At 42.9% G+C, this 71349-nt stretch overlaps 2 protein-coding genes and 1 non-coding gene across 3 annotated transcripts in view; 1 reads left to right on the top strand and 2 right to left on the bottom strand.

Annotated features, from left to right (window-relative positions):
* Positions 1-12051: 12051 nt before the first annotated feature.
* Trnaq-cug (transfer RNA glutamine (anticodon CUG)) lies at positions 12052-12123 on the bottom strand. The gene has a single exon. It is a non-coding gene; the product is annotated as a tRNA-Gln (tRNA).
* Positions 12124-12396: 273 nt separating this feature from the next.
* Positions 12397-36554, top strand: Rab11a (RAB11A, member RAS oncogene family). Its single transcript, XM_052188045.1, has 5 exons — positions 12397-12579; positions 22646-22841; positions 24236-24429; positions 25590-25670; positions 36168-36554. Exons 1-5 carry the CDS (start codon positions 12540-12542, stop codon positions 36305-36307), a joined length of 651 nt encoding a protein of 216 aa, XP_052044005.1. The 5' UTR covers positions 12397-12539; the 3' UTR covers positions 36308-36554.
* A 10533-nt stretch (positions 36555-47087) lies between these two features.
* Megf11 (multiple EGF like domains 11) overlaps positions 47088-71349 on the bottom strand; it is a 206974-nt gene continuing 182712 nt past the window's right edge. The window contains exons 11-22 of the mRNA XM_052188048.1: positions 67134-67280; positions 66633-66767; positions 63195-63323; positions 62047-62175; positions 61484-61612; positions 60925-61053; positions 59498-59734; positions 58034-58152; positions 56119-56185; positions 55581-55682; positions 53353-53409; positions 47088-47561 (exon numbers count right to left, since the gene is read on the bottom strand). Of these exons, the coding sequence (XP_052044008.1) occupies positions 47338-47561; positions 53353-53409; positions 55581-55682; positions 56119-56185; positions 58034-58152; positions 59498-59734; positions 60925-61053; positions 61484-61612; positions 62047-62175; positions 63195-63323; positions 66633-66767; positions 67134-67280 (1604 nt within the window). The 3' untranslated portion in view covers positions 47088-47337. The remainder of the gene's footprint in view (positions 47562-53352; positions 53410-55580; positions 55683-56118; positions 56186-58033; positions 58153-59497; positions 59735-60924; positions 61054-61483; positions 61613-62046; positions 62176-63194; positions 63324-66632; positions 66768-67133; positions 67281-71349) is intronic.

The following is a 71349-nucleotide window of genomic DNA, read 5'->3' on the forward strand; positions in this document are numbered from 1 at the left end:
CAGGATCCCTGAGGCAGGAGCTGAGGCAGAGGCCGCGGTGCTGCTTACTGTCTTGTTCAGTCTGCTTTCTTATAGAACCCAGGGCACCAGCCTAGAGTTGGCACCACCCACAATAGGCTGGGCCCTCAATCACTAATCATTAATTGAGAAAATGCCTTAGAGCTGGACCTAATGGAGGCATTTCCTTAACTGAGATTATTACTTCCTCTCTGATGACTCTAGCTTGTATCAAGTTGCACAAATCTGGCCAGCAGGGAGAAGTACTTGGAAGACGCAGCTGACAGAGTGCATGCTTGGCATATAAAAGCCCTGGGTTCTAGCTGAAAGAAGCTAAGATGGACATTTTTGTATATTTTGCCATAATTTAAAAAGTGTGAGTTGGTAAGATGTCTCAGCAAATAAAGGCTCTTGACACTAAGCCTAATGTGGAGGTTTGAATGAGAAGTGCCCCCCCCCCCCCCACCGATGTATTTAAACAGTTGGTCCCCTGTGGTGGAGCTGTTTGGGAGGTTACAGATCCATTTGGAGGTCGAGACTTGCTGGAGGAAGTACTGGGGGATGGGCTTTAAGGGTTTATAGCCCTACCCCATTCCCGACTAGCTCTTTCTGGTTCCTGTGTGTGGTTGGAGATGTACTTTATCTTAGCTTCTTGATTCAGCCCCTGTTACTATGGCTTCCCAACCATTATGGACTATATGAGACTATAAGCCAAAATGGATTCTTTTTTCCAGAAGTTGCATTTGGTTATGGTGTTTCATCACAACAACAAAAGCACTAATACATGAGACAAACTGATAACACTCACTGCTGACTCCAGTGGGAGCCTGTTCCGGCTGTGGCTGTAGCTCTGGGCTGCTTCATGTGGTGTATCACCCTCGAGGAATCACTCTGGCTTCTTGACGACTGGACCCTAATAGTATGACTATTCTGATGACATCACATTCTAGGGACTTTATTGGACACTTGTTGGAGAGAAAAATTTTGTCCCAATAATTGAGCATTTTAAAAATGTCGGCTGAGGGTATTAGATTTCTGATAATGTAAGGGACAGTCAAGTACATTGCAGACATTTTTTCTGCACCTTATAGTGTGCATTAATGTAGATTTTTATTTTATTTAAATATTTATTTTTATTATTTTTAGTTTGGGCATGTGTGTGTATGTGTGTGTGGGTGTGTGTGTGTTTGTGTGTATGTGTGTGTGTGTGTTCAGGTGCCTATGGAAGTTGGAGTTACAGGTCATTTTAAGCCACCAAATATGAGTGCTGGGAACTGAACTCTGGTCCTCCAGAAGAGCAGTACATCATAATTACTGAGCCCCCTCTTCATCCCTATATTAACGTAGAATTTACAAAATATGTATAATAATTTTGAACCTTGACTCTAATTCCATCTTACATAAGGTTTCTGTGGCTTTAATATAAACTAAGCTCTAGACATGGAACTGTGGGTAAGCTGAGAGAATATGGCACTTGGTTACTTTTGGATTGTTTCCAAGAGTTAAGCACTCTTTCAGAAAACCAGATCTTTAGCCGCAGACACTTGTGGTGTTTGACTCATGGATTTGGCCTTGCATGTTGCAATTCACACTGCATAATACAGTTCACACTGCATATTTCAATGTCTCTGAAATCAGGACGCCTCCTCCAATCAATGATACTGCAGACTCTGAAATGCAGTACCACCAGTCTGCTTGAAGCTGTCTCCTTAATTCTTCACCTGCTTGCTTCCTCTGCCTTCCTTTTTGCCTCCCTCCCTCCCACCCCCCGCCCCCACACTCTTTCTCCTGAGACACGTTCTCATTGTTTAGACCAGGCTGGCCTCAAATTCAGAGCTCTACCTGCTTCTGTCTTCTAAGTGCTGGGATTAAATAAAGGCTGTGCCACAATCCCAGCCGTCCTCCTCTGGATTCTTGTAACAGTCTCTCGAGCCCTCCTTTGCTCCTCTGAAGTCTGTTGTCCTTAGATCAGTGTCACTTTCCCTTTTGATACATAAATCAGATCGTGCCACTCCCAGGCTCGGAGTCTGATGTTTCACTCTTCAGTTCCTTTTCCTCCTCTGATCCATCTCCTACTTCTGCTTTTACTTATACTACTGCCTCCAGTCTGCGTTCTGGTCCATGCACAGAGCACACATTTGATAGACAAACTTCTGCATAGAGTCTCTTTCTTTTCGTTAGAAATTGTTACTATTAGTGTGTTGTTCTTGTTGTGTGTGTGCTCTTGCTCACATGGGTGCTGCACACTGTGCACAGCACACATGGGGAGGGAAGTTAGCACATAACTACCATGTGGTCAGGCTTGTGTAGTAAAGGACAGGACCTTTACCCACTGAGCTGTCTCATCGGCCCTTATGTCCTAGAGTCTTTGCACTGGCATTGCCAGTCCTTGGATACTTTCCCCCTTGATACTCTACATGATTAGTTCCTTCTCCTCTTTCTGTATTTGCTCAAATATACTATCATTTTTTTAAATTTTATTTTATGTATATGAGTGCACTGTAGCTGTACTGATGGTTGTGAGCCATCATGTCGTTGCTGGGAATTTTAATTCAGGACCTCTGCTCACTCCAGTCGGTCCCGCTCATTCTGACCAAAAGATATATTTATTATTATATCTAAGTACACCATAGCTGTCTTCAGACACACTAGAAGAGGGGGTCAGATCTCTTTACAGATGGTTGTGAGCCACAATGTAATTACTGGGATTTGAACTCAGTACCTTTGGAAGAGCAGTCTACTATTGAGCCATCTCTTCAGCCCTCAAATATACCTTCTAGTGAGCTATGCTTTGACCACTTGTTTGAGGATATACATAGGGTCAGGTGTGTGTGTGTGTGTGTGTGTGTGTGTGTGTGTGTATGTGAGAGAGAGAGAGAGAGAGAGAGAGAGAGAGAGAGAGAGAGAGTATTACTATATAACCCATGTTGGCCTCGAACTCACAAATCTTCTGCTTGTACCTCTAGAGTTGTGGGATTACAGGTGTGTCCCACCACACCCAGTTTGACTAAGCTACTTTAAAGAGTAGCCTGCTGCTTTCCTCCTGCTCCAAAGATGTTCCCCTTCCTTGGCTGTTCCACTCCCCCACCCTAAAATTTCCTCCTGATGTAATGCATATTTTACTGCTAGAAACTTAGTGAGTTGTGAGACATTCATACACCTGAGAAGTTATTAACACAATCAAGACAATAAATATCTAGTAGTTACCTCTGAAACATCTCAATAAATACCTTTTATTCCTCTGGTCTTTCCTTGCTCTGTCCCCGGACAACTACCATTCTTTATCACCGTGGGTCTATTTGCATTCTGTAGACTCTTCCTATTTGTTTTGATACAGGATCTTGCTTGCTATGTCCAAAATGAGATCCTCTTGCCTTAACCTGTTACTGGGATTATTGGCATAAACTACTATGACCAACTGTAGGCTTTTGTTGTTGTTGATTTGAGACAGAGTCTCACAATGTAGCTCTGACTGGCCTGGAATTTATATATACCAGGCTAGCTTTGAACTCAAAGAGATCTGCCTGCCTCTGCCTCCAGATTTCTGGGATTAAAAGATATGCCATAACACCTTGATTGCATGCATATAGTGTGTGTGTGTGTGTGTGTGTGATGTAGATTAGTCAGTAGGCCCTGGATTTACTTACCAGCACATCTGTTGGAACCTACATCTTCAGGATTCCAGCTTATGCAGAAGACCAGCTGAAACACTTGGCCTGATGGGACTGAACAACTACTGGATTCTTGGGCTTCCCATTCACAGCTGCCCAGTTCTTCATGTTCTAGCTTCTGGCAACTTTCTGCCTCTATAACAGAAGTTTATCTATTCTACATACCTCACACAAATGGTATGAGGTATGTAGAATAGATACATACCAACTATTTGAGTTTTTATATCTGGTATTTCACTCGATATTGAGAGCAAGTCTAACAGTTTGAATCCTTGCTGTGGGGTATATACCTAAAAGAGAAATGGCTGGATCACACTGAGTGAAGAGGCAGGCAAATCTCTAAATCTGAGGCCAGCCTGGTCTACGGAATGAATTCCAAGGCAGCCAAGGCTACACAAACCCTGTCTTAAAAAGCAGAAAAAAGAAAGAAAAAGAAAAAGAAGAAAGAAAAAAGAAAGAAAAAGAAGAAAGAAAGAAAGAAAGAAAGAAAGAAAGAAAGAAAGAAAGAAAGAAAGAAAGAAAGAAAGGAAAGGAAAGCTTTGCACTTTTTCCTTAAGCAAGGCACAAGCCTCGCCACAGCTCCACCCTTTCCCATACCCATATGACTTTTGCCTTTAAAACATAGTAGCCACCCTAATGGGTGGGAAGCAGTAACTTATTTGGCTCTGATTTGCATTTAAAGCCATTTATAGATCCTTAAAGGTCTTGAAGTCCTTTGCCTCCTTTTAAACCAAGGCTGTTTGTCTCTTTGGTTTTGCCAGCAGAAGAGGCCGCTGTGTGTCCTATACTCTCTTGTGTTCTTCCTTTTAGGTTTTCTTTGGTTTCATTCATTCATTCATTCATTCATTTATAGAATGAGTTTCACTATATTTTTGGCTGTCATGGAACTTGGTGTAGACAAGATTATCCTCAAACTCACAGACATTTGCCTGACCCTGCCTCCTGAGCTCTGGGATTAAAAGCATGCACCACCATGTTTAGCTCTTGTTTTTTTTTTAATTTTTAGAAAGTATTTGTAATTAGCATCTGTGCACAGTGTGAGTGCACATGTCATAACATGCAGCCATGGCAAAGGACAACTTTGTGGGGTGATTTATTCCCTCCACCTTTATGTGCCTTCTGGGATAGAACTTAGGCCATCAATGTGGCACGTGCCTCTGCCTGCTTAACCATCGCAGCGGCTCTGGTTTGTTGTGCTAAATCACATTAATTTCTACATATGTGTGTGCCTGTGCATGCACATGCATGTCAGTCATGCTGAGCGTGTGAAGGTCAGAGGTCAGCTTTGTGGAGTTGGTCCTCCTCGGTGTGGGTGCCAGGACCCACCTCAGCCTATCAGGGTTAGACAGCATGCATCTTTACCTACAGAACCATCTTGATGGTCCTGTGCCTTGGCTAGCTTTACTGGTCCACTTGACAGAGCCTAGAGTCATATGAGAGGAGAGCCTCAGTGGAGGAACTGCCTAAATCAGGTTGGCCTGTGGATGTGCCTGTAGGGGATTGTCTTCTTTGTTAACTGATATAGGAGTGAGCGACACCATCCCTTGGTAAGTAATCCTTAACTGTTTAAGAAAGCTAAACAGTGGTGGTGCATGCCTTTAATTCCAGCACTTGGGAGGCAGAGGCAGGTGGATTTCTGAGTTCAAGGCCACCCTGGTCTACAGAGTGAGTTCCAGGACAGCCAGGGCTACACAGAAAAACCCTGTCTCAAAAAACCAAAACAAACAAACAAACAAATATGTTGGGGCAGGAGAGAAATCTAGCTGAGCATAAGCTGGGTTGTGAGCCAGTTAGCTAGCAAGTAGCATTCTCCTGCTTTTCGTCTTGGCTGTGCACTCGGTTTCTTGGTCAGAAGTAACACAGTCTAAAGGAGCAAACAAGCTTGCTTCCATGTCTTGTCTTGCCTTTAGTCCCCTCAGACTATGATCTGGAATTGTAAGCTGAAATAAATGTTTTCCTCCCTACGTTGCTTTTGGAAAGAGTGTTTTCTCAGAGGCTGGAGAGGTGGCTCAGTGGTTGAGAGCACTTGTTGCTCCACCAGAGGACCAGAGTTAGGTTCCCAGCACCCACATAGTGGCTCATGACCATCTGCAGCTCCAGTTCCAGGGATCAGGCCCCTCCTCTGAACTCCTTGGGGGCTAAGCACACGTGCAGAGCTCAGACATACAGCCTGGCAAAACAGTCATACACATACACTAGATGATTCTGAAAAAAAAAAGAGGCTCCTGCTACAAAAGAAGCTCCATATTATTCCGATTTTTGTTTTTTACAGTATAAAAAAAAGTATGCTTGGGCTGCATAGTTTAAATAATAAACTGCTTATAATGAAGCTTTATAGATCTCTTACCAATAAATGTATTATTATTTTTTCTTTCTCTAGACTGGCTGGGACTCATGTGATTATAATAATCCTCAACTTGAGGATTCTTCTGATCTTGTGTTCAATGTCACTTTATAGTATTCTCAATAGAAAATATGAGATATAGAAGACAGATTTGATCCCTTTGTGGGCCAGTGAGGTGGCTCATCAGGCAAAGGTGCTTGCCTGCACTAGGCCAGAGCTGGATCCTTGGAACCCAAGAACCAAGTCCCACAGTTGGGACTATGCTAGTGAGCACCTGCCCGTGTGCACACAAAATAAAAATGTAATAAAACTATTCACCCTGTCATAAGCTCTGCCAACTCCTTTCTCTCTCATTTTTTTTTCTTGGTATGGTAGCACACACACATCATCTCATTCTGGAGGACAAGACCAAAGCAGGAGTTATAGGCTAGCCTGAGACACAGGAAACCTTGTTTCAAAAAAGCTAAAAGAAACAATGGAACAAAAAATATGTCCCAGGCAGCTGGAGAGATGCTTGCTGGTTAAGAGCACTTACTACTCCTGCAGAGGACCTGGGTTTTGATTCCTACCAGCCAGGTAGGATGGCTCATAATCACTTATAACTCAGCTCCAGAAAGTACAGTACCCTCTTCTCACCATAATGGTCACCTGCACTTACACACACACACACACACACACACACACACACACACACACACACGCACACACACACACACTTAATATTTCAAAAGTTATTATTGTTATTATTATTAATTTTATGCAAATGACTGTTTTGCCAGCATGCACACCTATGCACCACAAAGGTCACAAGACAGCATTAGATCCCCTAGAGCTGGAGTTACAGAGGGTTGTCTGGACTTAGGGAAGATTGTGAACAGCCATACCGGTGCTGGGAATTGAACTCTGGTGGCTAAGTGGTTAAAGCATCCAGGATCCTAACCAATGAGCCACCTCTCCAGACCCTAAACATGAAATAATTCTAAAGGAAAAAAAAACAAAACAAACAAAGGAGACTAGGTAGAATATCTAAAAAGATTCTTTATTAATAAGAAAAGATAATTCGATCTGAAAAATGAACAAATGACAAATGACCAGGCAATTTACAGAAGAACTCATAAATAGATAATGAATATAGGGGGAATGAATATCACTAGTTACCATAGAAGTGGTTATCTGGGGGCATGATATGGGCACAGATGAAAAATATTGCTAGGATTCAGTGTTGGTGACTGGCAAGTAACTGCTGGCACTGGTTTACAGCTCAGTGCTGGTATTATATCTGACTTAGTCCTCTTGGAGAACTAAGTCCCCCACATCTGCAGAGACCACATCCTGTTTATAGCTGGAGGGCAGAGCCAAGGGGTAGCCCCTGCCTCGCTTATTAACAAAACCCTTCGTTTTGCCTTTCATGTCATTAAAATTGTCTCACATGGCTGCTCTTAACAGGATAGTTGGGAAAACAAATAATTACTTTTTCAAGGCTCTGTAGGGAGATAGGAAGGAGGAGAAAAAAGAATTAGAAACAAGTTTTAGAGTCTAGGATTGTAGCTCAATTTGTCGAGGGCTTGTCTAGTATATACAAAGCCCAGGTTCAGTCACCAGTGCTACATAGAACAGGGTAGGGTGACCAACTGTAACCCCAGAAGTCTATGGTCATTGACTATATCCTGAGTTCAGGACTAGTCCGAGCTATGTGAGATCTTGTATAAATAAAAGAATAAACAAGTTTAATATGATAAACCTTCTGTATCCTTCTGTATCTTGTTTTTCCTGATTACAGGTAAGAGAATAAGGATGATTGGACAAGCTATGATATAACTTGGTTAAGGGAAAGCCATTCAGATAATTAGTTAAGTCTGTCTGGATTCATACAGAATGACTTCTTTTTGTTTGTTTATTTTTTTGTTTTTTGGATTTGGTTTTTTTTCGAGACAGGGTTTCTCTGTATAGCCCTGGCTGTCCTGGAACTCACTTTGTAGTAGACCAGGCTGGCTTAGAAATCAGAAATCTGCCTGCCTCTGCTTCCCAGAGTGCTGAGATTACAGGCATGTACCACCACCGCCCAGCCAGAATGACTTTTAAGATGAGGAGAAGAATATAAATAACCAGTCAGTTATCTTTAGGATCTGGAGAGGAACTGAAATAGTGGAGAGAGATGTTAAGGCTTTACTCTACACTTCTATATCATTTACTTTAAGAATAAAGTCCCACGGGCAGAGAGAACTTGTCACAAACAAAGTAAAAAAAAAAAAAAACAAAACACTAAGACAATCAAGCAAATGAATGAACAAAAGTTACACAACAACAGCAACAAAAACGCCAGTAAAGTCCCGGCACCGGAGAGATTGCTCAGTCAGTTCAGAGAACATGCTGCTCTTCCAGGGGACCTGAGTTGGCCTTTTCTCTCTCTTCTCTGCCCAAGGACCTATTCTGCACTCCTTCAGATTATTGAAAAGGCTGCTAACTAATCCATGGGAATATTTTTTTGTGGTCTGGTGAATCTGGGAACTGCCTTGCTAATACATATGTATTATATATTTTATGGTTTATTATATATATATGTGTGTGTGTGTACATATGTACCACATATATACCATATATATGGTTTACTTTATTTTTTAATATCATGTGCATGAAGATGTGACCTTGTATGAAATGCCCATGTTGGCCAGAAGAGACTGATGAAGCCCCCGGAGCTGGAATTACAATAGGATGTCAGCCATTTGACCTGGGTGCTAGGAATGGAACTCCCGTCACGTGAGCCATTTCCCTAGCCCCATAATGCTTTAACAGTTAATACGTATTTCTTCAGAGGCGCCTGTTTACAGACTTTAAAATGCCCACGGGCAGGGCAATCTCTAGGATGGGAGATAATGTGTAGTTGATCATGCAAGTTTCTGTTGAGAAACACTGTTGTCCTGCTCAGGAATTCACATTGAGAAATAATGATGTAAGGGAAAACGTGCTTAAAGCTTCTGGCAGTGTCCCGACCTTGCTCAACACACACTAACAGTCACATTTCCTCTTTACTTCCCAAAACAAGCTTCCAGCCTTGCCTTTTCCCTCTCGGTACCCAGTTACCTGAGTTTCCCATTCCTGGCCCTGTCTGGTCTCCTCAATCTAAGCAGCACTGAGACAGTCTGAAGATAATCTTTGGTCACATAAAACCTGTGGCTGTTTAAGCCGTATACACACCTCTCCTAGTTTAAATAACTATCACCTGTACACTGCCGCCATTTGAACTGCTTAAACAAACTAGCATAGGCTGAGTTTGAACTCCTGATCTTCTTGCCGCCATCCCAGGTGCTGGTATTACAGGCGTGTGCCGCCATACCTGGCACTCTATCCCTTTGTGCTGGCGGAGAAAGTACTTACAAGAAGTGGTTACACCTGCTTTAAATCCCATTCAGGAGGGAGAGGCAAATGTCTCTGTGAGTTCAAGGCCAGCCAGGCTACAAAACAGGACTGCATAACTCAAGAAAGGCCATCCCTACAGCTGGGGATGGCAGCAAATGAGATCCCAGCACTCACGAGTGAGAGGCAAAAAGACTACAAGTTCTAGGCTGGTCTGTGGAGATCCTGTCTCAGAGGTGGTGTGTGCCTGTTCATGACAGCTCAGCAGGTAAAGGCACCAGCCACCAGGCCTGAAGGACTGAGTTCAATTCTAGAGGCCACATGGGAGGGGAGAACTGACTCCTAAAAGTTATCTGACCTCCACAACATATAAAAATATAATTTTAAATTTTTTTAAAGGAGGAAGCATTCCTACTTTCTTATTTTCTTTTTTCTTTTTTCTTTTCCTTTAATAAATCTACATTCTCTCTACAATAATAATAATAAAGAATGCCATTCCCACATTGGCAACTTCACAGCAAATGTTAATTGCATTGGGATTGTTTGTTATTGGCTAGAGAGAGCGACTTCAGTGAGACTCTAGATGGCGGCCCTTCTGCCTCCCCAGATCCTCATAACTGTCCCTTTCTATCTTGTCTCAGGAGCCAAGTGTAGGAGCACAAGGCTGCAATTCCAACCCTTGAGAGGCAGTGGGAGGATCAGGAGTTCAAGGTCACCTTGAGACCGTATTGGGGGGGGGGTGTGGGGGTGGGGAGGGAGAAATCAGAGTGATATGGTACAAACAACCAGTCTCTCTTGGATGGCTCCGAAGATTGAGGGAGTCGCCTTGAGGCCTGTAATCCAGAGGCTTCTAGAAAGTAGAAAAGAAAGGAACCAAAAGAGGTTCTTCCCAAAGAAGAAACACAACCTTTTCTGTACCTTGATGTTATTGATGTTAGCACAGCTAGGAGTTGACTTAACTCTCCAAGCTCGTGGCAATTAACTTTAGCTTGCAGGACAATGGTGACTACAAGTGAAGGGCAACTTTTAGGAGTCAGTTCTCCCCCTATGTGGCCTCTAGAATTGAGCCCAGCCCTTCAGGCCTAGTGCCTGGTGCCTTACCTGCTGAGCTGTCATGAACAGGCACACACCACCTCTGAGACAGGATCTCCACAGATCGGCCTAGAACTTCCAATCTTTCTGCCTCTCCCTTGTGAGTGTGCTGCCATCCCCAGCTGTAGGGAAGCCATTTTTATGTTATGTTTTTCCTGTTTTGTAGCCTGGCTGGCTTGGAACTCACTGTAGAGACTAGGCTGGCCTTGAAGTCACAGAGATATTGGCCTCTTCCTCCCGAGTGGGATTAGAAGCAGGTATAAACACACCTGGCCTAGCGATGGCCTTTAAAACATTTATAAAGAATGTTAAAACAGCAATGAACTCTCCTTAAGGACTAAGCCTTGATGATTAAGTATTGCCACAATCTTCTCCCAGATCTTATAAACAAGGCTAAAGCTTTGCTTACAGTAAAAATATCCTAGGCTCCCCTGCAACCCTCCGTTGTGACCTTGGATTTTACCTTATCGGTTAAGTTTCCACTCACCAGATAGGAGCTGCCCTGTGTTCGTGTTCTCAGATTTGTCAGCAACTTTTTTTTTTAAAAGAGTTCTCTCTGAGAGGCTCAGAGCCACATTTTTGGCCACACCTTTCTTTCTGAGACCCTCACTTCCTCTTAAGTATAGAGTTTAGACTCTATATAAAAAGCTCCACTAATAAAGTCTGATTGTCTCATATTGGCTCATCCTGAAATGTTTTTCTACAGCAAAGTCAAGAATCAACTTTTCTCTGAATTCAGGTCCCTAATAGATAGGGAACTCCTCAGACTGCTGGTGGCAGTCGGGAAGAACAACTTGTCCCTGCTGACAGTCCTCCTTTCCAACTTTGGAAAGACCCTAAGGACAATCTGAGCCTACTCAGAAAATCAAAGATAATATCCCTGCTCAAGGTCAGTTGATTAGCAATTTGAACTCCATCTGTAGGCTGAATTCCTTTTCCATGACCAAACATCTGTGTCTCAGGAATTATTAGATGACTATGCCTCTGTGTGTATGGAGGTAGAAGTGGGGGGAGGGCAGAGGAGGGCCAGCCTGGGCTACATTCTGGGTTACAGAGGAGAGTGAAACCATCTCAAACAACAATAAGAACAAAACAATTATGAGGAGATACTGTGGCAAATTTCTTGAGTCTTACCATCGATATTTGCTAAGATGGAAATTGCCATTCTTCTTGTGTTAAAATTTATTTAATCGGGCTTAGTTTGAAGGCCAGAAAACAGGACTCAAGATCTTGAATCTTTATGAGGAGGGTGGGCGAAGTTCTCTTAATGACATCTGGAGATAGTGTGAGAGATTTCTGGAGAGACTGAGTGGGTGCGGACTGCCTATCCTTAACTGAAGCTGAGGGTATAAAATTCCAGCAAAAGGAATTAAGTAACAAACTTCCTCAAAGGCTGAGAAAAACCTAAGAGTTTAATTACTAGGTCTCCATGAAGCAGATACTACTGAGGAGATTGATTAGTGTAGTCTTCATAGGTAGAGGATTTATGTGGTTCAATCCAAGAGCAGATATAACAAGGTTATTCTATTATTCAGTATGAGCTAAGAATATAGTCAGTGTAAGTTAAAAACATGAAAAAAAAGCTAAAGGAGCAGGTTCCACCGAGATTTGAACTCGGATCGCTGGATTCAGAGTCCAGAGTGCTAACCATTACACCATGGAACCAGCACAAAGGTAGCCCTGTCTTCGGGCCTCTAATGTCTACAAAACTCCGCCCCCAACCGGAAGCCAAACACTGAGAGACCTGCACTTCGCTTTCCTGAATGGTTGGGTGAAGAACAAGCTAAAGGCTCCAAGAACCATCTTAAGATTGTTTTTCCTGTAAGACATTCCCAGCCGGCTGAGAATATGGGGTCCACTCCTGCGCATTCCACACTGCCTAGCTCATGGGCGGGGTGCCCTTTCTCCGGAAGTACTTTCTGTGAGGGGCTGGGGCCTTCCGGAAGTGACGCAGACAGGGCGGGGCTCTTCACTGGGTCCGGCAGCTGAAGCTCCTCGCTCGGGTTACCCCTGCAGCGACGCCCCCTGGTCCCGCCGCCGTTGCCATCGCCGCTCCCGCCCCTCAGCTCCTCGGCCGCGCCATGGGCACCCGCGACGACGAGTACGACTACCTCTTTAAAGGTGAGGCCGTGGACCACCGATAGCCCATTCGGGGCCCGAGACACTCCCGGGGGACCCGCGCAAGGCCAGCCCTGCCCTGGTCGGAGTCCGCCTCGGCGCTTCCTTCCTGCCGCCCCGACGGGGGTCCCGTCGCTCGCCTGGGATCCCGCGCCCTTGGGAGGCCTGTCGAGCCGCGGCGCCCCTGTCTGAGTGTCCTCCCCGATGGCTGCGTTCCTCCCGGCCGTGCAGTTCCTTCCCTGGGCGTCTCGAGCCCCTCCTCTTGGATGCATGCTGCCGGTCCCACATCCCCCTCAGACAGGCCCCTGCCTCGGCTGAGCACCCACACTGGGGCACCGACTGTCTCCGTGGGTTTTTTGCTTTTTGTTTTTTTCTTTTCGTTCCCCTTCCCTTCCCTCCTCGTGAGCCTTTCCTGGGCTTCGGCCAGATTCGCCCGTCCCAGGGCCCCCACCCCCATCCCGGCAGACGTCGAGGTCAGTGCCGGCGGACTGTCCCCTTCCTCCCCAGACGGGCAACTCTGTGTCTCCCCTCTTCACGTAGCGTGTAGCGCTCCGGTGCGACCTGGCTGGTGGGAGGGAGAGAAGGGGAGGGCAAGAGGGGTGTCCATCCATCCCTCCTGGCGTTCGTGCACTTGTCGCAGTGTCCAGGCAGGCAGACGACTTCCCACCTCGTGTCTTTTGCCCCTTTCCTTCTCTCGTCCCTGCCCGGCTACAGCCAGACCGGGATAACTCCTTCCCTTGGCTTTCGAGAAGGGGCTGCGGATGGGTGGTGGCTGTTATCCCTGCCAGACCTGAAGGCCCAGTTCCTGAACAGGAAAGGTTGTGCGCTGCACAAATACTAGCTAGCTTATCACTGTGGACTGGTTGCTTCCTGCTGCAATACTGGGAGGATCCAACAGGAAGGGAAGAACCCTGGTTGGTCACATACCTTTCCCAAACGGTGGGAGAGGGTTATAGTGCTAGTGTGCTCTTTGAGTGAAATCAAGAATTCATTACAGGGTGGGGGGAACTGTGGAGCCGGTGGACAGAACGTGGAAGGATGTAAATAGAGACTTGCTTATTGGTTGAGTCCGCGAAGAAGCCAAAGTGAAAGGATACAGTTCTCAGTGAATAGAGTACAGGGAACCGTTTTGTTCATGAATGCGCTCTCACTCTCGTAGTCTTGCTCCTCTCCTGAATTAGAAGGGCGGCCCTCAGTAATTTGTTGAACAAAGATCATTACCAGAGAGGAAGAAGCCCTTGCTATTAAAGCTTTACTGTGGAGGGTGGAGTTTCAAGAGCGTTAAGCACAGTGAGTGTTCCTGGCTTTGCCATTGGGTGCTAAGAATGATTGACTAAGTGAAGAAGCAGGAAACATTTCCCACTACTTTACAAGTCTTGGCATATTAGCTGCTGGTACACCCTTATCATTAGTTACTCCTCCGAATATTCTATTTATAGGGTAAGTACCTTCAGTGTCTACCCTTACTTACTACCATATTGGAAAGTAATGTATAGATAAGAAAGCACCAAACTTTAAAAATACCACTAGGAAAGCAGGCCATGGTGGTACAGGCTTTTAAAATCCTGGCATTTGGGAGGAAGAGGCAGGTACTTCAGTCCAGCCTGGTCTACAGAGTGAGTTCTAGGATAGCCAGGGCTACATAGTGAGTCCTGATCTCAAAAAAAAAAAAAAAAAAAAAAAAAGAACGAAAGAAAGAAAGAAAGAAAGATCAAAATTAAAACAAATAGGAGATCTGGCAAGTTTATTTAAGGCGTTTGAGATGATGTGAAAGTAGCAAAATCCTAAGGTTTAGTCAGTCAAGGGAGTTTATTTTTAAGTATTTTGTAATGGCAGTAGTTTTTAAAGTTATTCCTCTTATTTGGTTTGGGATGTGAAGGATGGTTATAGAAAACTGTTTATTTTTCCTAAGATTGTTAATGTATCTTAGATTGGCTGAAGGAATTAAAGTTTAATTTTTAGGTTAGACCATCCTTTGATCAATGAGAAAACAGGGGAGTTTTATGTCTCTTTGCCTTGTGATCTTGGAAAAGTTAACTTTTTAAAAAGTATTTTTTTACTTTTTTAGGTTATATAATTTATACTATTAACCCCACTCAACTTTTTTGAGCTTCAGTTTCCTCAGTAAAGGAAATACTGTGATGCCTTTTGGGGGGAGTAAGATTATAAAATTTAGCTCTTTTTTCTCTTTTTTTTCTTTTCTTTTTCTTTTTCTTCCTGAGACAGGGTTTCTCTGTATAGCCCTGGTTGTCCTGGAACTCACTCTGTAGACCAGGCTGGCCTTGAACTCAGAAATCCTCCTGCCTCTGCCTCCCAAGTGCTGGGATTACAGGTATGCACCACCACTCCCTGGCAAAATTTAGCTCTTGTGAGGACTCAGTTAAGTGGTTATAAATGAAGTTATAGTTCTTGTCAGACTTTTGAGCTATAAATCTTTTAAAATTTTTAAAAATTTTATTTATTGATTTGTGTGTGCTAATGTGTACTATAGCACATGTGAGGGTAAGAGAGCAAATTTTGGGAGTCTGTTCTTTTCTTCCACCCTGACAGTCTTAGGGATCCAATCTTTTCTTCCACCCTGACAGTCTTAGGGATCCAATCCATGTTATCAGGCTTGGTAGCAAGCATCTTTCCCCACTGAGCCACCTCACTAACAATCTTTTTAAAGAACATGTAAATTTTACTAAGGAAGCACAGAACCAAGAAACTTCTGAAGTATTTTGTATCTATGTGGGTTCTGGTTTTATTTTTTTTTGTATGCTTTGCTGAGACTGGGTGTTTAAAAATTCTGCTGAGAAGAGTTTCCACTTTTTAGAAACTGCTACAGGATATGAGTCACTTTATTTTTTATTTCAACACTGATTACTTAGCCAATTTTTACTTATACAATTATTTTAAAATGATTTCATTCTACAGAGATTTATTCACTAAGATGAATCGTAGCATTTCTACTTGGAGAAGGTTAATCTAGCATACTTAAAAGTTAAGGTGACTGTGGTTTGTACATGGAAAATGAGTATGTTTATTAGCGTGGAGTGGATTAGCCTAAATGGGGATGTAATGTGGGCAGGTGAGGATAGTGCTAAATGATGCATTCTTGAAGATTAATTTTTACTTAAGCATGGTTGTTTAAAACCTGTTAATCTTGTACATATACAGTGTGGTTAAGGCGCTGTGGGGCACAGTGAGGTAGCTGGATATCAGGACAGTCAAAGTGGCACTTCCTTGCCGCAACTGGGTGCATAGTATGCCTCTCCTGGCTTTTTCTTTTTGAGTCTCATTGAAGTCCAGGTGTCGTGAGTCATCAGCTGATCGTCAGTAGCACTGCATGAAGTCGAAGCTTGGTAGCTTTTCTTTCACAACTTTTGGTTTAGCAAATCAGATTCTGATGAATCTGAAAAAAACTTGTCTAGACTTTAGCCTTATTGATGCATTTTATTTTATTTTTTTTGTCTTTTTTTTTATTCGATATATTTTTTATTTACATTTCAAATGATTTCCCCTTTTCTAGCCCCCCACTCCCCGAAAGTCCCATAAGCCCCCTTTTCTCCCCCTGTCCTCCCACCAACCCCTTCCCACTTCCCCGTTCTGGTTTTGCCCTATACTTCTTCACTGAGTCTTTCTAGAACAAGGGGCCACTCCTCCTTTCTTCTTGTACCTCATTTGATGTATGGATTATGTTTGGGGTATTCCAGTTTTCTAGGTTAATATCCACTTATTAGTGAGTGCATACCATGAGTCACCTTTTGAGGTAACCTGGGTTACCTCACTTAGTATGATGTTTTCTAGCTCCATCCATTTGCCTAAGAATTTCATGAATTCATTGTTTCTAATGGCTGAATAGTACTCCATTGTGTAGATATACCACATTTTTTGCATCCACTCTTCTGTTGAGGTATACCTGGGTTCTTTCCAGTATCTGGCAATTATAAATAGGGCTGCTATGAACATAGTAGAGCATGTATCCTTATTACATGGTGGGGAATCCTCTGGGTATATGCCCAGGAGTGGTATAGCAGGATCTTCTGGAAGTGAGGTGCCCGGGATGCATTTTATTTTAAAGACTTGGTGAGGTTGGACTGTGAATGTGATAAAGAATAAAAAGAAATCTTCTAAGCTTTGAAAACCAATGTGAAAATATTGATTTCAGATGGTAAATTTTAAAGCTAATATTCTTTAGGTGAGGAGAAAAGTTAAATTTTAGTCCAGAAAATGATCTTACTAGAGAAGTATAAAACTAAATGTGGGCTAAGCATGGTAGCTCATGTCTGTGATTACAGTATTTGGGAGGCCAAGGCAAGTGGATGGCCATGATTTTGAGGTCAGTCTGGGTTACAGGATGAGATTGTGTTTTAGAAACAAACAACAACAAAAAAAAAAAATAGCAAAAATAACTTGAATGTGGTTAGAGAGAGAAACTAAATTTTATAATATATATATATATACACACACATACACACACATATATATACATACACACATACTCTGCTTTTACAGTATTTAACAGTTTGATATTTGTGTTGTGTATAGTATATAAGGCATATATGTAAACAAATTAATATTAAGTATTAGGTTGAGCTCCAGTAGATGAGGCTAAGTTTTGGAGGGCATTATATTTAGGAATTATATTGCCATCCAGTTTACATTATAGATATTGTTATGCCCATTCAGCCTAGGATATTATAATGGTTGTATAAAAATTTACTGGAGCTTCCTTTAAATTCTTTTTGCATTTATTTATTTTCTGTGTGACTACTTGTATGTTGGGTGTGTGTGGAGGTCACAAGTCTGTCCTCTCTACCATCAGGTTTGGCAGCAAAGTGCCCTTTCTTGCTTTCCCAGAAATTGATTTCTTTAATTGTTAGATATGAATACATAGTATCCCACATTTTTAAAAAACAAGGGGCTTGTGGTAAACAATAACTCAGTGATAAATCATGTGCTTAGCATTAGCCTTAGGTCTTTAGATCCTCAGCACCACTGGTGTTTGTGTGTGTGTGTGGGGGGGGCATTAAATGTTATCTTAATGAAAGTATTTTGCCTTGAAATTATTTAATTTTGAGTCTACAAACAAAGGTTCATAAGTTTTGGTTTTTTTTAAGAATCATTACCAATGACTAATGAATTCTCTTTTGTTTGTTAGATAATTTCATCCATCTATCCATCCATCCATCCATCCCATCCAGCCATCTGGCCATTGAGCCTAAATAGATCACTTCTTGCTTTGGTTAGAAAAAAGAAATAGCTCTCCTTATTATGTCACATTTCAATATCTTTTTTTCATCCTTACAAAACTAGAATCTTTGGTCATTTAAGATACCCTTTTCCTTTGGCAAGTTGCTAGTCTTTGGAGATCTTGTCAGTAACTAGTTGGTATAACTATTTTATACTGTTAGATCATTTGTAAATTTCAAATTGTTTACAAACTATTGCTATTTTTTAAGTAATAAAATGTTTTAGATTATAAAATTAGTAGGTTACGTGGGGTGGGGATGTGTAAGTTCTTCACTTAGTATGGTTAAAGATTTGACCTTGGTGAGATGGTAATTTTTTGTTGTTGTTGTTTGTTTATTTTTGAGACAGGGTTTCTCTGTGTAGCCCTGGCTGTCCTGGAACTCACTCTGTAGACCAGGCTGTCCTCGAACTCAGAAATCCGCCTGCCTCTGCCTCTCTAGTGCTGGGATTAAAGATGTGTGCCACCGCAGCTGCCCAGCTATGAGATGGTAAATTTAGTCATTAGTTTAAAGTAGAGGTCAAGATATGAGCCAGAAGCTGCCGAGATAACTCAGTGATAAATCATGTGCTTTAGGTTTTTAGATCCTCATCACCACTGGTGTTTGTGTGTGTGTGTGTGTGGGGGGGGGGCATTAAATGTTGTTTAACATTTAAGAGCACTTGTTACTCTTGCAGAGAGAACCTGGGTTCAATTCTAAGCACCCACAATCATTCTTAACCCCAGTTCCAGGTGACATGACAGTCATGAATGTAATGTACATGCATGCATGTAGGCAAAACATTCATACACATAAAGTAAAATAAGAAGCAAAACCCCCAAATGTAAGAATGGCTAGTATTTTAAAACAAAACAGAGCCTGATGCAGTGCTGGAGCTTCTGTGGGAGGTGTACACTGCTCTTGAAAGTGTTCGCCACCAAAAGGCAGTGTTGCCCAGGCGCCGCGCTCACCTTTGCTTTCTTACTTCAAATTGCAGGTGGTTTCTGAATTACTATTTGAAACTGGAGTGTCTGTGAATTAATTAGATGTGTTCTAATCTTTGGTATTTTCCTATTCCACTGTTTCATACCTCAAGTGAGTGTTGATGTTAGTGTGTGACCAGAAGTGATTCAAAGGAGACTTCCTCAGCAGATTATCCAATCTCCTTCCTCCCTAAATCACATATTTACTTGAGGTTTCTTTTGTGGGGGAGGGGCTCATGCCATGGTGTTTATTGACAGAAGTCTAAGACAATTGAAGGAACTGGTTTTCTTCTTTTTATTGTGTGGGTTCATGGGATTGAACTCAGGTCTTTCAGTAATTGCCTCTGCCCGTGAACCATCTTTCAGGCCTAAGTTTCTGTATTCTTGGCTGAGGATTGCCATTCAGGAAAAGTGTAGGAAGTATTGGCTGAAGTCCAGACTAGGTTCTTGGCTGGGACCCTCCCCCTGTTCCCACCCAGGAGCTGTGATCTGACCATTTAGCCTCTTATACTAAGAATCAACAGTGAAATGTATCTTATTAATAAGGAGTCTCTATTAATGTTGCTGGGATTCAACTTAACATCTACAGTAGTGGAGTTTGGAAACCAGCCTACTAATCATTCTGTAAATTGAAAGTACATTGTTTCTGTTTTCATGACCTTGACATCATTTTTCCTGGTATCCAGTTAAAAGCATTTAATGTCTTTTTGCTAGGGTACTCTCTGATTGACTACAGAGACAGAATTATCCTCTTTGTTACTTGGAGTCACTGCTGCTGGGATTTCTTGCTGAATCAGCTAATAAAGGAAGCCAGAAAGATATGCATTTATTTGATAATGCATGGTTGTTCTAGGGCTCTCTGTCTGTACTTCTGTGACAGAAAGGTGTACTCTCTTTCTCCGTTGGCTGGAGTGCAGTCAGCCTCCTTTCAACATGCACCATCAAATCCCAGTTTTTTTGAGTAAAACATGGTTTATTAATCTGTGGCCTTAACCTTTCATGTTGATTTTCTAGTCTGATGCCTAAATCAGTTAGCTAGTTAAAAAGTATGACTAGTCAATAGTAGAAATAAATACAGTGTTCTCTAAAATACCAACAAATAAAATTTTATTCAGGGAAAAATATTATCTGGCTCAGATTCACTAAACCTCCAACCCCATTTTAATCTTTACATTTATATTTTAACCCAGCTTGTCTGAAGTTGGTCAGGATGGCACATACCTACAATCTTAGCATTCTGGAAGCTTAGATAAGAGAGTTTTGTGAGTTCTAGGTCAACCTAGGTTCCAGATTGAGAACCTCCCTTAAAACAAACAACTCAACTTGTTTTTAAGTTTCCTGTCTTTGCCCAGCCCCTACCACCACTCTCCCCCCTCTCAGAGAGACAGTTTCTCTGTGTAGCTCTTTCGGTCTTGGAACTTATTCCTGTAGACAGTACTGGTCCCGAATTCAGAGATCCGCCTGCCTCTGCCTCCCAAGTACTAGGAGTAAAGATGCATGCTACTGTCTGGCTCTGTTTCTTTGTTTTGTTTCGTTTTGATACAGGAGCTCACTTTGTAGCTCTTATTGGCCTAGAACTCAGAAAGATCTGCCAACCTCTGCCTTCTAAATGTAGTACACCATGAAGTAAGTACACTTCTAAAAGAAGTGTACCATGTCTGACTCTGGAATTTGGATGTGTGTGGGTGATGTGGTCTACAGTAATGTCTGTTAACTTCTTGTATGTAATACAGGCAGAGGCCAGAAAAGGGTGTCAGATTCTGGAACTGAATAACAAATTGCTGTCTGAAGTTAAAGTATTGTAAGCTACTGGTGGGTACAAGGACTCAAACCTGGGTCCTCTGGAAGAACAGCCAGCGTTCATAACCATTGAGCCATCTCTCTAGCCCAAGAAATCCTACCTCCCTTTTAAAAAGTTTTCTTAATTACATTTATTGGAAATGGAGAAGTGACTTAGTGGTTAAGAATTGGCTGCTCTTATAGAGGACCCAGCTCAGTTTCCAGCATCTATATATGACTGTTCACTACTGTCTGTAACTCTAGCTCCCTTCTCTTCTGGACCATATACATAGCATTCATATTTATATTCTATCTATCTATCTATCTATCTATCTATCTATCTATCTATCTATCTATCTAATGAGAGTACACTCTAGCTGTCTTCAGAAGCTCCAGAAGAGGATGTCCGATTTCATTTCGGATGGTTGTGAGCCACCATGTGGTTGCTGGGATTTGAACTTAGGACCTTCGGAAGAGCTGACAGTGCTCTTAACCGCTGAGCCATCTCTCCAGCCCCCATACTCATAAACATGGAAAATTATATTCAGTCACTTGTGTGAGCGCTGTAGTAGTATATATTTAATCTCAGTTGAGGGTTTCTATCCTGCCTTAGATCATTTAATTTCCAGATAAAAGTCACAAAATTTTTACATTTATAATAAGCCTTTAATGCACTAGAGCTGGTCAGATATCTATCCTCTGTGCTATTAAAGTCTACTTCCCTGTCAATAACCTTGAGTTATAACTTGCCATGTTCCATCTGGGCCGCTCTTAACTCCATGGTCAGCTCTCATGGCCGTGTTTTCATGACTCACCTACCCCATGGGATGTTCTTGCTCCTAGTGGTCTCTCATCAGACCCCACGCCTTGGAACCAAAACTCTGCCTATCTCTCTTCTATCCAACTATAAGCTATAGGCATCTTTATTAACCAGTCAGGAATAACTTGGGTGGCAAGGTTACATAGCATCACTTGGGTCTACACCTCATCCCTGGGGCCAGCCAGGACCAGAGTTAGTATTACAATACATAGTAATAGACCAAACCTCAACTGAGTTATCTGCACAAGTGGAGATCAGGACAACTTTGAGAGTAGGCTCTCTTCACTGTGTGGGTCTAGGAGATGGAACTCTGTAGTCCTCAGGTTTGGTGGCAAGTACCTTTACTTGCTAAGTCATCTCACCAGCTCTTTTGAAGAGTTTCAAAGAATAGTAACAATTGAGATGATGTTACTTGTAAATAAACTGCTTTCTTGTATAAAAATCACAGGAAGTAAGTATAATCAAGATTTTATTTGAATTTTTTAAGTCTTAAGGGAAAGTGTTTGCTCTCCTTGCTTTGACTTTGACTCAGTATGTCAGAATTGTTAACTTCTTAGGGCTCCTGTTTGTCCACAGTGTGGTGGGCATTCTCATGCTTTCTGTCTGAACTGTAACTATTAAAAATGATTATATGAGCAGAGCAGCAGAGCCTGTAAGCCTCATGCTTCATGTTTTAAATGTCTCAGCTCCCTATCATACCCAGTCTCTAATGACAGTAGTAGAACGCACACACTTTGCTACTCTATGCACTATCTTTTGTTTGATGTCTAACATGAAAATCACAAGTCAATATTTACTTTTCAGAGTGCTTTCTAAGGTAGTGGGGTTGGTATAAGTTAAAGGTAATTGGTGTTTGCGTCGATGGCTACAGTGTTCAATGATTAAAATTGCAAAATTGCATTTTTAAGGGCTGGGGATATAGCTCAGTTTGTGAGGTGTTTACCTACCTTACATGAGTAGGGTGTGAGTTCCTAAATAGGAAAAAAGAGGGGGCTGTTTTTTTAGATGGGGTGCTATATCTGATCTGTGCTAAGTAGATGATGTGTGAAAGTCATTATGCAGACAGAAATAGATTACGAAGAGTAAGTGATTGGTTTTAATTGATTGGTCATGGATGTAAACTATTTAGTACTATGCTTCTGTCTCTTTAAAAACCTTTGGTTGTATTTATTTTGAAGCCAAACATCCTCTTGTTAAAAGCATGTTGGTATTCTGAATGTGCTTGCCTTCATCCAGCTTATTTTTTTGTTGTTGTTGTTTTTTTGTCTTTTTAGTTGTCCTTATTGGAGATTCTGGTGTTGGAAAGAGTAACCTCCTGTCTCGATTTACTCGGAATGAGTTTAATCTGGAAAGCAAGAGTACCATTGGAGTAGAGTTTGCAACAAGAAGCATCCAGGTTGATGGGAAAACAATAAAGGCACAGATATGGGACACAGCAGGGCAGGAGCGGTACAGGGCTATAACGTCTGCGTAAGTTCATGTTTTTCAGTTCTGGAATAGGTTGGTATCAAGTGAATTGCTGACTTACAGGTATTGGGAAGGAACAGTAGTCCTCCCTTAACCTTGCAAGATGTTCCAAGACCTTCCTTCAGTGCCTACAAACACAGATTGTACTGAACCCTATATGTTTCTCCCTCTTAAAATTCATTTTATTTTTATTCATGTTTTGCCTGCATATGTGTATTGTACCATGTTCATGCTTAGTGCATGGAGGTAAGAAGATGGTATTAGATCCATTGAAAGTATAGTTACAAATGGTTGTGAACCACCATGTGGGTGCTAGAAAACAAACACGGGTCCTCTGTTACAGCAGCAAGTACTCTCAACTGCTGGGCCATCTTTCCAGCATCCTGGGTCTTTTCTTTTAATAGACCCCTTTTCTTTGTCATGTCATAATTGCTTTTGGGGGCCATTATTAAATAAACTAAGGGTTACTTGAACACAGAAATAATGGCAGGGCTACAAAGTGACTTTCTAACAGGCAGGTAGTTTATGCAGTGTGGGTACATTGGACAAAAGAATGAGTCATGTGCTGGCCTAGATGAAGAGTTTTGTCACGATACTTAAAATGGTGGCAATTTAAAGCTTATTAGTTATTTGTTATTTTCCATTTAACATTTTTGACCTGTGGATGACTAGGTATAAAACTAGTAGTCATCATAAGGGATGACTGCTGTATACCATATTTGGTGTGTGTGCATGCATGCGTGCGTGCGTGTAGACCTGGTGTCACTCTGTAGCATGGTACTCATCATGCAGCCCAGGCAGGCCTCAGATCCCCAGCACCTAGGACAGTTATGTGGCACCACCCCTCATGTGATATTAGGAATTTTCAGAAATTTATTTGCAAGATTATATTATTATTTTTAAAAATCTCTTTGTGTGTGTATTTGTATGTGTTCCTACAGATGAGTATATGAGAGAGTGTAGAGGGTGTGTTTGTTAGTGTGTATGCGTACATATTACTGTGTGGATAGAGGTCAGGGGAACAACCTTGGATGTTGGTCTTGACCCTTGAGAGGTCCTACCTTGTTTGAGATAGGCAGTATTTGTTGTTCAGTGCTATTTATGCCAGGATACCTGGCCTGAGAACTTCTGGGATTCTCCTGTTCCAGTCCCCCACCCTACCCCAACTCCCTCATATCACAGTAGGAGGACCAGGATTACTGAGTGCTACCATGTCAACTTTTACATGGGTTCTGGAGATTTTTAACACCCAAGCAGATCTTTATGCTGTCTGGCAAGTGCTTTACCCACTGAACCATCATCTCTCCTGTCCTATACCATCACATTTTGGGTTCTTTCTGGTGTTCATTTCTACTTTGTGATTGTCTTCTGATAGTTGCATATGTTTCTGTTTGCAGATACTATCGTGGAGCAGTAGGTGCCTTATTGGTTTATGACATTGCTAAGCATCTCACATATGAAAATGTAGAGCGATGGCTGAAAGAACTGAGAGATCATGCTGATAGTAACATTGTTATCATGCTTGTGGGCAATAAGAGTGATTTACGCCATCTCAGGGCAGTTCCTACAGATGAAGCAAGAGCTTTTGCAGGTTAGTAATATAAACTCCACAATATTACAGTGCTTCTGCATTTCTTTGTTTGACTTCTTTTTTTTGTTTTTGTTTTTTTTTTTTTTTTTTGCTTTTTTTGAGACAGGGTTTCTCTGTGTAGCTTTGGCTGTCCTGGAACTCACTCTGTAGAACAGTCTGGCCTCAAACTCAGAAATCCGCCTGCCTCTGCCTCCCAAGCGCTGGGATTACAGGCGTGGGCCACCACCGCCCTGGCCATTTCTCTGTTTGAAAAAGTAATATGTTAAGGAGTGTCGAGGACTGACAAGGATGCACCTACTCAGAAGCTGAGCACTTTGTGCTTTATATAAGACCTGCTTATTTCTAGCTGCCTTTCTGGCAGGGGAACTACCAGAAGAAAGCAGCACTGCATCAGCTAAGAAGTCATGATGTTGTGTTAGTAAAAATATCGTATTTTCTTCAAACTTTTAATTTTTTCAAATAGAACAGAATTCTAAGTGAATGTTTTTAGCTATGTAGTTGCTAGGGAGGATGATTAGGGGTAGAAATAGTGGGACATTTGTTAAGTTTACTAAATTTTGAATAGTTTCACTCATTGTTATTGTGGTAGTTATATGCAGAAATACTTAGAAGGTAGTGAAAAATTCTTACTGTTATTTTTAAGTTACTGAAGTAAAAGTAAAATAGTGTTCGTATATTTTGCCAGAAGTTGATACCATTTAGGGTCTTTTGTTTGGTAGTTTGAAATACTTTCTCACGCTGCCCGACTGATATTGACTTCTTGGCCATGCCAAGCTATGTCTTAGTCTTTTATCTTCCCTTTTGTGATTGTGAGCTTATCACATCTTCTGTTTTAAAACTTGGAGAAAGCTGGGCAGTGGTGGTGCCTTTAACCCCAGTCCTCTGGAGGCAGAGGCAGGCGGATCTCTGTAAATTCCAGGACAGTCTGATATATAAAGGAGTTCTAGCCAAGACTACACAAAGAAATCCTGTCTTGAAAAAAAAAAAAAAAACAAACCAACAACCACCACCAAAAAACACCTTGTGGAAAGTTGGGGAGATATATCTGTATTAGAGGGCTTGCTTAGCATTGGTGAGGTCCTGGATTAGATCACCAATCACCAGCACTATTAAACAGCAATCAGAATTTACCAGACTGAAAATTTTGTTTCTTTTTACAGAGAAGAATGGTTTGTCATTCATTGAGACATCTGCTCTAGATTCTACAAATGTTGAAGCTGCTTTTCAGACAATTCTAACAGGTGAGACCTTTGTTTTCAGTTACACCAGTGGGAACTGGAATTTTAGGAAGTGAGTTAAACAAATTAATTAGGAAACTTATGCCATCTAAAAATGACTATCATTAGAGAGCAACTATAGAAAAAGTTCCTTGATGTGCACATTTACACTTCTTGCACTTTGGCCATGTGAATTTATTTGGGGAAAAATTTGCTGAAAGTAATTTGTTCATTTCCTTGTGTTCAGGCCATGTAGTCTGTACTTTATAGTCAAAGGGACAGAGTTATATGTTCTTATGTATGTTCTTTATAAGATACTTAAATATGATAAATTTTAATCTTTTAAATGTACTTTAATAAGATAAATACTGAGATCCTGACTATAGAAAGATATAAATGCTGTTTGAAGTTAGAAGAAATTTGGCTGGAGAGGTGGCTTAGCGTTTAAGGGTACTTTCAGTTCTTCCTGAGCACCTGAGTTGTGTTTCCAGCACCCATGTGGGGTGACTCACAACTGCCTATAACTCTAACTTCAGGAAATCCCGATGCCAGTACCTGTACACATGTGACAGACACATATGCACACACAAAAATCTGAAATTTGAAAAACATAGGGAAATTACATCAAATTTTAAGTGAAAAAAAAAAAAAGAAAGCATGGATACTTCTTCTGAGCTAACAGAAGGAGTGTGTTCCTTGTGAACACAGCCTGCCAGCCTGCAGATGGAGAGGTGTGAGTGAGTACATGGAAAGGGACAAAGTTCATGTGAGTTTGGAATGTGAGTAACCAGGTCAGCTTTTTGGAAAAGAAGACATTTTATTTCTTCAGACTCATATTTACTTTGGCTTTATTAGATTAACCAAATTATCAGTACATTTAATTTATTAGGAAGTACTTTCATAGATTATTTTTCAGTAGGCCTAAATTATATGATACTTTTAAGAACTTATGAATTAGAATCTAATCAACACATAGTAGAGTCTTACGTGGTAGTCTGATAAATTGATATATAGAATTGTTTAGTTTCCTATTGTAATAAGTTTTAATGCTGTATATAGCACTTGTATCAGAGATATCCAGAATTTTAACTTTTAAAGTATTCTTTTATTGTTTAAAAGAAAAAGTAGGGGCTGGAGAAATGGTTCAGTGGTTAAGAGCACTGGCTGTTCTTCTGAAGGTCCTGAGTTCAAATCCCAGCAGCCACATAGTGGCTCACAACCATTTATACTGAGATCTGATGACCTCTTCTGATGTGTCTGAAGACAGCTACAGTGTACTTACATATAATAAAATAAATACATCTTTAAAAAATTTTTTTGGATATATGTTGGGTTGGAGAAATGGCTCAGCAGTTGAGAGTTCATATTTTTCCAAAAGACCAGAGTTTGGTTCCCAGTACTTATGCCAGGCTGCTTATGACCACCTGTAACTTCAGCTCCGAGGGTTCTAGCATCTTCTGGCATCCAAATATACATGAGAACAAACACACATTGATATACACAAATACCCATAATTTAAAATAAAGTTTCTGATACATTTTGGTTAGTTAACTATTTTCTTCGTGAGAGAGCTTGTACTTTTAAATTTCTGGAGTATGATTTGACAGGGCATGATTTAATTTGTTATTGCTAGTTAGGTTTTTGTTGTTGTTTTGTTTGTCTTATCTTTATTCCACAGAAAAGAATGAACTGTCACCAATACGTCAGTATTTCCCCCAAAAATATGAGTTAATGCCTGTCAAGAGCTTAGCTCTTCCTGCTACATAGCAAACATTTGAAAAATCAGTATTTAAGTAGCAGTTAAGGAAAAACATGTTAAAATACATGGAAAAAACCAACTTTTAAAAATAATATGTTGGTGATTTGCATGTATTTTATTAAAATTTTTTTTTCTTTTGGTTGGTTTGATTTGTGTCTTAGTTGGGGTTCTATTGCTGCAATGTAACATTGTGGTCAAAAAGCAAGTTGGGGAGGAAAAGTTCTATTTAGCTTACACTTCCAGATCATAGTCCATCACTGGAGGAAGTCAGGGCAGGAAGGAACTCAGGGTTGAAGTCTAAAGACAGGAACTGATGCAGAAGCCACAGAGGGCTTCTGCTTGCTGGCTGGCTTCTTTTAGCTTACTCAGCTTGCTTTCTTATAGAACCAAGTACTGCCAGCCCAGATGGCACCACCCACAATAGGCTGGGCCTTCCCCCATTGACCACTAATTGAGAAAATGCTTTACAGATCTCACAGAGGCATTTTTTTTCCAACTGAGGTTCCTTTCTCTGATTATTCTAGCTTTTAGCTTTGTTTTGTTTTGTTTTTGAAACAGGGTTTTTCTGTCTATTCCTGGCTGTCCTGCAACTTGGTCTGTAGACCAGACTTGCCTGTAACTCAGAGATCTACCTGCCTCTGCCTCTGGAGTGCTGAGATTACAGGCATGCACACCATTGTCAGCATAAAATTGTTTTTGTTATCTGAAGAATAGTCACTACGGCTGGAGGAGAATAGACAGTTTGTGGCACCAGCGGCTTTTTAAAAGCATCTGTTCTGAGTGATCTTGCTGCAGATAGTTTTAAGCTTGCAATATTTTATTGAATATACAATATGCCTACAAGTCCTACTTTCTTTTTGTTTTCCACTATGTAGGCCAGGCCAAGCTTGTGCTACTACACTTGGCCTAATTTTTAATTTTTTTAAAATCACATTTTATTTATTCATTTATATAAGGTATGGGGTTATAGTGCTTATAGTGTGGTAGCCAAAGGACAGCACCTTTTATCATGTCGGCCATGGGACAAGTACTCAGGTCATCAGGCCTGGTGGCAGGTTCCTTTATCCACTGAGCCAGAATGTGAAATTATTGGAAATGTTTTGCAGTTGATCCCTTTGTTTCTATCTGAGACAAATAGAAGAGTTGTCTGGTGGTGCTTTTAGAAGAAGTGCCAATGTGGGCTGACGAGTGCTTCAGTCCTGCCTGATTGCAGTGCAGCTTTGTTTTCAACCAAGTTCGCCAGGAATTGGGTGGGGGAGGGGCGAACTTAAGGATCCAACTCTTTTGGGTTTTTTTTGTTGTTTGTTTTTTAAGATTTATTTATTTTATGCATGTGAGTATACCACCATTGCCCTCTTCAGGCACACCAGAAGAAGGCACCAGACCCCATTACAGATGGTTGTGAGCCACCATGAGAATTGAGAATTGAACTCAGGACCTTGGAATAGCAGTCAGTGCTCTTAACCACTTAGCCATCTTTCCAGCTACCAACTCTGTCTTGAGTTGAGGCAAGCACTGTCCCAGCTAAGTTTCATCCCTAAGAAATGTTTTTAATCACTGTTTTCCATACCTTCTTTTCATTTAATTTTATATTTTGACAATTTCAGTATTGATTAAATCTTACAGTAATAGTATACAGAATTTGTGAGTACCTTCACACCCTATTTCCTTAAGTATTAGTGTCTTTTTCCTTTCTTTCCATTTACCTCTCCCTTCCCAACAAAGACACACACACACACACACACAATGTGCAAGTAAGTACTGTGCATACTACCCTTTATCCCTAAGTCTTTTTGTTGTTGTTGGATATTAACTAGAAACAAGTACTTTTATAACCATAATACAGTGTTTTAAATCAATAGTATGATAATAGCACATCAGTCTTCAGCTACAAACCTTATTCAGATTTTGCCAGTTGTTCCAATTAATAACAACATCAACAACAACAAAGCCTGAGATCATATCATTTGTGCTATTCAGCTGTCCTGTCACTGCTTGACAGCAGTTCCTTTAATTTTCTTTTCTTCATCAACCTTAGCATTTTTGAGAGGTACAGGCCAGTCAGTCGTCATTTCTCAGACTGAGTTTATTCAGTGTTTCTTTCTGATTAAATGCAGCTGTACAGCTTGTGGCCTGAACACATAAAGGTGGTTCAGCTCATCATTTAAGAGCTCATGATACTTTTTTTGTCTTACTCACTGGTAGTTCTAACTTTGAACTTCAGTTTAGGTGCTTTTAGCCAGATTTCTTCATGTAATAAGTAAATTCAAGGTAAATTTCTATATTGAAGACTAAACTCTTGATTCTATGGTTGAAATAATTTTAATTAATGTAATACATTGGCTCTTTAAAACAAAGCTAAAGCCAATTTGGTAGTACACATTTGTAATCCCGGTACTTGGGAGGCTGTTTGTGCTTGCACCATATAACAAGACCCTGTCTCAAAATAAATAAACATGAAAGGGCTAAAGTTGCCAGGTATTAACTTCATGAGAGTATTGAGAATTGTTAAACGTTTCTATATTATATTTTAGCTTGTTTCTTTGTGCCTGTATGTGTATATGTATGTGGGCATGAGAGTGGAGGTCAGAGGACAAATACGGGCAGCGGTTCTTAATTTGTACCATGCAGGTCCCAGGGATGAAATGTGGGTCACTTTACTCACTTGCCAGCCAAGTTTGAGTCTGTTTTCATGAGGGGCTATAGTAGCTTGGTTCTCACTTGCTGCAGAAAATATAGGACTATCTCAATTGGGAATCTTTTTTGACCTTCAAGGAGTGTACATGATGAACAGGTTTGAAAAGCTTAATAAATAAGAAGCTTCTGTAGAGGCTGGCATAGAATTAGCCAGGCTACTAACTAGGTTTTAAAAACTTCGGAGAAACTAAAGATTTTTAAAGTTTCTGTTTTATTTTGTGTCTGCATACTTGAATGTATGTAAGTGTACCACATGCCTGAGGAGATCTGAAGAGGATGTCAGACCCCCTGGAACTGCAGTTATAGGTGATTTGAGCTGCCTTGTGGGTACTTGGAACAGAACAGCGTTCTCTGCCAGAGCAGCGTTCTCTGCCAGAGCAGCCAGTTGTCTTAACACCTGAGCCATCTCCTCAGCACCCATGGAACTAATGAATTATAACCCTTCTTATTCTTTAATTTGGACCAGTTGTGTGTAATCTCCTTAGATTTATTTTGCCAGCCCATCTACAATTCAGGTAGAGTAGAAAAACAGACTTCATGTCTTTGAAGCTTTGCCTTTTATTTAAAGCTATAATATATTAGTATTTTACTTCATGTCTAGATCTTCTATAAGAGATTCTGATGGAAGAATAGATAAAGCAGGATTTGCTTTTTTTCTAATTGTTTCTAACCTTTGGGCATCTTGAAAAGGGACGGCATGGAAATTAACTGACCACATTCATTTGGTTCTAAAGGAGAACAGGTCCTTGAGAGTGAAATAAGGAACCTGCTTCTGACTTAGCACATTACTGCCCCCTCCCCCATGATGAAGTAACCCTTTATAATCAGACTCCTGCTGAACGGTTCATACTTGCTATTTTCTTATCAAAGAAAACAACACACACAAGAGACTTAAGTACATTAGGTGTGGAGCTCTTTAGAACTGTTTAGACCTGAAAAAAACATTTTTTCTGATTCCTTTTGTTTATTGCCTTGTTGGTGTTTTTCAAAAGTGAATACATTTTTGGTGACAGGAGAAAGCACAGCAGCTGCACCATTTCTAGAAGGATGCAGCACTTGTAGACTGTCGCACAGCACTGCTCAAGTTTCTTGCTTTGTAATGAGATCTTTTTAATTATTTACCTCTCTTTTCTCTGAGAAGTCTCCCTTTCTCTCTCTTCCAGTGTTGATGCATTCGTAATTTATAGAGGAGTTTCTGATGTTTTGGATTTGTTTTCCTAACTTAATCTTTAGAACAACTTGTAAGAAGTTACAATTTAACAGGGATCACATATGTAATGTTTTTCTTTTCAGAAAGATGATCTATCCGGTTAGGTATTAATGGACAACATAAAGAGTGAATGGTATAGTTTAACCACAAGTTGATGATTATCATTATTCCTTAGTCACGAGCCTCAGTCAGGGAGCTCTTCTTTGCCTTGGACACATTCCCATTCCATTCTTTTCTATTTTCTTTTCCCTCCCTCCCTTTCTTCCTCTTTCACCCCTCATCCCTATCTTCTCTTCTTTGAGATAGTGTATCACTGTGTAGCTCTGGCTGTCTAGAACTTACTCTGTAGACCAGGATGCTCTCAAACTCATAGAGATCCACCTACCTCTGCCTCTCAAGTGCTGAGATTAAAGGTGTGTGCAACCACATCTAGCTGTTTTGTTTTGTTTTTTTTGAGACAGGGTTTCTCTGTGTAGTCCTGGCTGTCCTGGAACTCACTCTGTAGACCAGTCAGGCCTCGAATTCAGAAATCCGCCTGTCTCCACCTCCCAAGTGCTGGGATTAAAGGCGTACGCCACCACCTCCTGGCTTGCTTTTATTTTCTTTTAAGTCAAAATTTTAAATATTTATTTTCTGTAGTGGTGGGGCTCATTGAGTGCCACAGTGTGAGAGTGAAGGCCAGAAGTCGACTTGCAGGAGGTAGGCAAGGCTCCTTTTACCAGGTAGCTTCTGGGGATTATGCTCAAGTTGTCGGGATTGGAGAAAGGTACCTTTATTCACTGAGCATCTCACTGGCCATCCCTATCCTCCCCCCAGTGAAAGACATGGCAAAACCATATCCTTTGTATTCTTGTTTTTAAACTTATTCTTTCTCTACTGATGCTTCTCCACCTTTGACCCACTATCATCCTTCTCAAACAAATGAGTGTTTTTGTTATCTATTTGTGCCTCTGTGTGTGGGTAATGTAAAAGGTTAGAAGAGGGAGTCAGATGCCCCTAGAACTTGACTTAGGACCAGTTGCAAGCCACCTGCTGGTAATTGAACTCAGATCCTCTGGAAGATTAGCAGGCTCTCTTAAACAGAGCAATGTCTCCAGCCCCACTTTTTTTTTTTATTTAAATGACTTTATTTGTTTAAAAAACAAAAACAACTTGCTATTTCCACCTATAACATGGGACATTCTGAAGTCTTTTAAGATTGCACATTGGAGAAGCTTATGACTTTTCTCAGTTCTGCTGTGAGCTCAAATTAACTTCAATTAAAGAAGCTCAGTAATTATCCAACATTATTAAATGCTTGATTCAAAATTTTGTAGGAAAGAAACTGAGAATGGAGATGAGGGAGATGGCCTGGTAACGTCACACACACACCTGTGCCTTGCAATCCTCATAGAACTAAGACAGCTAGAATCTGGAATAATGCAGTGAAAGACTGCATGGATGTGTAAAGCCAATCAGTCACCTCGGACTCTAGCCCCAGAGGTCCTAACTTTCAAGTTCCTTGGGGGTGGTAAGATCAACTTCCAAATGCCTTACACAGAAACCTACTACAACCTTCCCTACTGTAATCCAGACAGCTACATAATACTGTGTCTTTGTGAGATCACCCACACATTTGTCAGAATTATGGAGTCAGATTTTTCCTTTTGAAATGACAAGGGCTGGTACAGTGGACAAGCAGTGTCATTTGGGAACAGGAAAGTAAGACAGGGAAGAAAGGAGCGACTGGACACAAAGGGAGGCCCCACTTCTGTGCAGCACAGCCAAGGCCATGAGACAGCAGCACCCAGATTAGTGGGGATGTCAGTGCAGCCCCACTTATTAACTTACTGTTGTTCTACTTTAGGGAAATTGTTTTTATTTTTAATTTATGTGAATACTTTTATTTGTGCAAGTGTGCGAGTGTGTGTGTGTGTGTGTGTGTGTGTGTGTACCACATAATATGCCTAGTGCTCATGGAAGCCAGAAGGCATTGACTCTATGGAACTGCAGTTACTGCAGCTATCATTTGGGTACTGAGAACTAAACCCAGGTTCTATAAGAACAATATGTATTCTTTTTTTTTTTTTGGATTTGGTTTTTTTTGGAGACAGGGTTCCTCTGTATAGCCCTGGCTGTCCTGGAACTCACTCTGTAGACCAGGCTAGCCTCGAACTCAGAAATCTGTCTGCTTCTGCCTCCCAGGCAGATTACAGGCATGCACCACCACCACTGCCCGGCTAGCAGTAATTATTCTTAATTGCTGTGTCATCTTCTCGGTACCAAGAAACTGATTCATCCCTTGTTGTGTGGCTTCCCGCTTACCTAAAACAGAATAGCTCCTACTAGCCTACTTTAGTAATAACCATCAATGTCTGTCCCTGACCTGGGACCTTTTTTTTTTTTAATACTTTGAAATAAATCCCAGATAATAAGTATTTCATTTGTGAATATTTCAGAATATATACCTAAAAAATTGGGACTTAAATTCATAACAACTCAGCCATTAAGAAATTCATAGTAATTCCTTATTACTATGTTATCTAAACAATATTAAAGCAGAAATGACTTTAAAAATCAGCAGTTTAAATTAGGATTCAGATGTTTGATAAGGTTGATACATTATAATTGGTTGATTTGTTTTGAACCTTTTTTTTTAGTGGTGGTGGACAGTGTGAGACAGGGTCTCTCTACATAGCTTTGGCTGTCTGTCTTAGAACTCAGTGTGTTGACTAGGTCGGCTTCAAACTCAGAGATCTGTTGCTTGCCTCTGCATTCCCCAACCTTGCAGCTAAGTGCTGGGATTAAAGGCATGTACTACCATGTCCAGCTTTTTTGGAACATTTTAACCATGTAACTTTTTGTTTTTTGTTTTTACACATTGTAATTTTAACATTTTATCTCATGTGGTTTCATAGTCACATTGTAGATCTAAAAATTAAGTATGTCTATAGTATTTCTTTCTTTCTTTTTTTTGGTTTTTTGGATTTGTTTTTTTCGAGACAGGGTTTCTCTGTGTAGTCCTGGCTGTTCTGGAACTCGCTCTGTAAACCAGGCTGGCCTCGAACTCAGAAATCTGCCTGCCTCTGGTCTAGTATTTCTAATAACAGCTCTTATTCAGATTTTCCCAAGTGTATTAATAATATACTTATTTAATAACTATTTTATGGAATTGCCTTTTGATTTTTTTTTTTTTGTTTTTTGTTTTTTGGTTTTTTTTTTTTTTTTTTTGGTTTTGGTTTTGGTTTTTTCGAGACAGGGTTTCTCTGTGTTACCTTGGCTGTCCTGGAACTCTGTAGACCAGGCTAGCCTCGAACTCAGAAATCTGCCTGCCTCTGCCTCCCAAGTGCTGGGACTAAAGGTGTGTACCACCGCCCAGCTGCCTTTTGATGTTTTTAATGACAAGGTCTCTGATTAGCCTGGTACTTACTATGTAGACTAGAAGTCTTTGAGCTCGCAGATATCTGCCTGCCTCTAACTCCTGATTAAAGGCTGTGGCTCCACACAGAGTTGTAGATTTTAATTTTTATTTAAATAGTTAGCTACTGTATTAGGTAGCAGAGATAGAAAATTTATACTTATCTGAATGTTTATTTGTCCTATTTTCTGCTTAAGCAGATTCACCAAGAGTTGTTTAGTCAGGGATACATGGAACCTGCATAGGAGTGCACTGTGTCTTTCCTAGTACATCTTATTGGAAGGCTGATTATATTTGGTTGACCATTTGTAAGTTTCTGTACTTTTTGATGATACTGCTTAAGAAGGAACACTGGGAAGGCAGGATGGAGGTCTATGTTTGGATTGTTTTTTGATTAGGTAGTGCAGTTCAAGGCCATTTTCAGTCAATTTATAGATACTGGAAGACATACAGTGATATTTACTTGGGCGAGTAATTCCTCAAGCATCAATTCTGTGGAACTAAAGCAACAAATAAAACAGTTTTAGTCTTTAAAAGATTAATGTTTAGTGGAGGACGACGAGATAAATCTTGATACATGTTATGAAAGTAAAATAGTACAGGCATATGTTAAGATTAAGTATAATTTCACCTTAACCCCAGAGGTGGACAGTGGTAAATGGAAGGCCCTTTCTCTTCTGATGCTCTTCGGATTTTAATATGTTTGAGAAGTTGTGTTCTTCCCTACAGAACCTAGAAAACAGCTAGGTATATCTGGTAGTGTAGATTTGTTTCTTTACACATTGTCAGTTTGTGTGGACTTTTGTTTTTGTTTTTTGTTTTTTGTTTTTTGTTTTTTGTTTGGATTTGGTTTTTTCGAGACAGGATTTCTCTATATAGCCCTGGCTATCCTGGAACTCACTCTGTAGACCAGGCTGGCCTGGAACTCAGAAATCCGCCTGCCTCTGCCTTCCAGAGTGCTGGGATTACAGGCGTGCGCCACCACCGCCTGGACTTTTGTGTGAACTTTTGTGGAGGACTCAGTGTATATTTTGAAGATTTAATTCAGATCTGTGCCCATAAATATGGTAGGGTTTAATGCAGTTTAATTAATGGGTGAAGTTTCCCCTCTGAAATGGTGAAACCTTGTTACTCTCCTTATTGTAACACAAATTGTTAAAAATAATGCTTTGACTCTTGTTAATGGCTACTGGAAAATAAAACCTTACATTTTGAGACAAGGTCTCCACTAGCCCAGGCTGTCTTTTAAACTTGCTGTGTAGCTAAGGTTGGTTTTAAACTCCTTATTCTCCTGCTTCCTCCTCCTAAGGGTTAGGATTACAGATGTGCACTACCATGCTTAGCCTAAAAATAAAATGTAAATGTGTATGTTTCTGTTCTGTGTATCCTCTGTCTCTTTTACTCAAAGTCTTCATGGGTTTACACACACTGACTGTTTCTGTTTCTTTTGTCATTCAGAGATATACCGCATTGTTTCTCAGAAGCAAATGTCAGACAGACGTGAAAATGACATGTCTCCAAGCAACAATGTGGTTCCTATTCATGTTCCACCCACCACTGAAAACAAGCCAAAGGTGCAGTGCTGTCAGAACATCTAAGGCGTCTCTTTTCCCCTAGAAGGCTGTGTATAGTCCATTTCCCAGGTCTGAGATTTAAATATATTTGTAATTCTTGTGGTCACTTTCTGTGTTTTATTACTTCCTTACACTTAAGAATCTTCCCATGTCTTAAGTCTTTTGATTTGGCTTTATAAAATCCTCAACTTTGTCCTGAATGACTGCAGTTCTTTTTCATGCTATGGCTTCTCTAGCCTTAGTTTAATAAACTGAATGTTTGAAGTCCTCAGTTATTGTTTACTCTTCATCATGGAAGCCTGTCACTGTAGGACAGTAGAGAACTCCATCACTGGAAGTTCAGACCTATTGGTCCTGATCAAATCTAAGACAACCTTAGAAATAAGCTATTATTTTGCCACAGAGCAGCTTGTAAGACACTCTTCTCAATACAGTACATATTTTGAGAGATCTAAGGATTGCCCTATAAACATAACAGCATTTTGAGAGCTTGAAGATTTTCAATTGTGGAAGTCAGTTTCTAAAATGCCTTAATAGGTCTATGTTGTAAATTTTTTTTTTAATTTTTGTAAGCATCAAAGATGATGGGGATTCTTTTTTGTTGTTGTTTTTCTGGAAAAGAATTAATAAACACAAAGGACTGTTATGGTTTGTATAGGGCGTGGTTATATGGTCAAAGTTACCCTGCTATCTGGTAGGCTAGTGGGCTTCTGTGTGAGGTGTCTCTGTTGCAGTGATCGGCAGCCAGAGTAGCTTAGCCGGTCTCATTTCCTAGCAGTAGACTGTGTGGTATTTTTATTACTCGTGCAATAACTAGCTTAATGCTGGTAATAGCACATTCTGAAGTGTTAATTTTGCTTTTAAACCCATCTAGTAAGTGAAATGCAGTCTCATTTTACCACCATATTCACCAACCAGCATGAGTAATTATTTTAACAATGCTTATATTTGAGTTCTGCAGTGTATAATGGAATATAGTTCAATTAATCCTTTGGTTTTAGTATGTCTAAAGAATACAGTGAGAAGTTAATTTATGCTCAAGTGGTACCACTTAAAGGCATGTGCTCTTTTAGTATGTAAAATGAAATAGTACCTTGAATTTAAGTAGAATGTACTTAGGCATTGTAGGGTCCTGAAATAGATTTTTCCACTACATAATTGAAATCAACGGAGCAACTAGTTTCTCATTCAGAAATGTACACACTAATACTTAGTTTTACTTCCTTGTGGATAATATTAAGCACTTACTCTGAAGTTTTCTGAAAGTTAACTGCAAAGTCATTATTAAGGATGGTGGGATACCTGCAAAAACTGTGTGGGCTTGTGTAGATGACTGTTTCATGGTTAAATCTTCTGTCTTTGGCAGTGCTCATGATGTGGGGAACACTGAAGGCATTGCTATAGTCAGTCATTTTGTTTTTCTTTTGTTATTTTAGTGTATTGGTTATAAAGATACTGTCTATTTATAAATTGCTACTTTGTAATTTATGCATGCTCTGTATTTTTACTTTTTTTTTTAGCTATTGATTTGGAGTATATTCTCATCCTAATAAACAGTTATAGGGGGACTATTCCCAGTGTTGTCAGATTATATTTTTCTTCTGAATGCTTTGGATGTAGCCATGAAAACCTTGTTTCTGATGAGTGAGAAGATAAGTCCTTGCATTGCTGAGTAAACTTGAATTGGGGGCAGCAGTCAGTTCAGATAGACTTTAGATCTGCAGTTCAGTTGTACTCTTTGGGAAATATTTCTAAAAATGGTGGTGACACAGTCTGTAGTTTTCTAACAGTGTCACTAGACACAGGAAAAGCATCCATTTCTATTAAAATTTACAGTAGATTTATGAAATAAAACTAAGAAAAAAGAAATTATGTAGTGCATGAAAATGAGTAAGAGTAGCTTTTAGTGTTTTGGTTTTTGGTTTATGGGGTTTTTTTTTTTGTTGTTGTTGTTTTTTGTTTTTTTTTTTAACCAAGAATAGATTTAAATGCTTATTTGCACTTGGTGGATTTTGGGAGACTTCCAGGCAACAGTAGGTATTAGAAAGTAACTTTGTTTGCATGCCAACAAGAGTCTTCATTTTGAGTTAGATCTCAGGAGACAAACTGTCCCAATTAAGAAGCATTGCAGTTTTATTTACTTGGACAATTTTAGGTTCAAGATTGTTCGGAAGTACTTTGGTGCTTGACTCTACTTTTCATTAGTTTTAATTTTAGGTGTTTTTGTTAAACCTGCTATATTCTCCTGAAAAGCCAGTTAGCCATCATACCCTGTCTTTGTTATTCAGAAATGCTGTGCCTTTTTTCGTAGTTGTCACTATGTCAAGATAAGTTATCTTTAGCCATTCCACTAAGTATGCTAAGCAGAGGTTTCGACCAGTGTGGTCTTTGCCATAGATCTTTAAATTCTGGAGTTTGAATCATGTATCTGAGCTAGTCTTAGTTCCTTTGATTGTTAGGAAAACAATTTTTTTTTTTCGTTTTTTTCAAGACAGGGTTTCTCTGTATAGTCCTGGCTGTCCTGGAACTCACTCTGTAGACCAGGCTAGCCTGGAACTCAGAAATTCGCCTGCCTCTGTCTCTCAAGTGCTGGGATTAAAGGCGTGTGCCACCGCTGCCGGCGAAAAACAAAAGTTTTAATTTTTGTCATTTCTGATTTGTGTTATAAAATCCAAATGCTCCCAATGGTTTGAGCTGTTGTGATAATTAATCTCCTTTATCTATTATAAAGAAAAAAAAGTATACCATTTGGACATTTTTGGCCAACATGAGAAGTAGAAAAGGTTGGATAATTAAAATTTTATTCCTGAGGAAAATTCAAAACTGCCAGTCATGCTTTTATGGCAGCACTCAGGAGGCAAAGACAGGCTGCCACTCTGTGTTCAAGGCCTACCTGGGCTGTAGACCAAGCTGTAGACACCCGAGTCATACAAAGAATCACCATCTCAAAATGAAACTAAACCAAAATCAAATGTAGCTTTTGTTGTGCAAAAAAGGACAAAGAGACAAAGGCTGTGAAAGGAGCCACTTCCATGTACTTTTAGACGCTAGGGAAAGTATCAGAAAGGCCATCCTGATGGGATGCCAGAGAGAAAGCAACCTGAGCTTTCTCCTGGTTGAATACATCACCAATACAACCAAGTTGCCAGTCTAACAATATTTCAAAGGATAGTTTTGCTCTTCTATATTGTAGGTGGCAATAAAATGGCACAGCATGCTAATATCATTGAGAGAACCTTAGCTGTGAGATCACTGTAATAGAGTGTTTAAAAGAACATTGTATCTCAGGCAGGCATTAGAAAATGTGCTGAGCTGGGCAGTTGTAGAGCACATCTTTAATCCCAGTACTCAGGAGGCAGAGGCAGGCAGATCTCTACATTCAAAGCCAACCTGGTCTACAGAGTGAGTTCCAGGACAGCCAGGGCTACACAGAGAAACCCTGTCTCAAAATAAACCACAAAAGAGAGAGAGAGAGAGAGAGAGAGAGAGAGAGAGAGAGAGAGAGAGAGAGAGAGAGAGAGGAGGGGGAAGAAGAAAAGAAAATGTGCTGAATTATATTTATACACACGTTAGAAGACTGAACTAATGGGTCTAACAGCAGTTCACTGCTTAGAATAGAAGGATTATAGTTCCAGCTCTTGTCCATTTTATCTCTTACCTCATATCCTTTGAGGGACAATATCCTTGATGTGACTGAACTGGCTCATTTCTGGGTCATATGTAGGTATTAAAATCAAATTAAAAATTCCAACTCACATATTAAATTTAAGAAATTAGTAAAGTATCAGATAAATACTTTAGAAAAATGGTTAACATAATAACTTAATAAAATCATTTACCTCGATGTTAATACCCATGAAATAAGTTGCAAGTTTTAAGGATATTTGAAAAATGTCAACTTTAATAATATGTCAGGATATCAACTGTGAAGGAAGGGAGAAACATCTGATCAGCTGCTGAGTCAATTATAAATTGAGAACTCTGTCTTTTTTTTTTTTTTTTTTTTTTTTTAAATTCTGGCTTTTGTTTTGTTTTATAAGGTAAGCTCAATCTCATGTAGCTGAGGCTGGTCTTGAACTTGTGATACTCCTGTCTTCACCTCTGTAGTTTTGGGATTGCAGTTATGGGCCACTGCACTTGCCTTACATTTCTGGAAGAGAACTTTTAAAAACATCTTGCATACCTTTTAAGAATCCGTCTCTTTCATAGGCCCCTACAGAGCTGGCTTTCTGGTACTAGTGACTAAGTTAGGTATAGTGGCACATAGCACTTGGGAGGTTGAAGCAGGAGGATCAGGAGTTCAAGACTCTCTGTGTATCCCATACCTCAATAAAACAAACAAAACGCTCTCCAGTGTGTGGGTTAATGTTGTTATGTATATCTACATGATTAAAAGACACTTCAGGGCTATTGGTGTGATCTAATTGTTAAATTTATTTGAATTCATTTTCTTACCATTTATTAGGCACAGGATTGGTAGTTAACAGATATGAACATAAAATGCTGTATATATTGGCTGTAACTACTCTTTATCAGTACTAGCAGGTACTAGTACCAGTACTAGTAGCCAGCAACATTTCTTTAGTATTTTTGAGTTTGCAGAACCTAACCTTTCCTCAAACCATAGACTCTTAGATCCTCTTACCTCATCTCACTGATGAGATATCCCGCTTTAGTATCCATTCTCTTATTACAAGTTTTAGGCACTCAGACATTCTCATAGATCTCTGGGGAAGTGGTGCGGTTCTTTTTCATCTCGCTAAGGGATTGCTGCCCACGGTACCAGTCTATGCCAAATCCTTTCATCATTGGGGGTCCAAAAATGTTACAGAAACAGACACAGGAACATACTCAACTTACTCACCTACACTTAAGCCTATTCCTGCCTCACACAGGACAATTTAAGAAGCAACACTTTCATTTGAAAAAAAAAATTACTTTTATTTATTGGGGGTGGGGTGGGGTATGGCACAGTACATGGTTGGAGGTCAGAGAACAACCGGAGGGAGTCAGTTCTCTCCTTCCATCACGTGGATCCCAGGATCAGGATATCTGCCATGCATAAAGCTCCTTTATCACTGAGTACTGACGCATCACGCTAACTCCAGACACTGTTTTATAGGCTGACTTTTATATGAAACCAGCTCTGGAGGAAGTAGGTTTCCTATTCCTAGTTCTTAGTTAACTAGTTTTATTTCTTTTTTGAAACATTAAAGTGAACACATAAATAACAGTACTGTGTAAGATCTCTAGCTCCCATACTCCTCTCACTCAGGGCTGTAGGGTAGACAGTGTGGTAGGTAGACAGTTGTTTAGGTGGTTGGTGCTAGAATGAGGAGGGAATCTGGCAACCGAAGTCAAGAGCAGAGCTTCAACTTCAACTGTTCAGTGCTCTGTAAGTCAAGAAAGAAACTGCAGTAATCCGCATCTTCCAGCCTCCCTTATCTCTGCCCTTTTGAAATCACATTGTAAGATCCACAGGGAGCAAATAGATTTTATTCATGTTTATATTCTGACAATTAACTATTCTGTACTAAAATAACACCGAATTGTAGTTACATAATTCTATAAATATAGACATAAAACTTTACAAAGTACAAATAACATAATGAACTCCCATGTAGCTGTCCATTAATCCATCTTCCTTAGAGAGGTTTTCCATCTGCCATTGTTGCACTAATCAGATGAACTCTTGTGTCTTCCTTCTCAGTAAATGAATAACTGATAGAATGTATGAATGCTAAGGGCACCACCTGCAGCCATTGGTTCTTGACTATTATCTATGGTACTAGTAATATTCAGAGACTCAGAGTATAACTTTACCCTTTGTTCACTAAATGTGTCAACCTCCAGCACCAGAGAATTACCTGTTAATTGTCCCTCCTGAATGACACTTACTTCTGAGTAGCAAAAATATATTATTCTTGGTTAAACATTATACTAAATTGAAATAACTTTGTGTGTGTTGAATGGTGGACATGGTGGTGGTGGTGGTATTAGTGACTGAACTTCCAGTCTCACATATTTTAAGTAAGTGTTCTGCTGTGGAGTTCATTTCTAGCCATTTATTTTAATTTGTCACAGGTTTTCACTAACTTGCCTAGACTCGCTTTGAATTCCAGACCCTTGAATTCTCAACCCTCGAATTCTCAGCCCCTTGAAGGCCTAGGATTGTGGAAGTATTAACCTATACCCAGCCTAAAATAACTTTTAAATATCACATAAGCCTTGTGAACTGATAAGTTGGAATATTTTGAGTTAACTTAGTGTGAGGATTATATATATATATATACACACACGCACACCACACACACACACACACACACACACACACACACACACACACACACACACACACACACACACACACACATACACACCTTTGAAAGCCTGAAGAGCAAATTAAACTTAATTCATTTCAGAAGTTAATTTTCATTTATTTATATTTATGTATTTATTTATTTATTTATTTGAGAGGTATGTGTATATATATCAGAGGACAACTTGTACCTTATACATTATGGGTCCTGGGCATTGAACTCAGGTCATCATCTTGCCAGCCCAGTAAACTTATTTTTTGGCATCTGTATTTTCTTCTAAATGTTGTGATGCTGGGAACTGAACCCAGGGCTTCATGCTAGACAAATGCTGCATCACTAAGCTTTGTGTGTATTTTCTTATAAAAGAGTCCTGCTGCCTTTTATGTTTTTTGAAATAAAATCTCCTAGCCTAGGCTACTCTTGAACTCACTATGTAGCCCAAGCTGCTTCAACTTGAAACTCTCCTGCCTTAGTCTCCTGAAAAGTGGGATTGCAGGAGTAGACAGCACCATGCCTGGCCTTCACGGTTTGCTTGCTTGTTGTGAGACAGGGTTTCACATTGTAGTCCTGGCTGGCCTGGACCTCTTGGCAGTCCCCTTGCTTCAGCCTCTGAGGGCTGGAATTACAGTTGTGACTCAACATGACTCCAGTCCCCGCCCCTTAGATTTTAAACCCTGCTGTGTCTGAAGATTTGGTTTAAAATGCCCTAAAGTGGCGTATATGCTAAAGTCTATTAGTTAAAAGCTATTCGCTGGATTTATATAAATTGGGTAGTTTTTACACTTGCCCTTTGTGCCACTGGAACATAACATAAGCTGTAGTAGTTGCACTTGAGTGCAATTGGGAAAACAGAAACCTAATACTGGTGTGAATGGGATTTTAAAATACTTAACATGAGTTAAGGAGATCCTATTTGTTACTTTAAAAATAACATTTTGCTTCATTTTTCAAACATCTATTGTGATAATTTTCATTCTTCCAGCTGTTTAAAGTAACCATACCAAATGAGGCTTAGTACTGTCTTAAACATTAATGTGCAACACAAGAGTAGACATTCTTGTAATGTTAGTTTGAGAATCCATTTTATTTTGTATAAGGTACATCCTCTGCACAGTGAACAAATATATTACAAATCTGTGGTTTAAAAAAGTATTGCCATTTCATAGTCTCTCACACTATTGTACAATAACTGTGTTTTCTTTGTCTGCTTTGTATACATATTAATTTACTGGATTGAAATTTTCATTTTTAAAAATAACTGAGCAGATCTTTCCAAATCGTCTCTAGAATGCACAGCACACATGTTGAGGCTGACCGCAAACCTGTTTGTGATTGTTAGAAGTTCCTAACAGTTGCTCTGCATGATTGAAATGTCCTAGTGCTAACTCTTAGCTATATGAAGGCTGCTGCTGTCACCATACTTAATCACATCTTTGCCCTTTCCCTTCTCTGTATTGCCTGACTGAACTGTGTTACTTGGAATGTTATAGAGAGCTACACTTGGAGAGTTGTTAGAGCTCTGCTCCCACTCTGTGTCTCACTTCTTTCATGTGTGGGTAATAAAGGAGCCCGAAGAGGGCAAGTGACTCAACAAGAGTGGTGCCAACTTCTCTTGACTTGGTGCTCTAGCCATCACCTCTTGTTGGATACTTTGTGCAGAATGTAGTTGGCAAGAGAGAAGTGAGATTGGAATTTGCATGACTGAAGTTTGCCAGGTAGCAGTTACTGTACATGCAGGGTAAGGGAAGAAGACAAAGCCTGGGATTGAGCCACCATTTCTCCGTGCTGGTTGGACTTTGCCATGCTTCTTCATCCTTGCTTCACAAAGATAATAGAGCACTTGTGGCCCTGAAATACTGAGGTGAGTCTCTTAACTATATTTCTTTATACATATGTATGAGAAATATTAACTTAGGTCTACCATTATTTCCTAATGTTTCTATTTTAATAAGGCTTTTGGGAAAGTTCACTATTGCTGATGACTTGCTTCCATGCACACATGCAGCATTCATGTATGTGTTCCTCTAACGCTAATACTGGCTTATGCCTTGAGTGAAATGAGCAAAGAGATTTGCTCACATATTTATTTTCTTTCTTTTGCTGATTATTACTCAAACTAAGGTTATCATCCCTACTTCCTGTGGCAGTATCTAGCTTTTACAGTCTTCTAATCCCTCTTATGTAAACCCTTTTTAGTAATTTTTACTTGCTCTAGACTCTTTTTTAAAGATTTATTTATTTATTATATGTAAGTACACTGTAGCTGTCTTCAGACACTCCAGAAGAGGGCGTAAGATCTCATTACAGATGGTTGTGAGCCACCATGTGGTTGCTGGGATTTGAACTCAGGACCTTCAGAAAAGCAGTCAGTGCCCTTATCCGCTGAGCCATCTCTCCAGCCCTGACCCTAGACTCTTATTCCTCTTAAGAACATGGGATGGCACAAAGGTGACCATTAACTTCCAGCTTGCCCTTTCTGTTCTTAATTCTTGTGAAGAGATCCTATAGGACTTGGGGATTGACCATTCAGAATTGTCCAAGCCTCAGTTTACCTGCTATTACCTGTGCAGTGGAAGTTATGGACTTATGAACAGGAGAGTAAAAGCACCAACTAATGGAATACATATTTGCCCATCTCAGGCAGTGGGCTTTTACTTTTTGTTTTGTTTTACATTTATTTAGTTGCATCAAAAACATTTATGCTAAGCAAACATAAGCTTGCTGTGCCCACATTTGTGTAATTTTTTCTACATCTTTAGGTTCCATACTACATCAAACACCATCTATGAAGAACTGCTCATAACAAGTCAAGGAACTCCAACTAAGTAACTTGAGTGATCCAATTATGTTGTTGGGGAAACTTCATTCTTATGAGCCTATGCCTTTTGTAAGATGCTGCTGATCTACCCCAGGTCCTTGCTCAGTAGGCAAGCTTCCCACTGAGCTACAATCCCAGCCCTGTGACCACTTTCATAAAACAGCATCTTATTCTCTGGTGCACACAGAATGACCCAAGTGTTGGATGAGCCAGTGCAATGTAGCCAGGCCAGGACTGGCATTCATTATTCTTGAACTTTGACTTGGCAAAATTTGGTAAGGCTGGCATAGAAATCATTCTAGAGTGAATGAAACTGCTGTTCTTTTGAAACAATTACTTTTTCCCCCTTTCTGTTTTGCCTACTATCACTGATAGGGCAGAAGAAAGTGAACCTGTCTTTATTAAAGAATTAGACTATACTTTAAACTCAGATTGTGGCTATTATAATTTGATGGGCCATACCTATATGAACACAGACTGCAATTGATATTAGAACAGTTCATGCCCACATACCAATTCCCTTAGATACTGAAACAGATGTCAAGGATAACAACAATCAACAGCACATATACATTTCAGGCACTTTAAAGTGCCCCCTCTCTTCCCCAATTTTCTTGTCCTCCTAGGAAGGTTTGCAGAACCTAAGCTACATGCTTCTTAAGCTTTGTTTCAGCATATTAAATACATATCTTTTAGCTGATATTGATGAATAGTAGTATCTTTAATGTTCTAAAAATCATACCCAGGACATTTAGGGCTGAAGGTTGATAGGATTTGCCTTTGTGATCAGACTTTTTTTTATATATATATATTTATTTATTATATGTGAGTACACTGTAGCTGTCTTCAGATACTCCTGAAGAGGACGTCAGATCTCATTTTGGATGGTTGTGAGCCACCATGTGGTTGCTGGGATTTGAACTCAGGACCTTCGGAAGAGCTGTCAGTGCTCTTAACCACTAAGCCATCTCTCCAGCTCAGTGATCGGACTTTCTTGAACAGTTACCCCAATCCCATTTGGAAGTGTTTCTTTCAATCCAGGTGAAGGAACTAATAACACACAGCTCAAGGCAATTTGTACTGATATTTCAAGTCATGGATTGTCTTCTTTCAGAGTCAGAAAATAGTCAGCAGAGCACACTAAGGGAAAAGCTTATCCCTCTTACTGCTTGTCCTGGGAGGGCCCATGGGCAGGGCTCTGTCTTACTGGGAGGAGGTCATAGTGACCAGGAATATGGCTGTTCCTAGGTAGGTCGTATGGATTCTGGATATAGCTGGAGTTATGACCTCGGCCTTCTTGGACCACACTGACTGTGGGCTCTAAGAAATATAGTGAAAAATGAGTTCAGAGAATAGATTAGCGTTGTTGCCATGGTGGGAGGGAAGAAAGTTCTATTCAACTTGTTGGGGAGAAGAACTATGGGTGTGTGTATACATCTGACAAATACAGGATTGGGATGGAGGCTTGCTCAAGAGGGAAAACCTAAGAGAGTGTACTGTCAGAATCCCAGTCTCTGCTCAGCAACAAGAGTTTCAAGACATCCTGGAGGTGTGGGTCTTATGGTGCATCTAGGATTGTAACTGAAACTGGGGGAGGGGTAAGAAGTGATTTAGAAACTTGTAAAGCCATTCTGATTGTTTCCGTTTTCCACCTTGGATTTGTATTAACAGTAGTTGAAGTGTTGTACACTGGTTCTCCACCCTCACTGTTTCTACTACTTATCAGTTGTGATTTGTAAGCAGGGTGGCACAGGATTTTGGTTTCCTGCATTAGAGGGGAAGGGCAGTCCTGGGACAGAGTTTCTCCTCAGGTTCCTTCAAATGCAACCAAACAGAAGGGTGTGTTATGGAGAGTGAGTGAGTGGAGGAGGGCTTGTTTTCACTTGATGCTGCACTGTTGCCCTGGTTTTGCTAAGTTATGTGAGACACCTACCAACTTCATATATATTTTTATTAGATGTCGACAAGGATGGCACATCTGTGTACGGAGACCCCATGTGCACAGGTGACTTCATTTCTACATAACTGCTTTCTGGAAGCTTGCAGGTGAGGATGGGTGGGTCCTTAATTGTGGCGTAAGGGTTTTCACTGCTGTTCAAGGAACAAGTGCTAGAACTGCACACAGACTCTTTCATGTAATCTGCAAGGCAAGAGAGATTTCTTAGGACAAGCAAGGACATAGGATTCATTTAAATACCAGAAACAGACATCAGTCAACATTGTGTGCTTTCAGGATTCTGGGGCTGGAAAACAGTCCTACTAAAAGATTAAATCTTATTAAATATCTTAAGGCATGCTTTTTCAGTCATTCTTTTTTCACAAAAACATGATTTTGGAGGACAAGAAAATGGTGGGTTATTGTCAATAGACAGTAAGTAGCTCAAGGTATTCTCAGTGTATTTTTACATGCATCACTTAGTTTATACAAATGTTCTCTGGCCTCTTATGGAGTGGAAACTCAGATTCAGTAACTTGTCTAGGGTGATAAGCTAGTTAATAGCACTGTAGAGTCAAGGCATAAATCTGTGCTCTGGGACATTTTTGCCCCATATTTTCTGTGATATCATTCTTCCAAGTTCTAATGACTAGAAGCTTTGATTCAGAAGCAGCAGTGTATATGTCTTTTAGTGTGGATGTCAACTCTTTAGCAGCCTTAAGCAAATAGTAGCATCCCTGCCTTCCAGGAGCTCATTCTTAGAGTGGGCTAACTGAAGTGTAACAGCAATACAAGGCCCCCAGTCTCAGGTTGGCCTTTGAAAGGTAGCTTTGTCTCAGCTCGAAGTGAATTCTAGGTTCTTCTCACCCAGCAGCCCTTGAGAATGTTTGAGTTATGCTCTCTGTCATTAGAGCTCAATTGCTCAAAGGTGCAGAGTAATGTCAACATGAGATGAAGTGACAGAAGCTCTATTGGAGGAAGAAGGTCCCTTAGTGATTTGGAGTCGCAGAGAAGAAGGGCTCCCTCCTTCAATTGCTACTTGCCTTCCCTTTGAGGGTGATGAGCTGTCTACGCATTCTAGGGCTTGCTTGAAAAACACACACACACACACACAATACATTAATCTGGCAGTTGTGATGCTTGGCTGTGAGGCACTAACAGGCAAGGTGTCTGGAAATAACCTGAGAGGTTGGAACGTGGCAGTCAGGTGTGACGTAAGAGGCCTCTCACCTCTAACTGTCTGTGAAAGTCAGTTGGTGAAATTCTTAGGGAATCTTCTAGACAACCACCACAGTTTACACTTCAAGCTGTTACTAAGCTCCCTGACCCAGCTTGTAAATTTACTGAAAATGTTAAAGAGTGAAAGTCATGTGACTCAAGGGGATCTGGCTGTACAATTGGCTGAAGTAACTATGATGTGTGCCACCCCGAGCATCTGTTCTACAACAGGTCCAGTGAGAAGCAGTTATTCTGAAAGTAGGTAGCTCTTGTTTGAGCAGGCATCAGTTCCTTGGTTTTGTGTAGAAGTGCATTCAATTGTTTCCTTCAGGCTCAGAAGGCTGTGACACAGAGCAGTAACTTTGAAGTAACTTTTCCCCTTCCTCCTGCCTCAATGCTTATGAAGAAATTGAAACTTAGAGTGGGGGAAGTAAACTCCTCAGGGTCCCACTGCCTCTCAGTAGAGAAGCCCTTGTCATCCCAGTTGAGCTAACAAGTTGGAAGAGAGGTTGGCTTTGGTCTGGTTGGTATAAGGCTGGTCTTTGTAGCATCTGAAAAATCGTTCTTTCTAGATAACATGCAGTCTCAACCAGTTCTAGCTAGGACTGAAAGGTAGGTGAGTATGTTCTACTTCTGCTGGTGGAAGCCTGCCCACATAAAAACGGTGGCCTGGGTCCTGCATTGTGACTGGCCTCAAGCCATCTATCTTAGTTTGCTTCTCATTTCTTAGTACAGAGGAGTGATACAAGCTTGAGAACCTCCCAGTCAGTCCCAATATGGTTGATCTAAACTCATTAGGCAGTGAGAGAGGCTCAGGCCTTGGTTACGTACTTTGTGGAGTTGAGGGATAGCTTATTTTGTGTAGCACTGGAATGAGTGACCTTCACTCCAGTTGGGTTATTTGAAACTTAGGTGCTGGGTGTGATTTGGGAGGCAAAAGCTACCAAATATCTTAGTTAAAGGCCAGCTGGGATCACAGCCAGGCTAGCCAGGGCTTTATTTAGAGTGAGACCTTGTCTCAGACCAAACAGAAAGAAACTTAGTTATGGGTGGGGGTGGGTGGAGTTCCTGGGTAGGACATGACTGCTATTACGGTTTAGAAATGAGGAAACCAAAGTTCAGTTTGTTAGCCTAATGCTTAGTGTTTAGGACTCGACCACTGTCTTATCTGACAATCAAGATTTTTCCCCTTTACAAGATCTAGTTATCCAAGCATAAACTTTTCCCGCCTGCTTCAGTTTATCCTTCTTAGCAATACCTAGGCCTGCTGAGAGGAAAGGCTAAGCTTCAGGCTTAATGACTGAGAGTAGTGGGAAAGCCTTAGAACCTCACTCAGCTGTATTTTCACTGGAAAGTGAAACAGTGGAATTCTCTCAATATTTGAATAACTTTTGAATGTTAGCCTTTATCCATTTCAGTGTATTCCTTTTCCTGAGCTAAGTTGGAGCTGGGGTAGGGCACTAGGCTCGTGGCCAAGGGTCTTCTCAAGGTTTGCAGGCCAAGAGAGGTTGGGAAAATCCATGGAGAGTGGTGGTTGCGAAGGGTACTGGATTATCCCTATCTTTCCTGAGAACTGGAGGAGATAGGTAAGGCAAGCTGGGAAACTCAGCTTCAGGAAGCCAAGCTTTTCTCTTGTTGAGTCATCCACCTGTCTGCTGAGAGCTGGGTGTGGGGAAGAATAACCAGATGGGCTAGAGTACTTCCTCGTTCTCTCACAGACACGCCCACTCCAGTGCCTTCCTGTCAGGGCACTGTGCAAAGAAAGGGGAAGCCTGCAGTCCTCCAAGTGCCCCTGCATTTATTCTCCTTGTTTCCTCCTCTGGAGCATATGTAGTCATGCATATTATCATAGTCAGAATAGGTTTTGAAATGAACATCTTTAATGTTTGAGGAAGCACAAGACTAGAGAGGAAATGACTTCTCAAAGTTGCTCTATGAATGATCTGAACCTATTGAAGCTTGCTATCAGTTTAAACCCTAATTTATTCAAATGTATGTGGAAACCCAGACATTAAGGATCTGTTGCTCACCTCTGAGCTACTGCTATCAATTAGGAGGCCTGCTGCTTCTGTTCTTGGGGTTAAGTTCTCATTCTTCACTTCAGTGAGAGAGGATATGGGGAGGGATGGGACAGCGGATCTGAAGTCCAGAGAATACTGGCCAGCCACAAAAGGAGTTTTCAGGTTGTTAGTGGCTTCTAAATGTCTGAGAACCCAAAATTACTTGGAGAGGCATGGAGCTGAGTTGGCAAGGGAGTTGGCTGGGGATGACAGTTCAGCTCAAGAATCCCCAGACAGAAGGTGGAGAAGAGAACTGGATTTTTTTTTTCTGTCACACTTTGAAAGCATGACAGACAAGGAATTGAACACTAGACAGTTTATTGTACAGTCATATTGCTGAAGGGGAAAGGGAGGATAGGTGCTTAGCTGTGTCAGCAGTCTCCTTCAACCTCCCAGGGTGACAGAGTTCCCAGTTACAGAGAAAAAAGTGGATGCTACCTGAATTAGGGCTTTTAAAACGTCAGAGTTGTAAGGGGCCTTAAAGGTAATGCTGTTACAACTGTGCTTTTTAAAGAGAAGAAGCCAAGACCCACAGATACTGCTGTGTCTAGTGAGCACCATACAGTTGAATTAGGATGAATTAGAACCCAGTCTTCTCATTCACTGTGCACCCCTCCACCCCCCACAGTTTGGAAAATATCCAGACTCTTTAATTAGTCCTGCTGAGTTTGGCCTTGCCCTTGTTGCTTTAGGAAATAGTTTAAATTGATGACATGAAATACCTGATCCAGATGTTTGGGGATTTAGCCACCAGGTAGGATTATTCCATGTGTTTTATAAGCTTTTCTGTAAATTTCTACACTAGTATTTCACTCGCCTCTCTTTGAACTCTTATTGTGTCATGTTGGCTCCCAACACTTGATGATACATTTGCCTACACAGTTCTCTCTAATTTAAAAGCTGATTAGAGGCAGTGACAAATCTGGCTGCTTGCCTGTTAGAGCCTCCCATGCACTCAGATGATCCCATAAGATGGGAATGCAATGATGAAGGCAGAGACCAGCTTTCATTGGCTTTGTTTTACATTTATGGTTTAGAGTTTAAAAGTAGTTACCCGAAACACCATGCACAGGATGACAAGGTGTATGGGGAGGTGTGCTTGAATGCTAACCTCACAGGATGACAAGGAGGGGTTCTTATATGCTACTCTTGGGGCCTGTCTGAGCTATTCTCCATTGAGTCATACTTCTTCACAAAGCTTCAAAGGCCCTGGAAGAGCTGTCTAGTCCCCATTCCACTCTGAGAAAGAAACTGAGGCTTTGGGTCACAGTGACTAAGTGGTATAATTGCTCTTCTATTAGCAACCTTACATACTGAAATGGTGTTTGCCTCCATTTAGATGGTTTAAGGCAGTACCCTCAGAAACTTGCCCTAATAAAGCTCCCAGGGGATTACTGCCTGTGGACTGGCTTGGAGTTTGGGAATGGCCTCCCTCCTCAGACAGGTCTCCTGGGGTTTGCATATCCTAAACCGAGGCGATGGTCACTGAGCCTTGATGTTCTCTTGCTTGTAGAACACAATACCACCTGGATCTTGCTCATCCCACTTCTGACAGCCATTTCCCCAAGAGTTGTATACAAGTTGCTCTCCTTGGTTAGGAGATGGCCATGCTAGGTCTGAAAGATCAGAACAGAAACCTGGGCGAGTTTAGACAAATGGTAGTTGGGTAATTAAATGCATAAAGATATCCTGAGGTACTCCTTGCAATTGCAGAGTACAGGGCCCCTCCATCTACTGCAGCAGAATCTGCTGTGGGTGTAAAGACCTGTAGTTTGAACACACTTGCCAGGTGATTCTGGTGTAGAGCTAGATTTAGAATATCAGTTAGGATCTTTGCTGACTGTTTTTTACTGCTCTTTCAATTCGACTGAGACTTTGAGACATTTCCCAGAGACATCACATTGGTACCACTTTTATAATATACAAAAGCACTTCCCATCAGACTTTATTGGATACCCAAGATAACCTTGTTAGATAATAAGACAGGCATGAGTCAACAGGCATAATTATCCCAACCTTGCAGATGAAGAAACAACCTTAGGAAACACGGGGTTAATAAGTGACAGAGTTCCAAAGCTCCTTGCCTAGCTCACATGTCCCAACATTTAAACTTAGGACCTAATCCAGGGACTGGACTTGATCTTTGTTTTTTGGCTTCACCTGTAGACTTCCTAGAGGGATGGTCCTCCTTGTATGTAGTTCCTCTGGCGTAGATATCTGTCTTGGCTTCCCTGCTCTTGGGCGCAGAGATCTCTCGAGGGTGAGGGCCATATAATATTAACACTGGGTACCATTGCATTCCTTGTGCCCCAGAAAGGCAGCAGGTGCAGGGTGGTGTTCCTTGCCAGTACAATGACAGAAGGCCTCTGGGGCAGGTAGATTGACTTTATTTCAGATTTATAATCAATTTAACTCATACTAATTGGTTGGATAATGACGATCTACATTTCTGAAGACATTTGGTTGGCATCTATAACAAACCCACAAGCGTTTGCTAAGCAGGTGCAACTGCAGTGGAAAGATGAATTCATTATTAGCAGTATTGTTCCTCCTAGGCAGAGCCACCTAGTGGTTCTGGATCCTGTGATCTTTTTAGCTTTTGTTTTGTTAAGAGGCTTGGGGTTTGCAGTTTCTCTCAGGCAGAATTCCTTGCCATCTCAGGTCTGTAATTCCTTGCTAAGCCCTGTGTAACAGGACATCAGGATTAGATACTCTACCTTTGAAGCCTTTGTCCATAATGTATGTGTTCTGACGTCTGTCCATTCCGCAACTGCCTGCATAAACACAGAAGGAAAGAAATACAGGGTGAGGTTCCCTAGAGTCAGTGTCTCCTCCTCCCTGTGCAGTTTTCCTCTTTTACCAAGAAAATAGTTGTTTGCTCCTAGCAGAGTATTCTAGATTCAATCTATTCTAAATAATTCTGGACACAGAGGGATTCTTAAAAGGATCATTACATTAAGGTGGGCTCCAGTGACCTCTTTTCTTTGGCTTTCCTCTTAACCTGCTCCTTGCAGGATGCCATCTTTGATCTTTGTAGGTGAAATGCTAGGCTCTGGAGGCCCAGGGTTAAGAAATGAAGCCAGACCAGTGCTTAGCTAGAGGAAAAGAGCAGAGAGTTCTGATTCTTTCTCTTGGCTTTGGAGACAAGGTTTCTCACCTGTTAGCTCTGATCCTGCCTTTCCTGGATCTGGGGGTGCCAGAGAGAACAAGTAGGTGGGGTACTTGATGAGAATCTTTCCAGGAAGAACAGTCCTTCCTGGCCACAGCCAGTTTGCTTAGTTACTCATTTTGCAGGGGGTGGAGAAGGAGAGCTTTGTTCTGAAAATGCTGCAAGTGCTTTTCAGCCCTATGGAATTATTTCTTCATTTTGCTGTTAGTTAACTTTTTTCTGGGTTCCCAGAATGCATGGTCCTCAGCCCTAGCCAGAAGCAGGACATAAACTTTAGTTGATTGTCACAAGTGCTCCTAGGGGTAGGGGTGAGTCTGGCCTTTCCATGTTGGGACAAATGTTTAACTCCAAGTTAACCCCTTCACTCTGTTGGGTTTTTCCCCTAAAGATATATATGTTGTTATGTACACATAAGTACAGGTTCCCAGGGATGCCAGCAGTGTTGGATCCTCTGGAGTTTCAGGTGATTGTGACCTGTCTGATTTGGCTGCTAGGAACCAAGAGCAGTATGGGTTCTTAACAAGACACACCCAGGTCTTTAACTGAAAACAGTCCCAATATTGACTCCACCTAACTTGCCCACATTTCTTACACTGAAGAGAAACCCACTGATACTTGGGTTCTTCCTCCATATAGACAGACTTCCCATGTTGAATTTGCAGGAGTTCATATCTCTCTTGGCTTACATGCCTTCCTGAGAGATAAAACAGAACTGAGCCATTTTAAAAGGCCTGTAGGAACCCATACCCTTCAAAAACATGCAACAAGACATGTTGACCTGGATTTATCACTCAGTAATAAGTCACTGAAGAAAGTTTGGTACGTATAATGTTGGCCACCACCACCCCTTCTTTATAAAACAAGAAACAGAGGTATTCTCTCCTAGTGGCCACAGCCTAGCTGGCTGAGGGCTAACAAATGACAGTGTGACACACTGGCTACAGTGGTTGAAGGTCTGTGGGACAGGGGGACCTCAAGGTGGAACAAAGGTAGGGATTAAAGTCCAAGGGGTGTCGAATGCTTAGCTATAGTTGAGGAGCACACACCATCAGGGTCCTTGCAGCCATGCCTACTCAACAAGACAGTGCTGAACCTTCATGCTTCCTGAACCAGAGACCTGTGGAGGCTGACTCAGTTTTGCTGGAGCACAAGTCAGCTAGAGCCTAAACTCAAACCCAGAGGAGCTGTCTAGCTGTCTAGTCAAAAACACGGAGGCCTTTCCCCATAGTGCCTGCCCTAGAGAAGCTGCTTTGTAGAGAGACCACATTCTCTGTCCATCCATTATATTTCTTTGACACTCATTTCTGTTACTGATGCACATTTCCCCTTTCGGGACTTAGTTGTCAAGTGTCTTTTGACACCTCTCTCAGGGTTCTGGGAAAGACGTTACCTATCTTTTCCCGGTCTCTGCTTAACAATCCTACCACATTTTCTAAGAAGGTACAGTTTGGGCCACTGTTAGGTCTTGAACCTTTCTGGAAATTATTGAGCTTTTTTGTCCAGAGAACCAACATTCTGTTATCAACACCATAATTGGGCTGCGTATTGCAGGATGGTGGGAATATAGCTGGCTGTGTCCCCTGCACAAGTAAATCCAATTTGTCTACCTTAGCTAGCATGGTGGGGTAAAAAGGGTAGTGGGAAAGGCTGGGATAGACTGCCACCTTTGGGTAGGGCCTAGGGGCTGTAGACTAGTTATGGGAAGGCTCCATAGGAACAGAGATGGGGTGTGGAGCAGTCTGCTCTCAGGGTGGAAGGAAGGGCTGGGGGTCTGACCTGGTGAGTGTGGCTCAGCATGGCGGCTGAGGTGTCTAAGTTCAATGTAGAAGTCCTCGGGCGGGTACCTGGCCTCCAGGGCACTGATCTGGAAATGGGAGTCTAGTGAAGGAATGACAGGGAGGAGCCATTATTCCCAAGGCCTGGATGGCAGGAGAAGGGGATGGGAAGCAAAGGACAGGGCGAGGGGCAGGCCAAAAGGAATCAGGGTCTTCATGTAACATCCAGAGGGGCTGGGGCATCTGTCTTTTTCTCCTCCCTTCCCATTCCATTCCACCCTCTACTAGGGCAGAAGGAAAAAGCCCTTGAAAATTGCCAGGTAGAGGATCCCTTTTCATGGTGGCAAATAAACTTTCTGCTTCCACCTGTGAATCTCTATATCCCATCCCTAAACTGGGCCATAACCATGTTCTCCCTGTACATTTAACCACAGGGGAAGCCATGCTCAGGACTCAACTCGATTTGAGATGGGGCAGCTCCCTTCAGTAAAGACATCAGGGTGGGACTGGTGGGGAAGATGACTCAAACCACTACTGACCTAACACGTTCACATAGCTGTAGGGGGTCCAGCCTGCTGTGTCTCTGTCAAGGGACTTGTTACTGAGCTGTTTGGAGAGGAGACCCAGTTAATACCTCATGTCTCTGCTGCCCTTCCCCAAGTTGGTGCTTGGCCCAGCTTAGTGAACCCATCCCTGAGATGCTCCTGAGCTCCTAGGCCCTGGATGACCAGATGCTAAATTATATGACAAGCTATCACGCTGTAGTTGAGGCCAGTGAGAACAGAATGTGCCCAGACCAACTTCTCAGGTGCCTGCGGCATACATGTAACATCTTCATGTAACATCCAGAGGCATTTGGGGCTATCCTGCAGGAAAGGAGGCTCTGTCAGTTCCCCGTGTGTAACATGGCATCTCCAGCACAGAGATATAGTTGCCTGGAGGGCTTGCCCCCTGGGTCATATATGAGAGTTTCTTTCATGTGACTAATGATGCAATACCCTCCCTGCATTCTCTCTTAGCTGCCCTTTATGTGAGGCAAAGATGTTATTTCAGACATGGAACCATACTCATAAACCCACAGGAGCCAGAGGCAAAGCTGGCTCTTGAATTCAGATCCTAGCTGCCTTGTCCCCTCAAGGGCATCATGCCTACCTTTTGTGCAAATGATCTGCCAGGAGGAGTTCTTGTCTACATAGGGCCAGTCTCAGCCCCCAACCAGGGGATCACCAATTGACCTACTTTGCAAACTACTCAGCCATCCTCTACTGAAAGAATGGCTGACTCTTAAGACAAATAATGGCATGGCTTGGAACCTTTGACTCATCTCTGGCTGGTGCCTCTAGCCTGTTGCAGCTTTGATAATATGACTGTAGTTGATCAAGGTCTGCCTCTTGGGCAATTAAATTATCTACTCTCAGCTCCTCAAACTTAAAGCCATACTGAGCCTGGAAACAAGAGTCTTGAATAGAAGATGGCAGGCAGAGTGGCCAAAGCTATTGGGCCTCTAGGTACCCTGCATGCAACCTGCCTGTTTCATAGAAAAGCAGCCCCAGATTTGTGGGCTGGTGGTAAATCTTCAGGGAACAAATGGGGAGGATTCTCAGCTGCAAGGAAGAGGCCTAAATTATGAAAGCTATGCTCCTGGGCCAGGAGAGCTGGTATAGGAAGCCAGCTATCCTGGGATTGTCACTAGCTAAATATTCCTGCCATTCTGAGTACATGTGTGGCACATGCTTAGGTTAGGTGTTAGGAAGTGTGTATAGCAAGAACCCCTCACAAACCTTAGCTTTGGTGGGCTGTTGATGCCTGTCTCTCAACTCTACCTCTTACTGGTCCATTAAGGGATGTACCACATGCTATCTGCACACATATGTGTTAATACATCTCTTTCTAAGGTTTGAAATATTTGTGACTAAGGATATCTACTTATTTTATAACCCAGTGCTGTGCTTGGAGCTGTTGGGGAGGATACCGGTCCACCTCCACTCCCCTTTTCAACAAGAACACTACAGTGTTTGACTTCACAGCAAATGTGTGTATTTGATGAAATTTATACCCACGTTTAAGAGGTATCAAGTGATGAATAATGAGTTACAGTCTATGGCTTTAATACATTGCAGTAATCCTTGGTGAGTATATATATTGGCATATGGTATACACAGGTGTGGGATAGGATAGCTACATGTGATATTACTATGTTCTGGTAGGTACTAGTTAACTACACCTGAGGTACAGATATGTTCCAATGAGTGGGCAATATGGTGTGGTTTTGTGTGATAGAGCTTGCCTCTATTACATGATTCAGAGGGTTCTCATGTCCCGTGAGTCTTAGGACTGCTCTTAATGTAGAATTTCCACACAGCCTTTATGTGGAGGTGCAGTTCCTTCCTGGGGAGAGGGGAGTGCTAAATGGAGAGGATAGTGGGTGAGGACTGGGGAGCCAGGGGCCAGTACCTTGGTGGGGCTGTTCCTGTCCAGAGTGCTGGCCTGGCTGGTGGCAGGCCCCCCACACGCCAGTGTGTGGTAGCTGGCATTGGAAAAGCACTGGGCGTGGCTGCTACTTTGAGACAAATCTGGGAAGAGAACAAGGAGCCATAGTCCATCACACACCTGCCTTGGTTGAGATACTGCCAAACTGATGCTAGGGTTGTGCAATTTTGAGTATCCCCAGCAAAGAGGCAGCTAATCTCCCACATCCTTCAAATTGTGTGGCCTCCACTAGTCCTACAGCAAGCAGGAGAGAGCCCACCAGCATTTGTTCTCACAAATGCTCACCCTCTTAACAGCTCACAGACAAGTCTTGCTAATATAGGGTGTCATGGTCACCTGGAAGCTGCTGAATGCTGGCTCTAATGGCTTTATGTCTTCAAGTTGCTATTTTGGGTGGTTTGACTTTCTCTTGGTTTTCCTTATGTTCAGACCCTAGTAATAAGTAGAAAACTCCATTCTTGTTGACCCCAGCTCTTCTGAGGATTCTACAAGACTGGGAAAAATCCAGCCTTCCCTGCTCATTGTCATGAACTTCCAAAGTTCTACGAGCCTTGGCCTTCATCAGAGGATGTTGCTATGGCTGGCCCCAGAGTAACTAGGAGATCTCTGAATGCATCATCTATACTAGGGCCAGCTCTTTCTCTCCTGTTCCTGGCACAGAACTATCCCACAGAAGGCAGGAACAGCACATGTGGTCTGCATACTCTGAAATTAAGCAAGCTATGAGCCATTGGAAAGGTACCACTCTCAACAGGGCAGACCTAACCAAAACCAGGGCAGTCTGGGAGCTTCTGCTAAATATGACACACAGAGCTTTCTCTTCAAGGCACAAGTCCAGGGGAAAGTGAAGGATCTGGTGCAGTTCCTTACATACCTCACTCAGACTACCACAGGATGCTTATTGGCATGTCTACCATACTTGGTACACGGGGCTCTGGCACATCTGCCAGAGGGAAACTTCCCAAACTTGTAGACCTCTCCTATGTATGGCACCATCTTTGTCACTATGCTTCTTGGGCACTCCTGGGGATGGCCTGAGGTCCTCCAAGGAAAAGCAAAAGTGGACAGGGTACAGCTTTCCAAGTGCCCTGGCTTCATATTGGGGAACCATTCTCTGAGTTGCTTAGCAAAGTTACTACTTACTATGCATGTTCCTGTAGGCACAGCCATGTGAGGAGGATGGGAAGTAGAGAGTGGCCCCCCAGACCTAGCTGCTAGGAACTTGGGCTCCAGGAAGCAACACCTCTTGGAATGCCACAGATTTCTCCCACCCCCATTGTCTCTATGGGGTAACCATCCCCCAGGCCCAGCCACCCATCTGCAGATATAACCACCAATGTTGAGCCAGAATGTGGATCTTCCTGTGAAGACCACATGCTTCCTGCCAGATTGTATGGGTGAAGAAGAGATGCTGGGGCGTAGCCTGACCTGAGAGAGAGTAGTCTGTGCTGGTCATCCTCATGGCTGGGGTGTAGGAGACACGGGGAGCCAGGTCACGTCCTTTCTCTTTCTGCCGCCTCCGTCGCCAGGCAAACAGGCCCAGCAATACCACAACCAGGAACAACAGGAGGATGATGCCTGTGACAGCACCCACTGAGTGCCGCTCTGCTCCCAGAGCTGGACTGATCTTGGTGTAGGGATTCAGCTCATCCATCATGAGGGCAGCTGTGGGCAGAGGGAGGCCTGAGCCAGAGGTGGGCCTGATCCCAATGTTTTCATCCTGCCTTTGCTCCTTTACCCCTGCCTAATCCCAACCCTCATAGTGCCTCTGTTTCTTCTAATGCCAGAAAGGGTTACAAGAAGAAAATGTGATTTAGAAGTGAAGCAAAATAAATGCTGAATATTCACTCAGGTCCATACATGAGTTAAAGTGACTTGCTTTATTACTGGCAGGCCTACAAAAAGGGAACCAATTATTTACCCTTTCTACGTGGTTGGAAAAAAGTAAACTGAGTCACCAAGGTTAGGGAACTTGTCCTAGTTCACCCAACCAGTAATTCAGTCAGGAAAAACTGGCTTCAGCTACTCTTCCTGCTCTACCAGCCATGTGACTTAGAAGGTTCATAAGGGACAGAAACTCCAGCTGAACACCAAATGATAGACTGTCTGTCACTGCCTATTACTGCCCTAAGACTCCTCTTGATTATACATGTGTGGCTAAGTCCCTCTGTGACTGCCCTAGCGAGGGTCTGATCTCTAGCTGTGTAGCATCTAGACCTCCCTTTGATTCTTCAGCTGCTGGCTGAAGAAAATGGGTTGTCACTTCTATGACAGCAAATGTTGCATTTGCCTCAGCTTCATAGCTTCACATTGCAAAGTGTGTCTGATGTAGGTAATGAGAGCCTGTCTTCTGTTCCCATCTTCTAGAACCAACAATAGCCTCCCACATCTGCAAAACAAAGGGATTTCCCATGCACAAAGCCATCATTTCAGGGTGCTCACATGGGCCAGGCACTGTGCTGAGACCTTTCTTGAATTGACTGGATTTAATCCCGCTCAGCTGTACCATGCAATGTCACCTAGGCATAGAGCTAGAGTCAAGTTGAGTCCTTTGGATAAAGGTTAACTTCTACTCAATTGAATGTGGAGTAAAAGACCCAGCAAAAGAAATGACCTGCCCAGAGACACCTAGCAGGGAGTGGCCCATGTCAAACAGCCCTAGCTTGTGGTTCATTCTTGCCTAGCTCATGGGGGAACTCCCAGAGGGTATGCACAGAGAAGCTATGGAGAGAGGACCCCAACTATCAATAAAAGCTAATGTCATACAACCCAACTGGTCTGATTAGAACTCTCTGAAGCCACCAATAATCGGGCCCTTTCCACCCTGTCCAGGTACCCTGCCACCTGTATGTTACCTTGGTCACACCTGATTCCTTTGAATCCTGGGCTGCAGTAACATGTACCAGTGACGTGGTCACAAGTGGCATTGTTCATGCACTCACACAGCTGCTGACATCCATAGCCAAAGGTTCCAGGGGCACATCCTGTATGGCATGCAGAGTGCAAGTAGACAGTGAGACAGCCACATTCTACCCCTCCCACTCAGGTGGGGAAGATCATGGCAAGAGGCCGTTCTGTCCCACCCATCCACCGTGAAGCCTGTTGAACTAGATTGCCCATTATGCATAAATAGCTAGGGATGGGTAGCATCAGAACACACCGCTCCCTTCTGAACTCATTTAAAGAGCTGGAAAATCTTTATCTGGCCTCTCTTGGCTCTGCTCATCACACCTCAGCCCTATCTAAAGTGGAGAGAGATCCTCACAGCATGAGTGTACAGGGTTAACCTTCAGTCTTCCCCAGAAGTAGTTGTCCTCAGAGTCTGAAGTACAGGAGCCCAGTGCCTTGGATGAGGGTTGGGTATGGGGAGGATGGGGTTGAAATAAGCAACTTTCCCAGGTTACTGAAGCTTACTCTGTTCACAGTGGCGCCCGGAGAAGCCTGTTCGACAGGTGCATTTCCCAGTGATGTGGTCACAGCTGGCTCCATTCTGACACTGGCATATGTGCCCACAATCCTTCCCAAAAAATGCTGCAGGGCAACCTGCAACAAGGCCATGGGTCACAGTTGGTGTGGGCTCAGGGAAACTGAAGAAATGTTGCTGGGACCAGGCTGGTCTGCTGCTTCCTGTGCAGCATGGGATAAAGGCTAGTGAGGCCCACAGAGACATCTGTACCCACTGAAACTTGGGCTAAAGGGGAGAAGGGTAGGGACAAGGTTATCCATGCAACTAGGGCCTCGGCGGCAGAGGACAAGATCCGGTCTCTTTGCTGTGCAGCCCTGGGATTTCTTCCCCATGGTCCAAGGGTCTGATCTTGTTGATTGCTGGGACACCCTATAGCCTTGACCTTTCAGGACTTTGGATGATCCTGAGGTGTGGCCAGCCTCTTCCCTCACTCTCTGCAAATCAGGGCTATTCACAAAGTGGCCAGTAGGCTGCAGCATATGACTGGGAGTGGCAGGGAGGCAGGGCTTACGCTGCGTGCAGAAGAGTCCAGTCCAGCCAGGGGTGCAGTGGCAGGCCCCATCCTCCGCGCTGCAGCTCGCCCCGTTGTGGCAGCTGCATGTGTGGAAGCAGGCAGAGCCCCAGAACCCAGATGGGCAGGCTGTGGGGGGTGGGTGGGAATGCAGAGGGGGAGGGCGGGGCAAAGGAGCAGGAAGAAAGGAAGGGGAGGTGGGTACACATCAGAGCTAGAACACCTGGGCATCTCTTGGCCTCATCCCCTGGGATTGCTATGAGGACCAGATTCTCTGCCTATTCTAATCTTGGGTGACTTTAGGCAGCCCTACTCAAAGAGCTCCTGCTCCTCCATTCTTAGAGGGACTCATAGGGACAAAGGTGGGGTAACACTGAGAACACTGACCTCTCCTTAAGTGGCAGGGACCTTCTTCTCTTTGAGTTCTTATGCTGTTTGAGATTGGAGCCTGTGGCTTCCAACAAATTGGAATTCCTCCAGGTCCAGCCTTTTACCTGGGACCTCCTTACAGGTACTGACTATGTCTCACCCATCAGACAAGGGAGCTTCAGAGGCTAAGGCTCGGTTGTGCCTTGGTATCAGACTGTAGCTCCATGTTCAGGACATCATTCACAGAGGGCCATCCCACAGGTGTTCCTGTTCTTACAAGGTGGCTGTCCTAGCCTTTCCACTCACAAACTCGAGCATACCAGTCTTGGTCCCTCCTCCCCATCTGTCTTCTGACGGCATCATCTACAGGCAGATGCTAGTGGAGTATGAATTCTCAGGATTCACAGCATTAATGGCACCGACAGTACTGATGCCTTTAATATCTGCAGTAACAGTATCCACGGTCAGTTCCAGTAACTCAAAATTGACATAGTGCTAATTGGGACTTTGAGGGTCAGGGAACAGTGACATGGCTCAGTGGGTAAAGGCACTTGCCACCCAAGCCTGTGGTGACCCTGAATTTGATCCCTGGGACCCACATAAAAGCAAACTAGTGCTGCAGAGTTGCTGTCTCACCTCCACATCCTTGCTGTGGCACTTATCATACACATAGAAACAATACAAAGAAAGAAATGGGTCAAAAAAAAAAAAAAGAAATGGGTCTCAGGGGGATGTTGTTGTTGGCAGAGGGAGGGACACTTGCAGGGGCGGAAGCTTACCTTGTGAGCAGTCCTTGCCAATCCACCCAGGGAAGCACTGACAGGAGCCATCGATGGGGCTGCAGGTCCCATTGTTGGCACAGGAACAGAGCTGGGCACAGTCCTGCCCAAAGTGCCCTCCAGCACACACTGTGGGCACAGGGAAGCCTGGCACCAGACTTCCTTCCCAGGCTCTAAGAGCCACCACTCACACAGCCACACCCGACTTTCCTAGGTCACGGCCCTGACCACCCTGGGTGTGATCTGAATGGGAACCTACACCTACAGTGGCAGTTGCCCTTCTCCATAACATAGAGTGAGTGCTCCTCCTCCCACAGCCATACCCCAAGACGCCCTGTTCTGATTCCTTTTACAGGGACAGGCTGAGGCCCGTAGAGGAGATGTCAGTTGTCTTGGGTCTCACAGGTAGGAAGTCCTGAGGAGGAGTTGGCATCTCTGGACTCTCGGCTGAGTGTTCCTAGACTCCCTCCCAGCCGTCTGCTTTCCCCTAGGTTATTCTTGACTAACCTCCTAGACACATGGACCACCACATTCCCCCTTCTACGGACATTCCAGGCCTTTCTTCTCTGTGCTTTCCTATGGCTAATGCCATCTAAATTCCCATGACTCTCAAGTCTGGCTATGGATGTCCTGCCTATAAGACTCATCTTAAGTGTCACCTCCCTTGGAACAATAAGGTGAAGCAAGACTTAAGACACTGACATCTTTGTCATCTCCCTTAGTGTTCCCCAGGAGCCTACTTTTAGACCTTTTTGGTTTTCTCAGTATGTAGATAAAACAATGTGTATCATCTTTAAGCCACTTATTAGGGATTTTTTTTAGGTTTTATCTGAACTTAGTCCTAGCTGTTCCATACATCTTCCATTTTCTGGGCAGCTATGTCCCAATCTGAGGCTTCAAGTAGCTTCTTCCTCAGTCTCTCCTATTACTGAGACCTGACATCTGTTTCGGGCCAAGCCTGAATCCTGCCCCTTCTGGTGTCTCCTACAATGCCTGGGGAGAGAGCAGGCACTCAAGCCACCAGGGCCAAACATCATCACCCTTTTCCCTGCTCCCCCCTCCCCCCAATACCCCCTCCCCCACTTGTCTGGCCTAAGCTTTGCAAGGGCAGGAAATATGGTCTCATTTTCTGTTGTATCCGACTGTCCAGTGAACATTGAGGATGTACACCTCAGAAATCAAAACCTTCTAGAAGGCTCTATTACTAAAGTCATCGGAGACCAGGAATATAATTCTTTAATATTTATTTAATGTGTCTGTGTGCAAGTATGTGCACATGTGAGCAGGTGCCTGTGGAAGACAGAGGAAGACATCAGATCCCTTGGAAGTGAAGTTAGAGGCAGTTGTAAGCTGCCTGGCATGGGTTCTAGAAAGTGAACTCAGCAAGCCTTCTCAGCCACTGTGCGTCTCCCTAGCCCTCGTGGGATGGACAGGTAGTGATTTCTTGGAGGAAAACAGCTTCCTTTTGTTCAGGTCTCAAGCCACGGATGCCATCCCCTCTGTTCCTTCACTCTGCCCCCAACTGCCTGCCCTTCCCCAGCCTGCCTGGTAGCTAGACTACACATGTAGTCTACACCCTGTGGACACAGCTAGTGGCTGGGACCGTTGATGAAGGCGGGTGGACCAACCCCGCCTGAAGCTTTGGGCTCAGGTTCTAGTTTTGTGATGCATTCAGCAAACATACATGGCATTTACATGCACCAGGAACTGATCAAAATGTTTCACAGATACTAAGTTCACTTAACCTTGAGAACGCCTTCGTCATTGCCCCCGTCTCTGGATTCCCTTGGCATACAGGGAGAGGTTGTGCTGCCTGCTCCCAGTTACAGAACAAAGACTGTTTCCTAGCTGAGGACATTCAAACAAAGCCCTTCACTTGACACTCCACCCCTAGATCTGCTTCCTCATCAAGATGGGGACATGAGTCACTACAGTGGCCTTGGTTAGTAGCTACAGGTAAGCCAGCTGATCTGGGCTGGGGCTTCCCCTTTCCAGGCCAGTCTCTGGTCTCCTGTTTGCTACACAGGCTCCACTTTCTAAACTGCGCATTGCCCTGCCTCCTCCCTGCCGCTGGGAGACTTTATTCCGAGGGCCCAGTTCAAGCCCTGTCATCCTAAAAGGTGGCTTCCCTGCACCCTCTCTGTTGGCTGAGCCAAAGGACTATCCAGCTTGGTGGGGAGCACGGTGCTGGGGCTATGACAACAGCCTTCACCCCACAACTGCACTGCTCTCCCAAGCAGTCGTCTCTTTGAAGTCTTTCCCCCATCCAAAGCAGACAGATTCACCCACAGAGCTGCTAATGTGATCAGTCTAATGCACTAATTGTGAGACTTCTTAACTGAATCGAGAGCCAGGCATGGGAAGGGGAGGAGGGGGCTGGTGAAAAGAAAACATTGGGTTATATTTAATCTATGTTTAATGATTCGGGGGAAGCACTGTCCGTAATTTGTAACTCACTGGAAAGCCAGTCATTAGAAAGTGTCAGTTCAATTTTTTACAAGGTTTGAGACTTAACCAGGGCAGTTGCCATTAATAGCAAACTCCATTAGATCTATATGTGGAAAAGACTCATTAGGCCAGCGGGCAATAAATCAGACAACTTGGGCTGCAAGGGCTCCTTCCTGGGCTCCATAGCTCCTAATTTAGACTGGGCCTGGTTCTATTGACGGCCAAGTCTCCTATGTTTAATAAATAAGCCCCAGCCTGTCAGGTGGTGATTAAAGCATCCTAAGGGGGCCGCAAGCAAATGAAACTGTCACATACGTTACCCAGGGGGCCACACTTCTCCTGACCTCAACTCACGGAGTCAAATGTCTACTCGGGCATATTAAAAATAGCCCAGCTCAGCTGGGCTGATGTAGCAAAAGGATGACTGCCCTGGAGGTAGTGAGCGCTTTGTCGAGAGAGGTGTTTCAGCACAGGCCAGGTGACTCTGGCCTTGGTGACTTTGAAGATGTCTTTAGCTCTAAGTGTTCTTTATTTTCAAATTCCTTCATTCTCACTGACTGTGCTTTAAATTCTGCAAACTAGTATCCAAGCAAGGCCACGTGCTAAGCTGTTGCGGGCTCCCTAGTCTCCCGTCCAGCAGATAGAATCTTGTTAAGTAGCCCAGACTGGCCTGGAACATGTAATCCTCCTATTTCAGCCTCCCAAGTTCCAGGATTACATGGGTATATACTGCCATGGCTGGATCTTTGTTTTTTTTTTTTTGTTTTTTTGTTTTTTTCCTTTTTTTAGCAGAATATTGGAGTCTGAATTCATTTCTGCCACTTGCTGGCTGTGAGAGCCCAGACGTGACCTGTGACCTCGTTGAGCCTGTCCCTTCAGCAGCATAGTGATTTGTTTTCTTATTCCAGCAGCATTAGAAGAGACTCCCTGGACCCTTCCTTCTCCCTGCCCTTTGTCCCCTGCCCTGGCCGCCCCATTAGTTGCGGGTACCTTGGTTGCACAAGGCTCCAGAGTATCCTGGCAGGCACTCACAGATACCACTGATGTGGTGGCAGGGCCCCCTGCTGTGCACGCAGAGGGGACAAGGCTGGGCGCAGCCATGGCCGTAGAATCCTGGTGGGCAGACTGAGGGTGTCAGAGGGGAGATGGTGGTCAGAAGCTTGTTGGCACAGCTGCCCTAGCCACCTCTCCCCCAGCCCAGTGAAGAAAGGCTCCTTGAAAATGGGGAAGTCTAGGGTTCCCACACCTGGAGGTCCATCCCTTTTCAAGAGAACTGTGGGCTGGCCCTGATTTTATTGAGAACCTAGACGTTGAACTTAGAGACAGTACGGGGGAAGAAGTTACAAAATGAGTGGAGGGGCCTAACTTCCACAGGCCAGCCTCCCACAGGCCAGCCTCCCACAGGCCAGCCTCCCACAGGCCAGCACTACCGACTGTGAGGGGCTTGGTGAATGGGAAATCAGAAGCCTGGGGGCGGGGGCCTAGCCTTACTTCTCTGGCATAAGGGTCCTCGGAAGCCAGGGGCACACTCGCAGCTCCCATCCTCTGGGGAACAGGAGCCTCCATTCTCACAGCTGCAGGACACTGAACAGTTGGGGCCCCAGCGACCTGGGGGGCAAGTACTATCACAGCGGATGCCTGTGGACCAGACACAGAGGCAGGTCAGTGGGAAGGGATGAAGGCAGGGGGAAGATGGAGGGAAATCCAGGGGAAGTGGGGCTGCTGGGGAGGGCTTCTGGCAGGAGACGACGCCCTAACAGAGTCTTCAAAGGCAAAAAGAACTGACCAAGCAAAGGCAGTCATAAAAGGAGAGCAGGCAACAAAAGAAGTCAGTATAGCTTAGAATTGAACACAGCACAATGGCAGACTCGTGACATACTTGACGAGTCCAGCAACAGAGGAGATGGTGGCACCAGATGAGGACGGTTGCCTCCACCTTCACAGCTGAGCTGGCATCAAGAGCGTGTCAGGTTCATCTCAGCTAAAGTTACTTGGTAGGAAAGCCTAGTGACCTGAGTTCTATCCCTGGGAGCCACATAAAAGTGGGAGGAGGGAACTGCCTGTCCAGAGTTGTCCTCTGACCTCCACTGTGGCACATGCAACCCCGTCGATCATACATACACACTCATTCAGCATCTCTCTCTCTCTTTGTCTCTGTCTCTCTGTCTCTCTCTGTCTATGTCTGTCTCTCTGTTACAAGACCCTCCTAACTATGTAGAAAGTTCAAGGCCAGCCAAGGCTATATGAGACCCTGTCTCAAAAGAAAATGTGTGTACATATATATATACACACACGTATAGTTCATATTTTATATCACATATATACACATGTATAAAAGAAACTAAAAGTGCTAGCTATACCCTGAACATGCTGATAAATGACCCTCAGCTTGATAAACAGCAGTCTATGGGAAAATGGATGGACTATCTCAGTAAGAGAGGGAATGAAATCTACAGTCCCCCCACCCCACCCCAAGCTCAAAGACTATTTGAGCTGAGCTGATTTCAGCTTGGAGGCTAAGCAGGAATGTTAGCTTCCAGGGTGGGATCCCTTCCAGGCAGAGCAGCTTCCAGGCTGACATGGGTGTGTTAGACCAGCGACTGGACCAGGCCCAGGAGACCAGCCAGTCTTTGGAAGGCAAGCTTCAGAGGCTTCGGAGGCACAGGATTAGTTTAAAAGTCGTGTCTACCTTGTTATAAGGACAGGGACTGTGAGAAAGAGAAACAGAGAGGGAAGACCCAGTGAACAGTGAAGGGAGCAGTGGGACCAATTTGGAGGAGTTGAGACTCCGCAGGCTTACCTGTAGGAGAGAGGGAGGGAACACAGTAAGACAGCCAGGGTCGGGAGCCTGGTGCGGAGCTGCCGGGGATGTCTTCCCTTCTTGTGCCCTAACTTGTGCCTCAGCCTTGCTGGGGTTGGAGAGGGAACACCCCTGTGTGATCCCCAGCATGCCTACGATGGCGCACAACCATCTGTAACTTGTTCCATCTTCGGAAAGTGGAGATTAGAAGCGACTAGCGAGACGAGTCACGTGGGTGAGCTCGCTGATTGACTGAGAGCCTCTGTCTCAGTGAATACGGTGGAAGAGACGTTGAGGGTGATTCCTGACCGCAAGCCCAGGTCTTTGTGTGCATATACGTGCATCCTCCCTACATGTGCTCCCCCTCATGAAAACAAACTCTAAAGTCCTCTCCCTTCCCTTCCCACCTGGAGGATGATCTCTCCAGCTTTCGCTTTCAGGAGTCCCCTCTCCCACATACTAATGGGTGGTTACAATGTAGAACCCAGTCTCAAAGCCGCACTCACACAGCCAATAGCAAGTCCTTCTCTGGGAAGCTGTCCAGCCTGTCTGCTCAAGGATCCAAACATCTGTATCTACCTGTTACAGCTGTTTCATTTATACTCTGGCTCCTACCTCCCCTGCCACAGATGTGGAGAAGTGGGCAGTGGTTTCCTGAAACTCATTTCTGCTGACCTAGTTGCTCCTCACAGCAAAGACACCACCTACGGCATTTTTTTTTTTTAAATAATATTAAAGATACAGGAGTTCAAAGTTATCCTTAGCTACATAGCAAGTTTGAGCCAACCTGGGCTATGGGAATCCTGTCTCAAAAGTACACAACCAAATAACCTACCCACTAAGTGAAAGTCTTCTCCTAAAAATGTGGCCTGGGCCTCCTCTCCTGTTGACACTAACATCCTGACACCTCCTTAGCGCTAGTATAAGAGTCAGAGCAGATACTCTCTACACTTTCTCTGTGTGGTCACAGCTAACTTTTTTCAGTGGGCTTCAAGAAGCATTTTGTGAGTACCTATTGTGTTCAGAGCAAGGCGAATAAAACATGGCGGCGGTGGGGGGGGGTGGAGGCTTATGAGAGGGCAGAGGATATGCCTACGTCAGATGGCTAGGTGAACAGGGTTTTCAGGGAAGGGGTGCTCACTGTATGGGAGGCCCAGCTCTGCCCCTCACTCTCCCTGTCTTTCCTGGCCTTCTTCTGCATGACAAATCTGAGACCATCAATCACCTGTTTGAGAAGCCTTCAGGACCATCTTTGGAGAAATGGGCCTTGGAACCAGCAGAGGCCTAGCGGAGAAGCTGTGTGTCTAAGCCAGAAGTTTTTAAATGTCGTCATTAAAGTAGGTGTCATTAAAGTCAGATCAGCTCTATCAAAATTAAGGTACTGAACATTTCAAGGCTGGAGCTGACACTGTTGGGGACCATGAGAGGTGGGGCTTTAGTCCACACTGAGGGAGAGCTGGCAGGCAGGGGAATCTCAACCTGACATGCTGAAAAGCTGTGGTTCTCAGCCTGTGGTCACGACCTCTTTGGGGTTTGAACAACCCATTCCAAGGGGTCGCCGAAGACCATTGGAAAACACAGGTCTGTACAGTATGATTCCTAACAATAGCAAAATTACGGTTATAAGGTAACAACAAAAATAATTTTATGGCTGGGGATCACCACAACATGAAGAACTGTATTAGAGGGTAGCAGTGTTAGGAAGGTTGAGAGCCACTGCTATGAATGAATGTCCCTAGCCTTCAGCTGTGAGAATAAAGGTAGGTCTAATCCTACAGAGTGAAAGCAGCGGGATCCGCCTGGCCAGCGGTCACCACATCCGCACTGCTACTGAAAGCTCCCTGCAGCCGTGGTTTACATCACAGACCACTGTGTGCCAGGCGCTGAGCCCTTAGCAGCACCCTTCACTGAACCGTCAAAGTGGTCCCAAGGTTCCCTGCGAGGATTCCAGTTGTCTGTGCTTTATGGATGGAGGCCTCAGGCCATGCAAAGTAGAGGACTTGGAAAAGTTCACAAGCCCAGGCCTGGCTGGAACTCAGTTCTTAGTCATCTGGTTTCCTTTTCTCGGCTTGGGGCAGGCAGTGGGTGCAGGGATGCCTAAGGCAAGACTTCTTCCTAGGGCTGCTATAGAAATAGTCACTCAAATCAGTCTAAGGTCAGTTGTGCTGCAGAGGAGGGTCTAGGTCACCAGAATTCATAAGCAGGTATTCCCGGATGGGTAGACGACCTTCAACATGAAGCCGGGCAAATGGGAAGGAGTTATTGGGGTTAGGGTGTGACCCACTGGCACAACACTTGCCCAGCACCCTAAATGAAGGGAAAGGGACTTATTGGTAAGATGGGGGTGGAGACTAACAAGAATGAGGGGAGGGCAGTGCAGAGGTGAGGAATTAGGGCAGGGGATGGTGGTGATACCTATAAAACCAGACCCAGCACTTGAAGGCTGAGGCAGGAGAAGATACAGAGAGTTCAAGGCCAGCCAGGATAAACAGGAAGCTCCAGGCTAGACACTGCTACACAATGAAATCTATCCTTAATAAAAACAAAATTAACTTTAGCCCAGATGTGTGGAATCATTGCGATAGAAATAGGGAAGGAAAGAGGAACTGGGCAGGCCCACATCATAGGGGGTGAGACCTTATAACAAGAAGTCTGGATTTTTTTGTTACAATTTTTGTTTTTCCCAGACAAGGTCTCATGTAGCCCAGGTTAGCCTTAAACTTGCTATGTAGCCAAGGATGACCTTGAACTTCTGATCTTCCTGTCTCTCCTGAGTGCTGGGATTACATGTGTGCAGTGTTGCATCTGGCCAGGCCTGAGACTCTACATGGATTCCATGAAGCCACAGAATTGAAAAGACTGGTTTGGAGGTCGCTGCTGGTCACCATTTTCAGAGTGAGTCACCTG

This window comes from Apodemus sylvaticus, chromosome 7, assembly GCF_947179515.1.
Source record: "Apodemus sylvaticus chromosome 7, mApoSyl1.1, whole genome shotgun sequence".
NCBI lineage: Eukaryota > Metazoa > Chordata > Mammalia > Rodentia > Muridae > Apodemus > Apodemus sylvaticus.

Bases quoted from the DNA above. Each gene is read 5' to 3' on its own strand.
- Rab11a (XM_052188045.1), top strand. From the start codon at position 12,540: ATGGGCACCCGCGACGACGAGTACGACTACCTCTTTAAAG. The intron at 22,842-24,235 runs GTAAGTTCATGT...TTCTGTTTGCAG, and splicing joins TACAGGGCTATAACGTCTGC to ATACTATCGTGGAGCAGTAG. The intron at 25,671-36,167 runs GTGAGACCTTTG...TTTGTCATTCAG, and splicing joins TTTTCAGACAATTCTAACAG to AGATATACCGCATTGTTTCT.